This window comes from Mercenaria mercenaria, chromosome 9, assembly GCF_021730395.1.
Source record: "Mercenaria mercenaria strain notata chromosome 9, MADL_Memer_1, whole genome shotgun sequence".
Taxonomy (NCBI): Eukaryota; Metazoa; Mollusca; class Bivalvia; order Venerida; family Veneridae; genus Mercenaria; species Mercenaria mercenaria.
The window spans coordinates 27,124,135-27,196,223 of NC_069369.1; the positions used below are offsets into that span (position 1 = coordinate 27,124,135).

General features: G+C 34.1%; 3 protein-coding genes across 3 annotated transcripts in view; all 3 read left to right on the forward strand.

Moving 5' to 3' along the window:
• Positions 1–42,526: 42,526 nt before the first annotated feature.
• Positions 42,527–46,019, forward strand: LOC123546773 (ficolin-2-like). The gene has a single exon (XM_045333320.2). It carries the CDS (start codon positions 42,604–42,606, stop codon positions 43,819–43,821), a length of 1,218 nt encoding a protein of 405 aa, XP_045189255.2. The 5' UTR covers positions 42,527–42,603; the 3' UTR covers positions 43,822–46,019.
• A 3,798-nt stretch (positions 46,020–49,817) lies between these two features.
• LOC123546774 (ficolin-1-A-like) lies at positions 49,818–52,027 on the forward strand. The gene has a single exon (XM_045333321.2). It carries the CDS (start codon positions 50,426–50,428, stop codon positions 51,215–51,217), a length of 792 nt encoding a protein of 263 aa, XP_045189256.2. The 5' UTR covers positions 49,818–50,425; the 3' UTR covers positions 51,218–52,027.
• Positions 52,028–63,846: 11,819 nt separating this feature from the next.
• Positions 63,847–72,089, forward strand: part of LOC128559240 (techylectin-5B-like) — an 11,391-nt gene continuing 3,148 nt past the window's right edge. The window contains exon 1 of the mRNA XM_053550477.1: positions 63,847–64,357. Coding sequence (XP_053406452.1) covers positions 63,847–64,357 — 511 coding nt within the window. The remainder of the gene's footprint in view (positions 64,358–72,089) is intronic.

Here is a 72,089-nt window from a genome sequence, read left to right on the forward strand (position 1 = left end):
AAACAAATGTGAAATTGTTGATGTAAACAATACCTTAATTACACGAGCTTTTATTTAGATATAATGGCTAAAACAGACAACATTGTTGACCTAAACCTTGTTTTGACACTTGCTGTCCCCTTGTATTGTACTAAGTCAGGTGTGTTGTTAACACTACAGAAGCAGGGATGAGTACCACTATACATGATGAGTGTGTCGTTACATAAAGTTGAACATTTAAAAGCTCACCTGAACAGCTATTTCTCAAAAACGTGCTTTAAATATTAAGGCCTTTGAAGAAAGATACAATCTGCTATTCTTATAAAATATTCCAAAATGACAGAATTTGATTCTATTATCAACATATGTTTCTATGAAATATTATTCATTTAGTGTGTCATAAGGATTATTCTAACATGAAAAATTCATGCACACTTCCGTTAAAACATGGAAATCTGACGTCACGTTGACGTATTATCTAGTACCAAACTGACGCCAAGAAAGAGTGCTACTATATTTCATCTACTACCTCTTTTATAATTTTTATAAAAGACGTGTCAGAATCGAAATGATGTAACGGAATGGTGTTGGCGCGAAAAATAACTCATTACATGTCCACGCACTCCGCGGGACGTGTTCTTCTCGTATTGTAACACTTAAAACACGGTTACTCGTTGACGTCAGGTCGATCTATTATGTTTAGCTCCATACATGCGCCATGGAATAGTGCTTCCTTATTTCATCTACTTGCTAAAATAGAAGACAATAGCATTAGTAGAACCATGTTTTAACATATCTCAACAATGCATATAGGTTATGCGCAGCGTGTATAATTCACGAAGACGTATTATTTCGTAAGCGTATAGTTTCAATATATTAAAGCATGGTTATGCAATATATAATTTCTTAAATAAATGCATATTTTTAAAGACTGAATTTTGTTATATCGTATTGTATGTTAGTTGATTTGTATTTCATTACTATTGCTAGCCCTGTTAGATTCAAATCTTTTAGTGGCATGATGACGTAAGTTATTAGAAAGTCAATGTTTTATCATGATACGCTTAAAATTTGTCCTCTATCTAACTTTCTTCTAATGAATATTTTGAATTATTAATGAGTATAGATATTCACTTACAGTGAACTCGCTACTTTATGCATATGATTATATATATAGCCTCTCTGTTTGCATACAGCTATTATTTATACAACATGTTGTTGTGGAAACTTTGCCAACCAGTTTGTGTGTGCTTATTGTCTATGCTTCATAGCTCATGAATTTTCATCTAAAATAATAAAACATAAAATGCCAAAGAAAGATTAAATAGATGAAATTCTCGTTTTATCATTATCTGTTTTATCGGTTTGAAGTGATAATGCAGTAACAACATACGTAACACTGACGTCACAAACATCTGGAAATTAGGTTAGACTAGCAGTTTCAGTTGAATTAGTTTCTAGTGCAGTACACAGTGTACTTGAAAAGTACATGTTCGCTGCAAATTAAAAAAAAACATATAGAAAGACTCTTGGAAGGACAGAACGCAACCAAGCTGAATAAAAAGCAGAGTTGAGTATGTTCATGGAAGGTAATGAAGTGTACAAGATCCCTTAAGCGAACTAGCACGGGCTTAAGCAGAAATATATGAAACATTAAATGGACAACATGATTGCAAAGGAACATAAAATATATCAATACTAAGGCTTTTCTACGGCCGTCACAATATTTTGAAGCCATTTTCAGACCAGATTACTTACGTATTATGTTAGTTTTCCATTCTGGTCTGTATTTGATAAGCAGAAAATTAGAATGACACATGAAGCTCGTTGCAAAAATGGTTTCCTTGTGCGCACCATACTTAAACTCGTCATTGGTGTTTTTACCACAGACTGTCAAAGGCTGTGCCACACTTCGTTTCGTCCTCGTTCTTCATGCGTTTTGCCTGTGTGCGTTTGTTGGTCATGTGAACATCCATGTGTGCACTGCGGTGGGTGCGTGTTGGGAAATCTGTGTTCTTGGAACGGGGCTTTTCCTGTTTCTTATTCATCCTTATTTTCTAAGGCATTGAAACTTTCATGCAACTATAAAAGAGCAATTAACAAGACAAAGTATGTCCGAAATAGCACTAGTGGTCTTCTTGTAATGATGGTAAATAACTTTAAGTTGTTGCAGGCTGTTCCACAACACGTTATACCATTTCGTATGTCCATATTGTCTATTAAAACTTTCGTATGTAACAAGGACTATTTACGTCCTTGTATATAATAAGTAGTTAGGAATAATTATTTTGCACATTTCAAGTATCATTTGACATATAGCATGCATATAAAATTCCAGATTTAAAGATGTCAGTAGCTGCTAGATACATTCCGATATGGTCACTTTTAAAAACTTAGGACGTTCGATCACCTATGGCGATCATTGGTAGATGTCTGCGAACATACATTTGTGACTGCATTTGACTAAAAAACGGGTATAAAATGGAAAATGAAGAAATGCTAAGGAAGACTTGCAATAGAGATACAGTCATAATTTGTGAAAATGGACATCATTATGAACATACAGTCAAGCCTGTATAAAGCAGCTAGCCAAGGGAGAGCAACGTGGTTGCTAAAGGCAGATGGCTGTTTAGAACAAGTTGAAATTAGAACAAAAAGTCAGTTTTAATGAAAAATTAGCTGACTTGCTACATAAGACAAGTGGCTGCCTAATACAGGTGGACGCTATGACAGGTTTGACTGTATTTTGTAAAACCATACCTTCCGAAAATATTGAATATCTTCACTGCTACCTCTTTAATTTTAGAGTGGGCGTCTTTAACTGGGAATTACGGAATGAAAGTAATGGTTTAGACAATGAAAAAGGCGTCTGATCTTTTTTTTTTGCATTTAAGTTAGATCCTGATGAAACAATGTACCAAACGAACATTGCGATTGGCTGGTCTTATAACGTAGGTCTATGTTACCTGGATTGGAAACTTTGTTAGATTCCAAGTTACATTTAAAATGATAATAGGTAAAACATGCCCGCAAAATTGTATCACATAATAGAACATCTTGAATCTTGGGGTGACTTTTATTTAAAAACAAAACAAAACATTGTTTATGTGATGTGTTTTACATGTATCTGAGTTGTAGACTAGCTACTAGACTAAAATATAATATTTAATTTTCAGTTTCAAAGTTGTGAATATAGCAAGTCTATATCAACGTCATATAAGAATCAGTTCACTGAAAAATCGGTCAAATAAACTGGCATTTGTTACTATTATATAAAAAATGAAGAAAAATCACAAAAATCTGAAGCTTTGTGACAAATTCTTTACCATCAGTCTAGTGGTTAGTCTACTGAGTTTGCTACGTTCTATTTCTTTTACAGAAAACACTTTCAAAATGAAATGTTATAAACAACAACCATTGCATGCAATGTAAATATCGCTATTGATTTGATGCCAATATAGAAATCATACATGAATAAATTATCAACTTTATAAGAATGTAATTTCACATGTTGTTAAATATTTCATTGCAACCCATATAACTGATTTTTATGTACACCATTTTGCACTTTTAATTTTTGTTTGATTGATATTTACATGTGTTATTTGTTAGACTGTAATTTCACTTTCTGTTTATCAAACGTTGACAGAAACCCTAGTTACATTTCCACAGACACTCTGAAACAATAATTAACTTGGACTTGAATGAGTGCAATAGCTCTCATGTTTGTTATAATTTATAAACAAGTACCAATTGGGTGTTCTTTTACTTTTTTCATTGAAGAGGATACTTTAGACCGAAATCTGTTCCGAATACTAAATATATATCTACTTTTTGCGAACCCTTAAATACTTTCCTTAGCGATCGTTCTTCTATGTTAGACACTGACCAGCAGCCAATTATTCATATATAATGTGGGTAGGAAATTGACTAGAATAAGATTATATTTTTACTGATTGTGACGACAGTTGAAAGCTATTACGTCATACTTTGATCACCGACAGCTTTTTTGTAATAGCTACATCCTGTACTGGATATTATGAAAAACATTTTGTACTAAATATGAGTATTTTTTTTTCGACATTTTTAACACGTTTGTACGAAAACAGACGTTTTAGATAAAAATAGCTATGAAAAATGCATATTAGGAAATCTGTATATAAGTACCTTGCACCGAATTGGTAACAAGTCCAGAAAGCTTAATTATGTATCTTACGCTGTATTCAAGTTCTTACGAAGTTTAGACGAATGGCGAAACACAAGAGTAGATAATAAATTAACCAGAACAGTAATGTCGTGATAGTTAGTTTCCATAAGTTCTCCGGAGACTCACATGTTCTCAGTATTATAAATACCTAAAGTCAAGATAGAAAAGATGCTCACTAATTATCTATATGAGCCGCGCGATGGGAAAACCAACATAGTGGTTTTGCGACCAGCATGGATCCAGAATCCATGCTGTTCGCTAACAGTTTATCTAATTGCAATAGGCTTTGAAAGCGATTAGCATGGATCCTGACCAGACTGCGCAGATGCGCAGGCTGGTCTGGATTCATGCTGGTCGCAAAGCCACTATGTTGGTTTTCTCATGGCACGGCTCATATAGAACACACTTTCCCTCGCCTTATCAAATTTCATAATTCGTAGGAAACTCCCTGATGTCTGTTTCTAAGGATACGGGAAATTGATTTCACGTCTTCGGCAAATCACAATATCTTATTTCAAACCTGAATGTGCCGAAGAAGTATTTTGTAGACGTTTTATCAACGTACTAGAAATCAGAGATATTTTTTCATTTGTTTAACTTCGTACCACACCTATTCAACTGTATCAGTTTTATAAAAGAAGAAATAACAGTTATATAATGCGAAAATTGTTTCCGTTCTTACTTTTACACTCCAGCGATTACAGGAGTAAAGTACGAAAGTCTAAGACACCAAGTTCTTTCTTCTTGGCTAAGTTCTTTTTTTTTTATTTCTTACTTCTAACTTTTCGCTTTGATTTTTGCATGTGCCAATATTTCGTCTGCTCAGACAGCAAGAATTAAGACTTCTCTCCCGGCTTTCGTAGAAACAATATCTGTCATGTTTGTTGTTATCAACGCTTACTCTGCTTAATTTCTAAAATGGACTGGTCCATCATTCAATTTGGACAGTACCACTTATTATCCATGGGGTGTTCACTGAAAATTATTGACTGAATAGCGAACAGCGCAGACCATGATCAGCCTGCAAAGGCAGAATCACTTGCCGCCAGCAGGCTAAAGGTTAAAACGCGCGTTTAGAGCATAAACATTAAAACTGAGAAACTTCCATTGGCTGCAGGAATGTTTTTAAATGTCCGTAACTTACAGCTTTTGGTGAACATTTTCAGTGCTGAATAAATATCAAATCTCTTGTTTAATGAGGAAATATATTAATTCTAACAATTAGTTTAAAACTTCGACCCCACATTGTAGTGGTAGTGTATGACTTAAGTTAATAGGGTAATTGTTTTATACTGAAGTTTAGTAAAGCTGTACTCATCAAAACAAAAGCTGACAACTATTTGAATCCGTTATTATGCCACTATTTTTATTCTGTTTTTTTTTTATCTGTGAACCTATAATGTACCATATTCTCGCATTGGAAGAAATACTTTCGCGTCATTTATCGAATAAGAAGTAAGAAGTGAGAAATTTTAAGTAAGAAATGAGAGGTTCATTTTTGGCTCTCATACTATATATTGCATTTCCATATTGATAAGAGGTTGCTATACTGCAGGCAATTCTGAAACTATTGTAGCATGTCACTACGGCCAAAAGGTACATCCAATCATTTATTGACCTTTTATTACATACACGTGCTACATTGTTATATTTCATATTCATATTTTATATTTTTACTACTGATTCGTATCAAATACATTTCTTTCTTCATCTTTCATGGCACGCACGTCTAAATCCTATCTCAAACCGCTCACAAAAAACCTTAACGTTGACAAACTGACGTCGACGTCAAAAGGCCGGGACGTTTCCCTTTCACGAGGTCATTACGATTGTGCCGCGTGAGGTTTACTTAATTGTTATCGGTCTCTTATTCTCGGTTGCTATCTAAAGTAAGGTATATACCAAAAGCTGATTAAAAGAGTAGCGAAAGAATAATTATTTGATTTTTTTAGATATATGTAATACAACCTTATTACTATGTTTATGTAGGGATGTGAATTAGTTGACAAGTCGAAGCGTTTATGATTTGAGTTATATAATTATGTACATGTATACAATATTCATGTTCTTAGGATTTGCATCACAACTAAAACTGGAATAATGCCCAGCAAAATTGAACCGTACACTTCTAATAAGAAATATTCTAGGCCCGACTGACAAGACATATTGAATCAAAAGGAAATGAAACTTCGCTATGATCTCTCTTATGGGGGCAAGGGACAGTAAATTTGAAAATTCCACAAATAGGCGCTGATACCAGTGCGAAAAAATCATAAAAAATCCATTTTTGTAATTCCAGGGAATTTTTGAGCGGATGTATTGCATATACTTAGCATTTCATCGTGTGACATTTTCAGCCTGCCGATTCCGTTGTTTCTATTAAAAAACGAGTAAAACGCCGGTTGCAGGACACTAAATTTTCAGGCAAAATGGGCAAAAATGCACGCCTTGCGCAACCTGTACCGTATCATCTGCAAATGACTGAGCTAAAACATATGTATAGTTTTAAAGCATGTGACCAGACGAAAATAATGGTGGGAAGAAAAGTGTCTCATAACCGTTTACTTTTCCCGAAAATTTGAGCTGCATCTGGATGGATGGATGACCGTTTCCATTTCGTCTGACTTCCGTTACCTCAGGTAAGATTTTAGACCCGGTCGTTTACACGGAGCTAGGAAAATCGATACAAGCATAATTATATTTATTTTACACAATAACTACTCGTACGTAGGAATCCTCAGTTCTATAAACATCATAAATAAGCAGTTGAATATAAATGCCTTTAAAGTACATCTGTCGATTTTATTTAGAAAACGTACCCGGGCCAAGTACCTAACTGGCCCCTGCCACTTTACTGTCTAGTCAAGAGGTAAGGTCAATGTTTTATATCTTTATGGCTTTAAAAGCTGGAAGTCTTTCTCAGGCTCTTGTACAAAAGAGGCGCGTCCGTTTTAATGAAATAAAAACAAATTGATCGGTCAAATACTCTTTCTGGAATCACTCAAAATGCAGTATAGATAAAGCCAAAGTGGAACAATTCGAAAACAACAAAATTGTACTTTATTTGTCACTTGAAAACGCACTACTATGAGATCTGTTTTCTTATTGCTTGTAGTCTTTGATGATTCTTGATTACTTCTACAGATTAATCATAATGCGTTTTCAACAGTAATTAAAAATGCAATTTTCTAATAGCATGAAGAAGCAATTCATCAGTAGTCCCAAGACAATCTAAACATTAGCCAGTCTCTCAATGATCATGATGTACCTGTGAATATTATAATAATGTCGGCATTAACTGGTTAACATATAAGAACTAACTTGAATAGCCAGGCGACACTTTTATTTCTGAGATGATTTAACAGCGAAGCTTTCCATGGGAACAAAATAACATTGCTGACGTGCATAGTACAATATCTGAATTGAGTTTCGAACCAGGTGATATCAGAGCCTGGAGATAGTTTTTTTTTCAAAAATCGATTAATTACTTTGTAAAGGCCTTTGAAATAGAGTGGACGTTATATTTATCGTTTTGTCTGTGATATAAGAGAAATGGTAAGAGAAATGGCAACTCTCAAACAGTTGCCTTTTTACCATTCATTTACAACTTGTTTTACACAAATATTTTCAGACAGTTTATAGGATTAGAATAGCTTGAACCGGATGGGAAGTGTCAAATCGTATAAAAATGAAAACAAGTAAGTTCTTCTACCCCGAACGATAAAACAAATAATGCCGAAATAGCAACTCTCAAACAGTTGCCTTTTTACCATTCATTTACAACTTGTTTTACACAAATATTTTCAGACAGTTTATAGGATTAGAATAGCTTAAACCGGATGGGAAGTGTCAAATCGTATAAAAATGAAAACAAGTAAGTTCTGCTACCCCGAACGATAAAACAAATAATGCCAAAATGATAATTATGGGAATATGCAGATAACGCAGTGCCTAGGTGTCTACCACAGGTACATTCAGACAGTTGCTTGTATAAACATTTTGTTAACCTGCTTTTGGAACAAGATAATCAAAACATATTCCAGACCTTGCAACGTCCACAGTAAATACTTCTCAACAATATTACATTGTTTGTTTGTTTGTTTTACCGCGTTCGACAGTGTGTATGTTTTTGCATGTTTGCAGAGTCCCCCTTTAATACATTGTTATCATTTATTCTTTATTATGGTGACAAAATAAACAGATACAGTATAAATGTATGTAACAATGAGATCAGGCTCAACTTCAGTATAAATTTTGGTATAAAATCTTTCATTAAACGATTAGCAAGTACAGTAGAATCTCTAATTACGACCACTATAAAATTAAGACCTTCACGCTCATAAGACCGACTTTCTAAAGAACGGAATACTAGTACATGTAATTTGTTTTAAAATTCAATGGTCGTTTGTCCATGATTGCGTAACTAATACTACCATCATTACCAGTCTATATTGATCTGCTCGACTGAAATATTTTCTTTGAAATGTTGACGGATTTTCTGCGTTGGCTTTCTTAAGTTAAACACTAACCATTTATTTGTAAATGCATTAAAACTGTGACAGCTTTTGTTTTGGATTTGTTGACAACAAATACATTTTAATGAATTTTGAATAGTATCTATTGCTTCCGACTTTGCTACTTCAGTTCAAAGTAGTATTCTCTTTTTTCTGCAGGCTTCTATTTTGACGTTCATACTTTGTGTTGCAAGCCCATTCTTCCACTTATGATTCGCACTTTTCTTAAATTATATGGTATTAAAATATGAAATAAGCAAATATCTATGCAAAAGTCAAAAATAAATGTGTGCCGATGATCTGAAATTTCCAATGAATTACTTGCAATTTCTGTTGAATGCATTAGATTCTTATAATGGTAAACGCTGTTTTGGTCCGATGTCAGAATATATTGCGAAATCTGCTTGGTTTATCAGTTGAATGTTTAATGAACCACCTATTCTGCGAGCGGAAGTTATTTCTGTTCGAAATAACACTATTCAGTACCAGAAAACATTATCTGAATAAATATGTATAGAAGCAAATGGTCACGGTCGTTTTAATTCCTTGAAATGTTTGTTTCTTCCCTCCCGGTTATCTGAAGAAAACATTTTTATTTGGCGCGATCGTTCTATAGTTATCATGCCATAATATTTCATACAGCAAATATATATAATTATACCTGGAAAAAATTATCTTTAAAATAGCTCTAACAATCCACCAGTTTTCTGTTAATTTGCCAGTGGATATATATGAAGTTAAAGATGAATAATTCAATGCATAAAACTTCTAAGGTGACCTTATCTGGATTTTTATGTTCAAGTCATATTATGAGGTTTTGCGATGGTATCTCCAAAATGGACAACGAGTAGACCGAGCAAGATTTAAACAAATAATACAAAACAAGACCACTCTGTCATTTGTACTAAAACAAGATCACTCTGTCATTTGTACCAAAGGCGAGTTCCTGAGCCTTTAAACACGTGGTAGAAACATTATTTTCGTTAATGTTTGCCAAAGTGTAAACAAGTTTAACACATCCGGGTTTAATGTTTCTGATGTCACTAACTTTCTGTGTTATTCATAACTGAAAGGTTCGTCAGCCAGTAAAATAACAAACAGTATTTATACAATAAATATAATGAAAAAAAAATAGAATTATAAAATGTCAATAATAAACAACAATTTTAAATATAGAATGTTGTTTATTATTTTCATGGCAAACATAAGTAAATGAACATTGAAGGCGCATACCAGTAAAGTCAGAAAGCAATGAATTTTGTAGCATTATTATTTCCCTAAAACTAACTTTAATATACATTTTACTACACAATATATATATTTCATTAATGAATAACATAAAATTAAGAAGATGTCATGGACTTGATTTATTACAATCTTTACGTCTGTCACAATCATCGTTTTGTCAAACCTTTTAAGATTTATTCATTCTGTATAAATTTAGGGTAGGCTGATAGAATAATTGATTATACAGTTTATTTTTGCTAAAATGTTTAAGACTATTATAGAAATACGTTTTGTCGGTAAGATGATTTGATATTAAAGCTGCTATGCTCTGCTTGTGTCTTCCTTTACCATCTAAAGGCATTATTTTCAGATGAACTATTTATCACGTTATGCAGTTATAGCTGTAAGTTAAAAAAAAGTGGTAATTATGATATTTTAGGACTGGTGCATGATAATAAACTTGTGAAAGATAATACATGTACATTCTTCTGTACGTTTATATTTATTTATTTATTGTATGTTATCTTTAACAGTAGCTCTTGAACATTAAATAGCCACCGGTGAAACATTTTTTCTATATTTCTGTGCTTTAATGCCGTGTAAACAATACATTATTCATATAAAGTCTAACTGCTACAAATTTCAGGGTGCCTAAACGTGACTGAATAAAACATTTTATTATTAAATCTATATCTATAGTCCTTTCCATTGGTCTAGATGTTATCACATGGTCATTGATAAAAAGTCGTATTGACTCAAAGGCGGAGCTAAAAACACGTATTGACCTCCAACTGTGACGTCATCATTGTTTAACGTCGTACACAATTTACTACGAAAGATGACAAAGGCTGGAGATATTTTTTATACTTATAAGTAGGCTGGGTTTAATAACAAAACAATTGTTGCCTTTTATCTTCGGTCAATATGTGGGTGTATCGTTCTGATAAAAGAGATACCGACCGGGGGCGCACCTCACCAAAAGGCAATAATTGTATATTATGATTGAATAAATTTCTTAAATCTTACAGAGACAGTCATGACAAATGTTGTTACACAATATTAATTATGAATAAACACAAAGTTCTAATAAACAAAAAACGTGCATTCTTTTACATTGTAAACAAACGCAGTTATTTTTCTCTCAGAGGAGGGATAATGTAAAATCCATGTCTACAATGTTGCCTTGTCTACCTGATGAAATACAGAAGCGGATCAAATAACTAAAGAGATTAGTAAACCTGCAGTGTATTTATATATCAACTAAAATGTCAGAACTTTATTTGTTTTCTCATAATAAATTTAGATTTTCAAAGGAAGAAAAAAAGAAACAAAAATCAGGTTCAAATACCAACTTTGAAAATTATAAATGTTTCTGGTACTTAACATACACTTAATCAGATATCTAAAGATGGCGAATTTTAATATGCTTATTCCGTAAATATATAGATCTAGTCCAAATGTACAAAATAATTGATTTAATGGTAAATATTTCAAAGGGGGCCTCCGTGGCCGAGTGGTTAAGATCGCTGACTTCAAATCACTTGCCCCTCATCGATGTGGGTCCGAGCCTCACTCGGGGCGTTGAATTCTTCATGTGAGGATGCCATCCAGCTGGCTTACGGAAGGTCGGTGGTTCTACCCAGGTGCCCGCTCGTGATGAAATAATGCACGGAAGGGCACCTGGGGTCTTCCTCCACCATTAAAGCTGGAAAGTCGCCATATGACCTCTCATGTGTCGGTGCGACGTTAAACCCAACCGAAAAAAATATTTCAAAAGCTGGCATAAATTCACAGATGATATTTTCACATTATTATTGTAAGTGAAAAGACGTATATAAGGTCCTACTTACTTCGTTGCAAATAAACAACTAATTACTACTTGTTCTTTTTAGTGCTTGTTTACAAATTACATCAAGAACGAAGCTGAGTGGATGCATTCATTCAAAACCTAGTTTATTAAACTGATGTTTTATATACCGAAATCGCGGTATGAATTCTGTGATCATAATGAGGACATGACGTAAAGTGACTGATGACTTAAATCAAAACTGAAAGTACACGAGATAAATTGCACTCCATTCGTTAACAGAAGCCAATAGATTGGCAATGTGTACAGCTTTGAATAAAATATGTTCAATGTGCAATTGTTTAAAAAAAAAATGCTTAAGGTTTATTTGAAAAGAATGTTTTGTAAGCACAAGAAAAAAATCAGACTTTAACAGATATGCAATAGAGATAGAATGCTTAAAATGTCGCTTTTAAATCCAGTTCAAACCATCTTCCGTTTTGTTTTAGATTATATGATGGCAAGATTAAATTCAATAGCGGCATGTTGCAGTTAAATTTTCAAATTTTTAGCACACAATTTTAATCAGATTGCCTGTGTGATGTATGTATCCAATTTTAGGAACACGTATATTGAACTTAATTCGTTTTAGTAACGCAATGATTTTATGTAAATCAATTAAAATGAAATACAATAACCACTGCTGAACTTCAGAAACAAATGAACAGAAAACACACACTTCTGAATGAAAATAAATATATGAAATCATTTAAACCGATAGTAAAATGATTAAAAGTTACAGTAAAAATAAATTTAACATGTTGGACTTCTGTGCCCGATATGTAAGGGCCCCTTAACTTGAATGTTTTGCCATACGACCCTGTGGGTTCGAAACCATGCTTGCTTTCATGTAAAGAAGCCATCCAGTTAGCTTACTAAATGTCTGTGTTCTACCGAGATGCCCAACCATGCCTGAAATAATGCTTCGAGAGGCACCTGGGGTCTTCCTCTACCATCAAGATCTGAAAGTCGCTATATGACCTACAATAGTGTCGGTGTAATGTTAAACCGAACAAAATATATATTAAACTAACAATGTAATGAAAACGGTAATCTCGTGGTTCTAGTTAAAGTAGACTTTTTCCATTACATATTTTAAAAATTTGTACGTTAATTATTGCCCGCCTGCTATTACAACATGGTTAATCCTGGATTTGTGATTATTTTTTCTTCTGTATATCTGGAGACTTACAGATTCTCACTACTGTAAACAATTCTAACGTCGAAATAGACAAGATGATCGCCAATAATCTATAAAGCACACATTTTTCCTCGCCTCATCAACTTTCATATTTCACAGAAAACTCCCCGAAAGATCTCTGTTTATATGGATACGGAAAATTGATTTCACGTCTTCGAAAAATCATAATATCTTATTTCAAGTTTGAATTTCGGCCGAAGTTCTTCACAATAAATATTTCACAAATGTGCCAGTACACAGATATATTTGTTGATATTCTTAACTTCATGTGCTATCTGACCAATTATATTATTTCACTTTTCCCGAAATAAAAGAAAAGGTCAAACCTATTATCAAATCAGAAACAAAACGCCTTAGTACTCGTACTTTTATGCTCCAGTGATTATAGGAGATAAGTGTTGTTTATTAAACTGGAAACTGATGGCATAAACACTCAATAATTCAAAATGCAATTATATTAATAAAGCCAAAGTAGAATCAATAATAAACCATAATATTGTACTTTATCTGCACTGGAGAGTGTACTTTTGTTAGTTCTATAATTTGCGCTTTTGTATCGTATTTTTTCTAGCATCGTAAGACTCATTTATTGCGATTTCGACAGTACTGTAAAAAGCCAAAGTAGAATCAATAATAAACCACAATGCACTGGAGAGTGCACTTTTGTTAATTCCATTATTTGCGCTTTTGTATCGTTATTTTTCTAGCATAGTAAGACTCGTTAATTGCAATTTCGACACTACTTTAAAATTGCACTTTTCATATTTCATGAGGAAGTCCTCCATTAACATTCCTATATTAGCCAGTCTCTGCAAGATCATTACATACTTGCTAGCATTAAGTGTTATTTCAACGTGCACGAATTACTCTAATATAGCGAGACGACACTTCTATTTCTATGATAATTTTTTATCAAATAAAACAAAACTGCAGAGAATATAATGACAGAAAAGTATACTGAGTTTGAAACCAGGCTCAAAGTATTTGACTGGTTGATTCTTAACTCAAACTTGAAATTGATCAAGGGCGAGACTGAATTTCGAGACTGGTCTCCAACATCAGTTTTATAATATCGAAGCCAGTCTTCTCTCTGAGTTACACAATAATATAGTTTCTCAGAAAAGATGAGGTAATATTAGAGCCTGGCATAATCTTCATTGACAACGAAGATTTAATCAATCTTGTTAAAGCCTTTATATCATAAGTCGTCATAAAACATCAGTAAATATTGAATTTCTCGTCTTCCCTTAAGATTATATGACAATAGAAAATAGAAGCTGGTATACAGTTTCTTTTTTACCATGCAACAGTCACACTTCTTCACAAATATTTTGTAGTAAGACACTTTACAGGTTTATTAAAGTCTCTAACAGATGAGAAGTGTCAGAGATGAGATCAAATCAGTTCCGCAACCCAGAACGATAAAACAAATAATGCCAAATGGTAATTAAGTGAATATGCAGATAATGCGGTGCCTAAGTGTCTAGCACAGGTACATTAAGACAGTGTCTTGTATAAACATTTTGTTAAACTGCTTTTGGAACAAGATAATCAGAACATTTTCCAGATCATGCATATCGTACATACAATTGGATCCTAAGTAAACACTTCTCTACTAGATTACAAGTGTTTGCTTGTACTGTATGTATGTGTGTATATTCTTCAGTCTTTTTGGAGTTCCTTTTAATGATCATAATGCATATGAGAATTCACTAATGATTTGGAATAAGTTGTTTATTAAGATCATTAGAAACGAATGTGTATTTAAACGATACGGTGCCATGATAATGTCTATATTTCATTTGAAAGAATATAACTCCAAGTTGTCCATTATTGTATTTGTTAGAAAGGCATATAAACAATAATGTGAACACGATAAGTAACATATGCAAATGGACTGGGTCACGAGTTATATCAATATCAGGAAACGGCCCGTTCCATGGGTTCGCCCTTATCGAGAAAACGTGAACAACTGACAGAGGACCTTAACCGATTAGTATTTCCTTTTATGTCCATACGATTGCCAAATAATATAACTTAACTTAATCATTTTTATGTTACATTTGTATTTTCAAAAGTTTCAGCTTTTAATCAATTATTGTTGTTATAATATACTACATGTACTAATAACGGCTCAATTTTAAACATGTTACATTCATTTGGTACATAATTATACATTAAAGGAAACACAAATACACTAGGGATCTATATAATTTCTTAACCAGAAATAGAGCCGGAAACTCAATCATGCTACCAACGAAGAGTCAAGATTGCATTTCATAACCATCGCACAATTGTTTGAGACGTGCACGGAAATGGAATCCCGTTTTATTTTAAAACAGGACTTTCCTTACAACATTGAAAAAATATCTTTGTTTTCATGGACATTCTACTACAAACTTCATGTATTAACATCTAGCCGAGATGAAGACACAGTTTCTATGAATTTATTATACAAATGGTAAAGTGAATGTAAATGTGCGATTGAATAACTAGTTAACGAACCAATGACAAGGAAAGAGCATGTAATTTCTGCTGAAAACATCAGATTCTTATAGTGGTAAACGCTGTTTTGGTCCGTACCTTCTTTCGAATGTCAGACCCGATTTAACAGGTTGATTATTAGTTGAATGTTAATAAACGAACCGAGACTTTGCCGAGTGCAAGCAATTTCCGCTCAAAACTACATCGACCTGAGGCTAGTACATCTGTTGTCTTATCAACAAGCAATCTGCATCTGCTTTTAGAGAGACTGCTTGTCAGGGCCGTTCCATTGCAATCACATGTGTGGTTCTTTCTCTGTTTTACCTTGCACAATCGTTTAATGATAATATCACGACATAATGATTGACAAAGTGAAAAAACATCAATAGAAATACTAAACTATGAAAATTTCTCTTTAATAATTGCCCAAACCCTCATACTGTTTTCTGGCAACTCGTGGGTCGATATCTTAAAAAAAATAATCACATAAATAATCCAGCTGTGTTAAAACGTTTAAGGTGATTAAATCTGGGTTTTCGTTTTTAAATCATATTAGCATGTTATTTTTATGATGTGTCTTTAAATTGTTTCGAGATGGGTTTTGAAAAGGACAATTAACAAACTGTGCTAGATTTAAACAAATCATCCAAACCAAGACCACTCTGACATATACCAAAGGAGGGTTTCTGAGCACATGTAAGCGTTCAAAGTTAACTTGATGACTCTCCCGAATATAAATTTCACAATCATCAGTCATTACTGGTGCGTTTTAAATAGCCCTGAACTTGTATTGTCACATTTACCAATATGACATATCAACATTCCCCTTTAACAGAACAAAGATGAGAGTTGAGAAACTTTACGAAATAAAGTTATCAATCTAACTCGGTATTTATATCGAAAGAATGATCGATCTTCTTTATCTCAGATAAAGATAAAACGGTACTCAGTTCTTAATGAATAATGCGAGGTATTTAGGTGTCATAGATTTAATTTAATACATTGCATACGTTTTCCATATTCACTATTTCACTTTAGGAATAGGAGACATTGAGTTAGACCTTTTAAGATTTATTCATTCTGTATTGATATGTGGTAAGCTGATAGAATAATCAATAAAAACTTAATTGCTAAAGTGTATAAGAAATACGTATGTCAGTACGACTGATTATTCAAGCTCGTACTGTTTCATACTGATGTAGATTGAAGAATTGTCCGCGTTCAATATTTCCATGAGTTGCATTGACACCTTTTATCTTTGTGCGAGTTAAACATTCAGCATTAGCTCATAACTGGATTGTACACCTTCTTATGTTTTGCATGCCTTTTTCCTCCATACTCTTTTCGACCTGCTTTTTACTTTTAAATGATTTTGGTAAATTAAAATGGAAAAAGAGATTCGATAAAATTATGCAAATTTCGTACTATATATTTGAATCATATTACTTCCCATTTGTTGAGCGGTAAAACTGTTTAAGTTCGTGACACCTTTACAACTTACTGCGTCCCATTCAAAACGTTCAACCTGGTTAATTATTTCATCTAATGTTTAATATATCAATGACTCGGTGATGAAATTTATTATCAAAACAATTCGATTCTTATAGTGGTTAACGTTGTTGGTGCCCATTTAACAATATTTGCATCCTATCCTAATGCACGCGAGATGAAAAACTAAACATTTAATGAAATGTCGGATTTTAGAACCTTTTTTGACAAAGTAAAATTCAACCTGGTTGAACGTTTAATGAACTAATCATTCGGATAGTGTTTCAAGTTCAAAAACATGTGCAACGAACATCGATTTATCTTTATGTTTACTCTGAATCAATGTACAGAGACACTAATGATCAGGGTCATTATATTTCAATCAAATTTAAGGTTCTTTCTCGGTTATCATAACTAAACATTTGTCTTTGGCGCGAACGCTTAATTATTATCATGCATTTCATAATGTTTGATGAAACAGATACATCGTTAATATTTGTTGCAATTAATTTCACGTTTTCTTGGTAAAAGCTTGGTTTAATTTGGTTTCTTTTTTTATTAATATTATGTACATTAATCGCATACATACGAGCAAGTTTACAATAGAAAAGGATCTGAAAACAAGCTTTCATTGAAAACTTATACTTATTAATTTCCTAATATTTATATTATACGACTTTAATCAGACTGATAATCCAATAGCGCGTAAACCTATCTGCAGGTCCGTTTAAAGATAATGTTGTAAGTTAGTATTTTTATGTAACTCGCAGTGGGATTTTAAATAAAATCTTCCATGTTATTTTCAAATAAGGAACACGAGATGACCAGGCCGGGATTTGAACAAATAGTCCACTACAGGATCATGTTCCTGTTTCATGCGGAAAAGTAGGTTTTCTTCCCTTTCATCTAAATGTAAAAATATAAAAAAAAAAGCATCGATCATTGTAAAACAACACTAACTTATAGACTTTCCATACAACAGTCATGTGTTTTTGGTGTTTCTAAATTTACCCCTTTACCAGAATTTGATTCGTTCGCTAATATGGCCTAATCAAAAAAAAAATTGTTGCAAGATGACATTTGAGAAACTTCACTTTTGTCGTGTTGTGCGACCTGTGGAGTTTCCACTTTTTCTATTTACAAAATCAATTTAACTTGCGTTTTACAACGGCAAATGATTTTTCCACTCTCCATTAAATAAACAATTCTAAATGAATAATTTAAAGTAAATTTCACAAGCAATTAGGTGTCATAGACTTGATTTATTACTTTTCTTACGCCTGTCATATCCATCAAAACTATTTTATGAACAGCAGCCGCTTTGTCAAATCTTTTTAGATTTAATCATCCTGTATTGATCTGAGGAAAGACTGATAGAATAATACGTTCTTCAGTTCAAATTAATGTTTCTATTTCACTTTACCGATTTAAAGGGAATATTTTCAAAGGGCAATTTATCCAATGTTATGCAGATAATAACTATACTACTGACATGGAAAATTATAAATATGTTATGTCTAGTACTTCATGAAGATTGTATATGATACGATGATACGAGGGACGGTCGGAAAATATCAGGACTTTTCATGCTTTTGTTTTTCCACGTGCAGTTACCTACTCATATTATGCATAAGCGAATACTACATTTTATGGCCTATAAATCGGTCATTATATTTTTTAATGAGAAATGTTTATACAAGAAGTTTTGAGCATTTAAACAAGGTAGGTGTTAGGGCTATTATGGACTCTAAGATGGAGGAAAAGAGATCTGTAGTAAAATTCCTGCTTTAGAGGGTGAAAAACCTTGCCTCATTTTTCAAAGGTTGCAGAAAAGTTTTTCTAATGCCTGCATATCCCGTTCAACCTTTCATAGTTAGGTTTCACAATTTAGGGGAGCGGGACAAGCGTTGCTAGGGAGACCAGCTGAGACAGTGAGCTCTACACTGATGGCGAGGTTTTTGTCAACAAAGATCGCAGAGTGACTTGCAGGAGGTAGTTAAACAGTCTAGGATTTGTAAAGCGTCGGTACATCAGGTTTTAAACGTAAAATAGGTATGAGCAAGGTAAGTGCTAGGTGGGTGCCAAAACAGCTGAGAGAAGACCAAAGGGCATCAAGGGTGACCTTAGCAATAAGGTTTTGAACTGTCCTGTCATGGGGATGAAATGCAGGTTCATAATGTTGAACCTGAAACAAAAGCCCTGTTAAAGCAGTGGGAATGAGCTGCATCCCAACCTCCCAAGAAGTTTAAGCTGTCTCTATTTTTGTAGTAGTAACTTTGAAAAAAAAAATCAAAGAAAAATTGAAAACGTTGCGTTCCAGGCTAGCGAAGGAAAACGTCCTTCTTTTGCATGACAACCGCCTTTCAAACTGCCTCATTTACAGTAGAACTTATCAACTCCTTTAAGTGACAAATGTCTCACCCGCCGTACGGCCCAGACCTTGTCCCCTACGGCTTTTATTTGTTTCCAAAACGGAAAAAAAGTATGCTGGAACAAATACGAGACCAGGGCGGCTTTGATTTCTGCTGTAAATCGGTACCAAGCAGTAAGTCTACTTCATAGTTTGCAGAGGGAATACAAAAACTCCTACGAATATGGCAAATGTGTATAAACGTAGGTGGGGAATACTTTGAAAAAGAATAAGAAGAATTTTAGAAGAATATTGAATGATTGCTTAGAAAGAGCAAAAAGTGCGGATATTTTCCGACCGCCCGTTGTATTATGAATACAGCAAATCGTTGATGCAAAATATTCAACTGAATGTTTAATATTTCAAAAGCTGACACATTTTCACAAAAATGATGTTGCTAATTTTTACCCTTTATTGCAAACAAACACAAAGGAAGTGTTCACATTATGATTGTAAATGAAAAGACGTGTAAGTGCAATTAACAGCTAATTAATAGTTGTTGTTAGTACTTGTTTACAAATTACATCAAGAACGAAGCAAAGCGGTTACATTTATCAAGTCCAGGTTAATTATCTAAAGGTTTTTAAATGCCTAAATTGCGGATGACTTATAATATAGAAAGGAAGTAATTAATGACTAAAATTATATTTGGATATAGATGGGTATACAGAAGTTCAAAATATGCAGTCAAACTAGATGCATGGGTCTTCAGAACGGCACTATAACGCATTATAATACATAAATACAAACCCGTGACATGACCATTAGGAATCTCTGTAAAATGCAGAAGAATGTACGAAGTAAGTAATTGTCAGATTTGCGGGATAGATTCCCCTGACATATTTAATGCAATTCTTCATTCAATCCTTATAAAGTTTAGAACTGATCTGTGTTTTAAGTGAATGAATCTACATGCAGCTGTACGTAATTTCATACAACGATTGCATGCAACTGATATTGATATATGTCGTGCTTTGACTAGTTATTATATAATGGTATTGAACTGAGCTATATAAACTCAGATACATGTAAAATACGTATATTTAACCTGGGGCTTTACATGTAAAAGCTACAAGGGATTTTCAGCTTTACTGGTAAAAGAGGAATACTCGTGCCAGATCGGAAAAGGTTTTGACTCGGTAGCTGAGTAAAAACAATGATTTCCCACTGGTTGCAGCACTTTGTTAACACGAATTGAGTTTAAATCACTAAGAGGCAATTATCTGTTATTCAGCTGAGCCAAGCTGTCGCCTTCAAACTAAAAACATTTACTGTTGCAATTTTAAAATAGAAGTTTAGTTAAAACTGACTGGCAAAATTTGAACAATAACATAATGTCAATGATAGATCTATGCAATCTGAGAGGAAGTTTTAACCTCTATACGTACTATGATATGCTTCTTACAGAAGTATTTTCAGCTATTCTGCCACAAGAAAATCATAGATGAGCTGTGCCGTGAGAAAACCAACATAGTGGTTTGCGACCAGCATGGATCCAGACCAGCCTGCACATCCGCGCAGTCTGGTCAGGCTCCATGCTGTTCGCTTTGAAAGCCTACTGGAATTGGAGAAACTGTTAGCGAACAGCATGGATCCTGACCAGACTGCGCGGATGCGCAGGCTGGTCTGGATCTATGCTGGTCGCACACCCACTATGTTGGTTTTCTCATGGCACGGTTCAGATGTTCCTCTTTGCTCCAATATATATCATATTATTTAAACACAAATACTGCATAAACGGAATCCTAATATTAACCCTTAGCCTGCTAAATTTCTAAAATGGACTGGTCCATCATTCCATATGGGCACTACCATTTATTATTCGAAGGGGTTTTCACTAAAAATTTACTGACTGAACAGCGAACAGTGCAGACCATGATCAGACTGCACGGATGTGCAGGCTGATCTTGGTCTGCACTGGTCGCAAAGGCAGAATCACTTGCCGCCAGCAGGCTAAGGGTTAAAAGACGTGAATCCTAGCAGATCTTATAAAAATCAGCTGTATTCACTGTTATTCAGGTCCCTACATAATATGTTTTTGAAATAATGTATTTTGATATAATTTTCTATCTTTCTTTCTTTGTTTATTTATTTCTTAAGCTGTTTTCGACCAGCGAGTAGTCTGGACAATATATCATCAGAAATATATGGCAATAATGGAATAAAATTCAAATGCGTATGAAATTTTTTAAGCAATAGCATAAAATACATTGTACAATTCATCTTCTTTTCTCAAGGTATAAAAAATACAATGTTTTGACGACACTTTTATTCAAAACAAAACGGCGTTGTTGCATCTCAAAATGTTAGCAACGCACTTTGGTAGTCACTACCAAAATGCGTTACACTCAACGCAATTTGGTAGTTTACAAATACGTAGTATCAAAATGCGTTGGAGATGTACACATCCAACGCAAAACGGTATTAATAATAATCTCATGATTTACAAAAAGAATAATTTGTGACGAATGGACATTATTATTTCAAAGAGAGTCATGATGGAACTTAGTCGCTCACCCGACCTTGACCTTTTGACCTTGAAAATATAACGGCCCTAGATTCAGTCAAACAAGGGCCATTGGAAGACACGTGAGAGATGTCAATGCAACTCTAACTTTGACATACTTCGAGAGATATTGAAGGAACTTGGCACAACTGTTCACCACAATTATTTGATGAGTCGTTCGCATGACCCTGGGACAGGTTTCACAAACGCCCATAAGTAAGTATAGACTGTTTGAGATTAAAATTCAGGAGACTCACGAGAAAAGGTCACATAAGACGGGTTGTATAATACCTTTACAAAAAATCTTTCCTACCGGAAATATTTATCTAAGACCCTTTAAACACGCACAAAATTCACCATTTATGTTTATTTGGGGCGTTTAAAAAATATCTAGGTGAAGGACCCACGTCCCATCCTCACAGTAATAATTCCAAAATGTTCGTGCTTTAAAAAATCTCGGCGGACTATTCCCCACCCCCCACCCAACCTCCCCCACCATTTTTATAGGAGACATTCCCTCCGTTTATCTCTCTCTTTTGTTCGTGATGTAGAAATTAGCACACCCCTGATGCAGAAAAAACTACCAAAATACGTTCCATTCCGTGATCCTTAACACATCATATGTACCCTTGCAACGCATTTTGTCGCTACCAAAAATCGGCCGAATTTTGGTAGTGACTGCCAATATGCGTTGCTACCATTTTGAGGTGTAACACGGTGTATTTCATACCTGTGGTGTCAGTAACACCTGCACTGAATGTTTATGTAACGAAGCATCCAAAATCATTTCACACAGACATCGGTACATTGGACACAAGATAACAACAAATGTCAAAACAAAATTCAACTAAAACCTACTTATAACAATAGCGTATACCTAAATCAAAACACATGCAGATCAGTTTTTGTTTACATCAACAATTTGGCATTTGGCAGCCACTTGGTAAAATAACAAGTACTTAAGCAATGTTGTTAACTTTTGTACTGGCCACTTGCTACAAGTGAACGTTTGTGGTTCAACAGTTCAAGCATGCCTTCTAGCAAACACTTTTATCTTAAATTCTTTATGACAATATAAATAACTTGTATGTTGTAGTCATGTGAAAACAAAAAATATACTATTATCACAAAGAATCTGACTGAAATATTTACAAACAAATAGCTAATAAATATTTGCAGTTTTGTGTAAACACCAAGTATTCAAATAAAATACTTCCTTTATTGATAGAATTATAAAAAAAAATGAAACATTACAAATATTTGAAAACTTTGTAATGTATGTTTTTTAAACAAACGGCATTTAAGCCAAACGTTACATTAATTAAGTGAAAGTGTGTGTTAAACCTTTGGTGTGTAGTAGAAAAGTAGCATTTTTTTCTGCTTCGATTTCTTTAAAAAAATAACATATCGTTAGATCAGTAGATAATTTCTTTTACAATATACACTAATCAACTGGATAATAGCTTCACTGTTTACTGCCACCCGCGTTGGCCTCCAATACCTTGTAGCAATGTTTGATGGCGTAAATACATCAATATTTCGGTAAAATTGTTGTTTTTTTAAATTATTGTATTACCAAAACTTGTAACAAACGTAGGCATATGTGATGGCATGAATCAAATTGATAGCAATGTAATTTCTATCGAATGACAGAACTGATTCGACAGAGTAAATTTGTAATCTGTTTGATTAATTAATCCATTAACTATTAATTCACCAATTATTTGGCAAGTTCAGGCAAATTCACTTACAGTGTATGCGTGTGCTCGGTGTAAGCGGGTTTTCACCGATTTTTCAGTCATATAAACGGCGATGTGTACTTGTAGCAGTGAGCACAATGCCCAACTTTATAATGCTGCCTCACTGGAATATCACGCCGTGGACACGTGACATGATACCCCACCAAGTCACATTATACTGACACCTAGAACTGTCTTGTGCCAAGCGAGGAAGCTACAAGGTTTTTAACGTCTTTTATAGTAAGACATGGCCAGGGAGCGAACCCACGATCTCTACTGCTGTGCAACCAAGAATACAGTCCGGTATTTGCCAAATGTTCCTGAAACATGGGTTATATAAACAACAGGCATTATTAATGTCTTCTTTGAGTCTGTATGTAGATAGACTAATGGCAAAGGTCGTTATATTTCCATCAGAACAGTGTTTTCTTTTTCGGTTATCTAAACAAAAATCTTGTCTAAGACGATAACGGCTAATCGTTGCCGTACTGTAATGTTTTATATCCTTTCCACAGCTGTAACGTAATCAAACGTATTAGCGTCTGATGGCCCTTTCACGCTTCCGTAGAATCAACATGTATCACAAGAAATTCATTTTGAAAATATTTCTGAATTGTCTAGGTCAGCAGCTCTCAAATATGGAAATATCTTACATCCGAGGCATATACTGACACTTTCAGACAACATCAAAAAGAACCTTTTGAGCGATTTGACGAAGTTCCAAAAATCTCTATGTGCCCTTTGTGCCTCCGTTACGGACCCCTGTGGGGTTTGTGTTTATTCCGAGTTCAAAATGATTTCGTAGATGAAAAGCTGACATGTCGTGCTAAAGCCCAGGCATTTTCAAATCATTAGAATATGCTAAAAATAGGCTCCCCATTAGCAAAAAATGAAAAGAAGTCCACGCGCATACATTTTGATGGAGTGACCCCTGCGCGTAACCCCTGACTATCGACCAATCCAAAAGTGACTTTCGTTTTCAAGTTTAGCATGTCTACTTTCATTTTTTTTACTTCCGGAAATAGCTGAAGGTCGAGTGACGTCATTTTCTGAGTTGTCGAAAACATGCATATGCCTGGCGAGATTGCATAAAAATGTGCCAGCTGTCCTGAGGATATACCCTTAAAAATTTGCCTAAGACTACATTTTAAATGTTGCTTACAGATTCGTGTTTCTTGTTCCATTAATACGCATATAATTCAGATAAATTGAAAATGTAGGATTGAGAAATATGGATTTTACATGTCAAATTGTGGTAGAAGCATAACATAAAATTATGCAGCCTCTGTATGAAGATGTAGTTGTTATCTATCGTTTTAATGATGTTCAAAATTGACGTCTTAAATATTCCATCTAATTGCGTCCCTTCAATAAAAATTGTCTTAGTTGCAAGGCTTAAATTTTGAAAAACTTTTCAAAATCAAGCCATCAATCAAACTTGCTATTTAAATAGAAAGCCCGTTTTCTTTAAAATAGTGGTTCTGAATGAGTTATTTGGGGTCAATATCACCAGCAATTTAGCTGGCATTAGCTTGATTTTATCTGTGACATTCATCATTTTAATTTCATACGAGCGGCAGCTATTTTCATAATGGATAAGGACGTTATTGATAAAGGGTTGGAAATTCACATTTCTTATGGAATGGTTATTTCAGTCATTTAATAGAATACATTAGAAACACTTCTTTACGTAATTATGACAATTTTAAATAAGATTAACTGCTATATTAACAAATGTGTTATTTCTACCACACAACTGTTAGATAGCTATAAATTACCAAAACAGTCTCCGTCTTTGCACTTAAAAATGAAAAAAAAAAATCATTAATGGCTTTCCGCGAATCTGACATTTCCACAACACTGATAGATGGGAATTACACCGGAAATTAGATGACAAGTAACGGACACGCGAACATAATTGTGTATGGTTTGCTCTATTTTTTCCGCCAGTAAGATGAATGTGAGTTTGGTGCATACTATGATAACATTATTAGTTTACAAAAAAACACGAAATAAACTGATAGAGTTAGCGAGAGTGTTGGTATCTAGAAATTGTGGGGCCCATTCCACAAAGCCAACTGACGGCAATGTAAGAACTGAGGAGTAAGGAAGTGTTTCACCATATTAAGTAAATTCTCGATATTTCGAATCGGAGCCGAACAAAAATAACATATTTTTGTCCTAAAATTGAATTAACGACACTCTTAAGTAGGATACAAGTTATATCCTATTTGAAAGAATTGTGTTTTCAAAGACCATACTTAGGAGAGAACCTAGGATGAAATAGACAAACTTTTGTGAAACGAAACTCAGTTGTCAATTTTCTCCTCTGTATTAGTAATATACTATTACAACAACCTGAATATGAAGGCGTTTGAATCATGTATGGAAATATTCAAAAAGCAGAGGACTTGAGACATTGGTTAGTTTGACTTTTTGCTGTCATCATATAATGACACATGTACACTATAAAAGCTCTTATACTTGCGCAATTCATGTACATAAAATACAAAGTTACAGTTTTGTGTAAGGCGTATGCCATTGCCTCAAGATAAGCGATAAAAGACTCATTTTACAGCTAGAGTGTCAGTTGAAATATAAAACTGCTTCCATGATTAGAAAATGCGATTTTAAATGTATTTGATAATTGAGTTTTCAAATTATAGTAACTCAAAGAATAATTACACATCAACGGAGAGATAATTGTTCGAAAATTGACAAATTTGTTGTCCATTATATAATATGCATGTCAAAATTTTACGTCTCCTGCAGGGTGTGTGCATAATAGCAATTTACGTATAAGGAGGGATAGAATTTCATTTAACTGCTCTTACATCTATTAACCGCTTGATGATAGACAAACACACGTAGATATAACAAGCTACATTGTAAGATTTATCAAACTGAACAAAAATCATTAAGTATACTATACCAGCCGCACTTATTCTTAACCTGTCAAAGAGGATAAAAGATCTTTGAGCAGGCAGCTGAAAGTAGCTATTTATCTTCTTTGAACGTCCTGCAGGGCCCGCTTTTAGTCTAAATCTTAGACTTGAAAGGCAAATATTCAGTCTGCCGCTAATTTGGTTTTAGGAAATTTAGATAGTTGCTGCAACATGCGCGTTCATGCAAACATTCATAATAGTCTGTTCAATGAGAGTAAACGAAAGTTTTGCATTTTAAAATCTAAGGCAAAGTTTCATACTTAAAACGTTGCTGATTACGGGTCCTGTAGTTTTCTACTGATGAACAAAAGCATGAACATTTTCGGTCAGGAAACACGCAGCTTAAATTGGTACCTTTGCAGATACAGAGCGATTTGTCGAAAGGGCAAGAGCGAGACAAAACCCCAAGAAACAAAGTACAACTTAGTTAAGCTTCTTTTGAATGACAGCCTTGTTTTTAACGTACCTTTTGTGGAGCACCGATACACACGGAGGAATCAGTATTGATCTATCATATTCGTGGAAGACACTCGTGAGTCTCTTAGAAATTTCCAGTTTCTGGACCTTGAGTTTATGCACAGTCCTCTGGATTAACAGTCAAGCGAGCGCGTTACCGCTAGATCACTGTTTTGCAAAATATTCTGCATTGCTGATCTTCAGTGTCCGACTATGTTTCTTCGCCGATATTACACAATGAACATAATATTTATATACCATTAATTTCAGTAAGTTGGTAACTACTCGGGATAAATTTGAAATGTTTCTACAAAGTGTATGAATTGGTTGCACAAATGAAGTTGTAAACTATAACATGGTGATTTATAAAACTAAAATAACTGAATAGATAAACTACTGTGAAACACTTCTTGAAAATCATCAAATCATAAGCTAGCTCGAGAAACGTCACATCACAACAAGTCCATGCTTCTAAGTGTCTCTTGCGAGCCTGACATTAACTTTTCCAGATTTTGATCAGGGCTGCCTAGTAAGGTTCAAGCCAAAAGTTTCCATTGTTTTACGACAATCTAAGTTAACTCCTAAAATTGCTCAAGTGTTTTACTTATGTCTGTTTTTACTACAAACATAGATAATCTCAGTTAAGCCGGAATTTTGCTGATATATTTTAAAATTAAGAAAACTATTTAAAAAACATTAGATACAAACGGCTAGTCTTTCGGTAGGCAGACTAAAGTCACCTCTGCTCATGCTTTTTATATTCAAAGGTGTCTTGCACAAACTTACTCATTCCCATGACTGTTATTTTCAAATGATAGTTTTCATTTCTCTGTACTTGGACTATCGCAGTCTCATCTCCAAGTTCTGATGTGTCTATCTAAGAGATAATGGTACACCAGGTATGTTAGTTATTTCCCAGAGCTCTAGATCAGGTCTGTACATTCTCACCTAATGACTGTATCTGAATATCTCTTCTTCAATGTCATGTCCAGCTTTGAAGTACCGATGTCTATACATGCAATCTATCCATGTTGTATGAATGTTAATGGCTATTTTTTGCATTACACCAATAAACGTCATTTCTTGTCTTAGATCACATTGTTATTCAAAGGGAGCAATATATTCTCATAAAAATACTATTCTGTTTTCTCTTTTTGCGCTAGACATGAATGCAAAAAGTAATGAAATTATTTTAGACTGTTAGAAGCATGTTCAAGTCATCCGGAAAATAACAGAGATTTTATAGATAAATACGAGGAAAACACAATGAAAATCAAGAGGTGGTAATAAATGTCAGTTTGTGGAAATAACTTCTTGGAAGTACTTAATTATTGTAACAATAAAATTGTAGAATATGACGGGAATATAATTTTGTTGCAAAATCCTGGGATTCAGATGTCATGCATACAGAAAAAAACATTCACAATGTCTATCAAGAAATTTAATGTATGATTTTTTTAAATTGAAATTGATGCGTTTTTATAAAAACATAATTTACTTTAATGATTCAATTTTGAAAGAATTGTGTTCAGAGCATGCTTTCCACGCCGTAAACGTAATAAAACGTATTAGCGTCTGATGGCCCTTTCACGCTTCCGTAGAATCAACATTTATTACACGAAATTCATTTTGAAAATATTTCTGAAATGTCTAGGTCTGCATCTCTCGAATACGGGAATATCTGACATCCGAGGCATATAACTACACTTTTAGACAACATCAAAAAGGACCTTTTGAACGATTTAACGAAGTTCCAATAATCTCTATATACCCTTGCTCCACTATGAACCTCTACAGGATTTGTGTTTATTCCGAGTGCAAATAATTTTTCGTAGATTTAAAGCTGATATGTCATGCTAAAGTCCCATTAAAAATTTCTGAAAATTGACTTTCCATTAGCAAAAACGAACACAAAAAGCAGTCCACGCGCATACATTTACACGGAGTGACCCCTGCGCGTGACACTTGACTATAGACCAATGCAAATGCGACTTTCGTTTCCAAGTTTGGACTATGTACTTTCATTTTCTTTACTTTCAAAAAGAATTGAAGGTCATCTGACGTCATTTTCTGTGTTGTCAACCTGGCGAGATTATATAAAAATGTGCCGGCCGACCCTGGGATATAAATCTGGTGTAATATAAATCTGGTATAATGATACTGGGGGACCTTAGTTGTCTTTATTCCCAGCTAGGTAAATAAGATCATTATACCATTTTAAGCTTATCTAGTATAAAAGTTTTAATTAATCTTCTATCAGATATTTTAACTGCCGTCAATGTTATAATACAATGTATAGGATAACACCAGCTAAAACATTTGACAAAGTGGCTGTTCTGCATAGAATACGAATGATGAATGGGACTTTAAATTCTAAATGACGTCGGATATATTATAAATCAAGGCAATGACACTTAAATCGCTGGTGAAATTGACTTCAATTAACTCATTACAATATATTGAATTACATTTAAGCACATTTATATTATGGAAAACTTATTGTTATTATCCATTCTTCTGTTATGAATAGAGGATTAGATTGATAAGTTGATTTCTGTGCTTGAACACAAATGTTTGGCTTTAAGAGAGTAGATTAGTTCGAAATGATTGTTGGAAAAGTCATTATAAACTTTAAAGAAAGCATCTCTCATTATATTTACATATTCTATTTTGACAAAATGAAAACAACAATTACCTTCACTGGGTATAATGTGATGGTATTTTCACAAACACGTCTACCCTTACACATTCCGAATACACTGATAAACATAAGTAATTAAAGAAAACAATGGTTGATCTTATTAAAAGTAACAACCTAATACAATAGACCTGGTAATGAAGTATTTATCTGATTAAATGTATTTTCATTTTCGCAGGTATGTCACAAGAAAGCAGAGTGGTGTTTTTGTTGTTGTTGTTTTTCAATATCAAATGACACATTTCAGCGACCTTAACCATGCGGCTATGGAAGTCCCCTAATGTAATTTGTAATTGTTTCATTAAAATGAACCAAATTCAGATTAATTGTTTGCGAATGGTTTTAAAATGCTTTAATAATTATTAATATATAATCTGTCTTAATCCAATACATTTGCAGTAATATTTATGCTGAAAACGATCGTCTTTGAGATTGGCAACGGGTGAATTATGCTCCACATATATTGTACCTAAGTGTAACGAATTAAGAAAGAAATCTCTACAGGTTCCTTCTCTTGCCATTTTTCGAGGCGACTGGGGCAATATTTTCTTCTCAACTTTTTCGAATTTACGCTCAAATGTTCGGCAAAACATGTTTGAGAGAAACCTGTAACTGAGCAGATTTGTCGCTCCGTACTTAGACGGATTCTATTCAATCAGTTCCGCTTAAGTCGATGCTAGAAGTGTGGATGGAAATTTGGGGAGCGAGGAGTTTTACGCATTCAATTACCTCTCATGAACAGACTCAATTAAACCGAGACCGCCTACTTATCTCAATATAGACAGCGCAAGTATACGGATCGCGTGGTCTGACTTCGATTCCAAGGCGAGGCGTATGTTATCCTTGACGATTTGATCAGACATTGTGTCTGAAGTCACTCCGTCCTCCGCACCTGATTCATGTGAAGTTGGCAGCTACGTGCAGATAACAAGTTAGTACTTGTACAGTAACACTGGTAAGCTTAACTGCCTGTTACATAACTGATTAAAATACTGTTGAAAAACGGCGCTAAGCCCAAATAGAAAACAATCAGTCCGAGTCTATCATAAATTTGCTTGGTTGCCTTCAATTGATTTTCTGGAAATCTTTTATAATACTCAGTGATTTATGAAATTGATTTCAATATCTGCGTATAATTTTCGTTATAATAATTGATATACCACAGTTATATAACAACATGAAGGAAACAATCACAGAAGCAGAATATTACTTTTCTCCCTCCATTTCCGTATCATCTAATCTATAGTCAGCATATAAAATATTTACGGGTCTTTTATGTCGATTTATGGTACAAGAGCTTTTACAACCATTATCTTGTCTTAGACAACGACGATATTGCAAGAATGTAAAATCAGCTTAATTTCGTCTCAGATATGTATAAGGCTGAACCATTATCCATGATTTGAGCAGCTGTACTATTGTCGCCTAGCTATTTCAGAGTTTACTGCTTCTGCATATATGTACATGTATGTAAAATATCACCAGGTATATAATAATAGAAGGAAGTTAGCTGACGTGCGATTTCCTAGATACTATTCTTGAAGCGCTTCTTCAATGACTTACCAATGAAATTGTATACAATAAAATGCAAACTTATGATATTTGCAACAGTTTTACTTGCAAAAAATACAAATATGTTCATGATTAATGACTATGTTATTCATTCGCCTGAATTCTAGCTTTCCCATTTAGTCAATGGTATAAGTTTCTCCAAGTTTTCGTACCAAAATCTTTTATGTTTAGTTGCTAGTTCGGACCTCTGACAAATGATAATGATTTCATTCTAATCGTCAAGGTATGGGGTAGAGGGATTTTTTGTCATTTTCTGCAGACACCAGACCAATCACATTTATTTAAGGTGGCTTACAGGTGAACTTAAAAACAAATATCAAAATATTTTATTTGTTTGAAGATGTAAAACCAATGTTCCGTATTCTTACAAACAGACGTCTATCAAGGTTTTTTCCTATTAAGTATGGAAGTTGATGAGACTAGAAAAAGTTCTTGCTATATAGATTATTGCCGCCGTTCGTCTTGTCTGTTTTGACATTCCGGAAACGGACTCTACAGTGTTCATGAAACAATCAAGCCACAGGTCATCAGAAGTGGTCTATCCAGGAAACGGACTCTACAGTGTTCATGAAACAATCCAGCCACATGTCATCAGTAATGGTCTATCCAGGAAACGGACTCTACAGTGTTCATGTAAGAATCCAGTCACATGGCACCAGTAATGGACTATCCAGGAAACGGACTCGATAGTGTTCTGAAAGAATCCAGTCACAGGGCACAATTAATGGTTTATCAAGCAAAGTGCTTATAAAACTGCTACGTAAAGGTAAGCAGGAAGTAAGCCACAGGGCCTCTGGTTGAAAATGTATAGGGATTTCAGTGGTGTATATATCCTTGTAAAGTGGTCTTTCATTGGTCTAATATGTGTTAAATGTGTTTGAAAACTATCTAATTTTATAAATCAAAATTCTAATCCATGATTTCTTATGCATATTTTACCATTGGAGCATTTTCATGAAAAATAAAAAAAAATCACTTTCGGACTATGGGTTACTGAGTTCAAAGAGAAATAAGTACCTAAAAGCAATGGTCAACAGGTATATTTCTTGCAGTTTTATGATAGGCCTTGGGTAGTTATTTCATCCTGAGTAGGTGGTATCAAAAAGTTTAAATGTTTATATATATTAAATATTAGGAAAGGCCTATGAAAAAGTAGTTTGTTCCCCATTACCTAAACACGCCTTAGTAATGCTTTATTTTTACAATTTGCATTTGTACTATGAATCTGCTCACTGTTTGCAGTGCATTCAGGTGTTATAAAAGCATCTGTAGCATTAATATCTGAATAAGGTCACCACAAATGAGAATAGTTGCGTTGGATATTATTTAAATGTGTACGTCGATTGATCAGCATGAAAAATGCTGATCGTTCATGGATCATGATTTGAAGTCCACGCAGCCAGCTTCCAGAGTAATAGAAAAGACAAATTTCTGGTAATTCGCAGATATTGAGCATAATACCGTGACTGGCCCATTCTACATGATTCTGTACAATTAAAAGTAATTTGACATGCACATCGATGAATAGGGATGGCATTTCTGTCAACAGTATGGGTGTACTGTAGTAGCTCATTTTATGAGCAATGATGTCGGAATTAGTCGCCTATCACGTCATGGATCTTTTATTCATGATTACTAGTATTCGTCGATTTCATTATTATTCAGTAATTCTCTAGTAAATAAGCTTACACAAATGAGTATAAATAACAATTTTGTTTATCATTTTAAAAGTAATTTAATACCTAATCACCTACATAATACTGACAAAATATTGATTAATAAAAAATAAGTTGTAGCAGCAGCTAGTGCAACTATCTTTGTTGCGCAACTTTTCTAAACAACGCTTTATTTCCACAATGCCGTAAGTCCATATTTGGCAAAATTAAGATTTTAGTGCATTAGGTATATCTCTATGACCTCTGTATGACGGTGATTTTGTAGCCTTGTAGAACTAAAATAAACAGGTTAAATTTTAATTCAACAAGACTGTATGTAGTGTAAAGTAATTGACACTCAAATCTTTAAACGTCATTTCCCAATACTACTAAAAAGCTAGTTACGGCATTGTGGAAATAAAGGGACGTATAATAACTGTAATCTGAAGAATTATAACACATCAAAGGAAAGTTAATCGTTCTAAACATTTCAATTTTTTTATCCATTATATTGCGTCTCCCACATAGCCTTTTTTTACATGTTAGCTTTTACACCCCTTTTCTTTACCTTCAAGTAATATGATTTATTTATTACATTTTATCATGTCCAAACAACACAGTATTACTTTATTATTAAATACTAAATAAAATAATCAAGGCAAGTAACAGACGCGGAAAGGACTTGCCATGATAAATTGTATGAAATCGATGAATAAGGTGCCATCAAACTAATTTTCAGTCAAAATAATTGGATGGAGTCGAATATCTGGAAACATTTAGCAAATGAGGCAACCCGCATAATGACACTATAGTAGAAAGATATATCAAACAGATTGCTTCAATACCTGAGATTAGTTTGTTTTGAGTGTGTATCTTATACGAGTTTTATCTAGAAGAGTCTAAACTTACATTCTGTTTTGCTGGTGAAGTATCGCTGGAATATTTGATGGAAGAGCATGAAGTCTTTTGCAACTAAAGGCAGATACAGAAGGTCGGATGAGATTCTGCACAATACAGACTTCACGATTTTAACACTTGCCGTTTTTCAAAGTAGTAATTTTCAGTTAGCCTTAATAGGAGAAGCGCCAACTGCGGCATTTTGAAAACTGAAATATATACTTACCAGGCCGAAATTCGTTTAGATCCATTGATGGTAAATCAGAAATTTTGACTACGACTTATAAATGATTGTCATCTATTTGCTCTAGTTTTGCTGTCACAAACATATTCTTCTTTATTGACGTAAAATACAACAGAACGTATTTAAGGTTTAGGAGTATACCACCAAAACACAGAAAATTTTGATAAACGAACAACATCGTTAACAATATTTTAACTGACCATTACATGTTCTGCCGTACTGTCCCGTGCTTAAAATATTCTGAAAAAGTTGTCCCCCTTTGAAAATGAATGCCATTTGTAAAGAAATAAAAATAAACAATTGCTGTAAACTGTGTTCCACCTTGTTATGTGAAATTTCAACACTCGCACGCTATTGCAAATGCATCAAAACAAACTTGTGTAACAGTTCTTTGAAAATGGTGAGTTTTTAAAGGCGTTTGACTGTCCGGAAGACGGACCCCTTTAGGCAGTCCTTTTCCGGAATTCAATGTTTATATCAGTATACTGACACATGTTTTGTAGTTTTTGTAATGATAGCGTATATATTACTCTACAAAACAAAACAATGAATACACTATGTCCATTATATAAAGGTACTTTTGTGTCTGGAAGGCTATCTGATAGGAAAAATGAGACGTCGTTGGTGAACAAGTGTTTCAAATTGAACCTGACAGACACATTTCTTACAGTGTAAGTCTTTTGGAAACTAATAGCAGTGTCTGACAAGAACGGATATTACGCAAGAACGCAGTTGTAGAGACGTCGATCCGCCCATCCGGTATTCTGTCAGGCATTCACAGTTGTTCATGTAAACATTTGACCGATTGTTCATTGTGATGATGTGTCTGTTTATTTGTCATTCAGTTTCCGGTATAATTATTACTATGTAACATGCTAGAAACGGCATGTTTAATAAAGACCATGTTTGTGAGAGCCAGAAAAGGTTTTTATTTGCAGTTTGCCATTATTAAAAGTTTGAAATAGATTGCACGTGAAACTAGTGGCTTCAAAACCTGTTCGTATGTGGTGTAAGTATATGGTAGCACAAAATACTATTGATTGTCTTTTTATTAGCAGCATGACAGAAGCTATGTAATGAATTATAAATATATTAAACTTATACCATGGCAGAAATTGTACATTAATAATATACTTCCCATTGGACTCGTACCACTTACGAGTTAGTTAAATCACTATAGTTAGTTATGTAAGCTGCCAAATACAATGAAGGATGAATAGATTATAAAAATAGCTTACAAAATAGTTGCTTTTCATAAACTTAAGTGATGAATGTTACACAAAATTTTAACTGCCGTAATATATCAATTCTATGACACATAAATTGCTGATGAAATCACCTTCTTGTAATAGGGTACCACTTTATCCCAAGGTTGTATGAAGGACATTGACTTTTATTGTATTCATCCTTTCTTACGTAATGAATAATGGCTTGAAATGAAAACTTCATTTTCTATTGAACAATTGCTTTTGCTATGTCTATTAAAATGTGACGATTTGGCGGTTGATCTCAAAAAAGGATAAAAAACAACTATAAATCATATATGTTCTAACAATTTTGAACATTTTGACAAAATGAAAATAATTATGTACCTTGAGTTAACAATGAAATCGAAAAAAAAAACAAATATCATTTTAGCCGAACTTGATACATTGCAGGAAACGTACTTCATTCTACATTTCATACGGCTAGTTTGATAACTCAGTTTTGTATAGTTCCTAAAAATTCCTTTTGCTTTAAGAAGTGTAGATAAAACACAATAATGGACATGTTATCATTAATCATATCAATTAAGAATATCACAGAAAAGTAGTGACTTTATATCCTCCCTCAACCAGTTACAAATATACTGAACAGTAGTATGTGTATAGGAATTCCCAAGTTTTCCTAAAAGCTTTTAGTACTACCACGGCAAGTTCTAGTATGTGACAGATTGATCATTTGTTTGAATTCTTGTATGGTCTGAATGTGAAACTCTGACAACAGAGGGTAACGCTTGTCATTCTATGATTGTAGTGTTCGAGATATATCAAGCCTTTGAAGTGATAGGTACTTACTGGCGAATAGTAGAACTATATTAATTTTGCCAATTCGATTTCATTTTCTTCATTTATAGTTTGCTTATTTCTGGACAGAAAAAAGCGGGAGAAAATATATTTATAAAAGCGAGGATAAAGAGCGAAATTTGTTATAAGAGCCCCTCCAAGGACTTTTTCTTGTCATATGGTCCATATATAGGGATAATGGTACTGTCACCAGCAGAATATCTCTGACGACTCGCATATATAAGACATAAAATGATAACTTCCAATTAATGAACTTCTTAATCACTGTTCCATTAAGGAAAGTTTTACATAAGGGCTGTTGCCTTACTTTGAGCAAATTATTTTAACATATGAGGAAGAAACATTGCGTTAATAATTTTGTCTTTTCATTGTAATCTATTTAACTCTTTTGTCAAATTATGATACACTTTGACAAGAAGGCTTGTAATTTCTTCTTAGACAATGATATTATTTTCAGGTCCTTGATATTATTATATATATATATTGTATGCATGTAAGTATGACGTCCAGGTATTTCAGACCTGTTTTGGTCTGTATGTAAGTGTTTATTAATGCACACAATAATCGAAAGAAGACTACCGGACTTTAAATTTCCTTGGGTACTTTTGTGTATATGTTTCTGTAAAATACCTAAGATATTTAAAATGTTAGAAAAACATACGTAAATTAAAAACTCAAACCCGATTTATCTTGGATAAGATATTCAATTATCTACATTTACTTTTGACCATAAATCGGAAGAAGATGAAACGCTGTAAACGAAATTCTCTTAACTTTTGTTTTATTTCCTTGTAAACTAATGTACAGACAGGATATAAAATATTTGCTGGGGTTTTATGTCCACTGATGATGCGAAAGCTTGTACAAAGGTTGATAATTCTACTTAGACAGCTCGAGCCGTGCCATGGGAAAACCAACATAGTGGGTGTGCGACCAGCATGGATCCAGACCAGCCTGCGCATCCGCGCAGTCTGGTCAGGATCCATGCTGTTCGCTAACAGTTTCTCCAATTCCAATAGGCTTTAAAAGCGAACAGCATGGAGCCTGACCAGACTGCGCGGATGCGCAGGCTGGTCTGGATCCATGCTGGTCGCATACCCACTATGTTGGTTTTCTCATGGCACGGCTCATTTACTATCCTGTTATTGTCGTCTCAGACAAAATATGGATGATACAAACGCTGGCTTTTGCATGAAAGCATATGTGCACTATCAGCAGGTATATAATAACAATTGGAAGGCTAGCAGACATACGATTTCTTTGGAATGGTCGTTAAAACGCTTCTATAATAGATAAGCAATACGAAATTGTAAACGGAAATTGCAAATGTGTTATAAGCACAAGATTTATTTCAGGAAATAGCACATAAGTCACATTTAATGATTCTTAATTTGATAGAAGTGCATATTCAATGTCCTGGTAAGAAGACATTTTTTTTGTAAATGATTCGATTCCCTTGGTGAATTACCTATTCTTTTCTCCTCTTTAAGGTTATTTGATGGCAGTGGTTATTTATATGTAATTTGATAAAATTAAAAAGATGTGGCATATCACTGGCACCAGACCAGGATGGTGGTATTTGTTCACGTCATACCCCCACGCCCCCCTACCCTGCCCCCACCCCGTATGTAGTGTAGAGACATGGTAGTGAAAGAGGGGAACATACCTACCCATTTCAATGACCCGCTTCTGGCTTAATACGCGGGATGTGATGAATAATGAAACACTGTTGCTGTTGTTTTTTGTTTTTGTTTTTTTAATCTTGCGCAGGTCATTTTTCCAAAATCTACTTCTCTCAGAGAAATACTGTATATTTACGTCAACGTTATATTCTTTCTATTACAAACTACCCCTAAAACAAACGGTTTAGATGACGACGGATATTCTGGTTAGCTGATGTGAAAAGGTGTACACTAAAGTATGTATATGCAACTTAGTATTTTCCCGTTCATAACCATGTCTCTGAACTACATACAGGGCTAGGATATGACAAATACACAATGCCATACTTAGATGATATTTTCTTTCTGTCCTGGTGCCAGTGTGGCGTACAACTTCATTTATCAACAGATATCTTCATTGCAAGACAAATCGACAATGAATTCTGTTATCAAACTCCAACTATTGAAATAAGATATTATATTTTTCGAAGACATCAAATCAATTTCCGTATCTGTAGAGACAGACGTCTATCAGAGATTTCTTTGAAATATGGAATTTGATGAGGCGAGAAAAAATGTGTGTGGAATATCGATTATTTGCGATCGTACAGTTTATGAAAACTTAAGATGTTTACATAATTGAGAGCCGGTGAGTCTGGAGGCTGTAATATATAACAAAAATGATTATTTTTCAAATCCAGGGTTGATCCTGGCCGATGCAAGGGAACTATATATATATTAGATACAAGTTCTGTGATAGTTCAGATTCAATTAAGACGGTGTTAATGTAAATATTACCCTCCGACATTGCGATCTCGACACCGATAAAAATAACTGATAAATTCCTTTTGAAAATGATTATATATACAAGTAAACTTATTAGAAATGGTAAAAAGGTGTCAGTAGGGACTTAGCAAGTCCGATAGTCGCTTCCCAGAACGCCTAGATTATTCCTTTTCCAAAACCTAAGTAAAGTTTTGAGAAGAATTTTCGCTGGATTAAGACTTGTGGACGTCCTCACAGACAATTGAAAGTGGATAAAATCGACGGAAACTACCACATATTTGTTTATACAATGGTATCAATATATCTAGCTTTCACTTAATTCACATTTGACCCGGGCGCCGTGCGATAAATTAGTCTAAATTTGGCATCGTAGGTGGCTACGAGCTACGGTGTATGTGTTCACATTAAATACGGGCATCGTGCCATATCTTCTTTTTTTTTACGTGCTGAAGATGACCAATATATATAACCATCTGAAAAATGTTATGCCATATAAAGGCCGCCGCACGGAAATGATGTGGCCGCGCGATGATTGCTCAATATCCATGCAATTTCATTCAGTACTGCAGCAAAAGGAACCTTGTGGCAGCTCTGCGAGTGCCGTGCGAAGGTCTCAGGTGTCTACAATCTCCGTACGATTTCTTTTAGGCACTTTGTCCACGGAATATCGTGCGTTGGCTGCACGATCAGCGCATGGCCTCCTAACGATGCCTGTGCGGAGATTGTGCAATGCCACCTACGACATGTCTACGGTCTACGGGCTTTCAATTAATTCAAATATGTATAAATTTTCGCTAAACAAAGTCGTAGAGGCTGCGGAGCCCGTACGAAAATCGCACATCCATACTGCCGTCCCCCTCCGCCCTCCCCCACCCCCACCCCACTGCCTCCGCAGTCACACAGAAAGAAGGATACGGGCAGTCTACGGGTTCTGCAGACACATCGTAGGCCATAGATAAACTAGGCATTGTTGGTTTATTTCTCAGCCATAGCACTTCTTATTGGGCATTTACATAACGAGAAACTGTGAAGAGAAAGTGCCAAAATGTTCAAGTAGCAAAAATATGAACTAAAAGTGCTACATTATTCGTGCCCAAACTTTTCAGTTGCCTCGATCAACATGTACGTGGAAAGACATCGGTGATGTGAATTCTTTTTAGGTTGAGGAGAAGGGCTATTTATACCTAAAATGTAAATGTATCATTATCCTTCAATGCACTTTTTCCAGTTTTGCACACGGGGCATAAGTACTGATAGAGTACAAGTCGAGAAAATACTAAGGAAATATCAAACTGAATGATAAACAAATATTTTTAATAATAAAAACACGCATAAACTTGTCAGTGATTTATTAAAGAAGCAACACAAAATTTTCAACAATAAATATCATCAGTAATTGTCGTCGTGTAGCCTTCTTCCGTCTTCTTTTGTCTTCTGAATATACATGCTTTCTCAACTAATTCCGTCCCCGAATGTCGGAAAATCCCAAAACTATCAATGTAAGACTCCTAACAGTACTTTCTCGAAATTCATCTAAATGTTTTAAAGACACATAATAAGACAGAAATTTCTTGCCAATCTCTTCAGAAATATCGCGTAAAGTAGCAGCAGCAGCCATTATCGATCTAAATGTCGGAGGTTTAGTATTTTGTGGTACCACGTGACCTGTAGGCGGAGCCTGGCGTCTGGTCAATTGTAACAAAATACGTAGTATGTAATCATCAAAATTATTGTGTAATTTATATTAAAACAATCTGTACGGACCATATACACTTTGCCGAAGACAAACCATCAAGTAACACCATTAAAACACCAATACACAAGAAATTTCGTTTACTGATGTATTGCAAAGGAACGTTATTTTTTAAATTGTTCTACCATAATATAGGCATAATTAGTTTTAGGTTAACACAGATAAAATGGTAGTGCAATGTTAATTACCAGGAAGGTAAAGGAGTCGTTGGAGTTCTCATATGTTACCTGTACTGGTTAATCCATGAAATGGATTCAAATGAGCCGCACCATGAGAAAACCAACATAGTGCATTTGCGACCAGCATGGATCCAGACTAGAATCCATGCTGTTCGCTAACAGTTTCTCTAATTGCAATAGGCTTTGAAAGCGAACAGCATGGATCCTGACCAGACTGCGCGGATGCGCAGGCTGATCTGGATCCATGCTGGTCGCAATTGCACTGTGTTGGTTTTCTCATGGCGCGGCTCAAATGTGTTCCAAACAGTTTTAGGCATTCTTCATATTTCGAGGGCTTGGTGCAAAACTATTGTAAGTGCATATAAATAAAGAACAAGATACAATAGTTTTGCGCCAAGCCGTCGATTTGAGTAGGGTAAAGATTTAATGAAAATTGAGTAGTAATTTTATAAGGTACAAAAATGTACCGTTTTTACTTTCTCCATGTTTTCAGATACACAAACAGCTATGTGGCAAGCATTGTTGCCGAAATATCTAATATTTTACATAATAATGACGAAATGGTTTCCAAACTTATATAATACTGATAAATAAAATATTAAAACTTTATTGGTAGGTTGTTATAAAATACTAACATCATTATGGTGTCCTTCTTTGTTGACTACATTTTCACACATACAGATGCACTTATGACCTGTTTTGTTGTAACCTGAAAAACAATTACACATCAAAGGAAAGATAATAGTTCTGAAATTGACAAATCTGTTATCCATTACTAATAAATAACATGCATGTCATCATTTTACACCTCCCGCAAGGTCTGCACATAATGGCCCTTTTCTTTACATAATTGAGATAGAATTTCATTTATCTACCTTCTAATCTTGCTTTCTCTCTTGTCCAAACAACGCGGCATTAATTCAGTTTTAAATACTTGTCAAAAGCGCAAATATGATTAAGAACATGCAACAGACACTCCTGTATTAAACGCCATTTTCTATTTGAACAAAACATTCAATCAATTAAATTAATAACTTGAAGCATGATATAACATACTTAAAGACATTAATGTTTTGTAAAACGTTAAGGATTTTAACTTGATAGTCATCAAGTCGTCTACTTTAATGGAAAAGTTTTAATATAATAATTTACATCCGGTTAGTAGTTTTTTAATATGATCGAGGTTGGTAAGTTTGCACAACATGCCAGCATCTGTTGTTGCTTTTTACATATGGATCCTTCTTTTCTGACTCTGCCTTTGCGGCCAGTGTTGATCGAGATCAGACTGCACAGTCTGGTCAAGATCTGCATTGTTCGCCGTTCAGTCAGTATCTTTTTGGTATGCACCCTTTTAAACAGGTAATGGCACTGTCCAAATTGAAAGATGGACAAGTTCATTATTAAAATTTAGCAGGGTAAGGGTTTACAACTGTTCTTTAGTTTTTAACATGGTTATATTCTTGTAAAGACTATAATTTTTTTGTATCTTGATAAATCTCGTATAACTGTGTCATACGAATGATTATGTGTATATTTGCGATCTCATATGTTTTAATATCATATTGTACGTAGAGGAGACTGAAATAAAGAAATAAATTATATGAAAGGTATACGGTAAAGTAACTCAGTTTAGGCTGGGAAAACATTTAATCATTCAACAACTCAAACCTGAACATCATTTCACTTTCCTCATCTCAAGCTGACTGCGTAAAGTTGTATACAACAAAGATTCGAAAAAAAGCGAGTATCAACAAAAACAGAAATCAACCACTATCTATGGCAATTTACAGACAAAAAGGACGGACGAACAAAGTCCGAGAGGATTAAGATTAAAATTATTCTGCTCTCTTTTACAATATACTTTTGAAATTGTTATAAGTCGTTCAGTTTATTAAGTATAGAAAAATTCTGAGTGACTATAAGTTTAACTAAACGAATGTTTTTGTCTGCAGCTGCGTATTCAGTTTATGTTATCTCAGGAATTGTTTATTGTAAACATTAACATCCAACTTCCTGGCATGTTTCCCGGAACACTATTTCTTAATTCATAAAACAAGAAACATAATTTTCTGAAACAGCTTATATGCAACATGGATCAATCTAAGGCGAAAATGTTTTCTCATTTTGTGACAATTGTGGCTGTTTTAAACTGTATATTGGTTACGCAATATGTAAAAGCCAAAGACTCTAGAAAGCTGGATGTACTAAGACAGCGAATTCAACGAATAGAGACTAGACTTACAGAAGATATTGCTCTGATTCGTGAAGAATTTCATCACGAGCTCAGTGAAATTTCAAATGACGTAAATGACAATGAAGATGGAGATATCAGTGAATATAAAAACGATCTTAAGGGTCTTGATATTGAAACGGAATTTAAGAAACTTGAAAATGATATATCTGATAAGTTAAAGGCATTGCAATTGGGACTTTCTGAAGAAAAGCGAGTCCGAAGAGATATTGAAAATGAAGTACAAGTCATTAAAGCTGAAGAATTAGGCCTTGTCCAAGCAATTGAGAAAATGACTGAAAATTCAACAGGAAATTTTGAAAATGTCATCAAGAAGTTGAATACCAAGAAAGAACTCTTTGAAATTATTTCTTTACTGAAAGATTTGAAAGCGAAACTATTCCGTTTGCGAGATTCTGTAGAGAAAAATGAAACTTCTGAACCGGCGGCTGATTGTGCGGAATTATTAATGAGGGGGCACCTGACTAGTGGTATATATCAGGTGTTCCCGAAAACAATGTGGCGACCGTTAAAGGTGTTCTGTGATATGGGGACGGACGGTGGGGGATGGACTGTATTTCAAAGACGAAAGGATGGCTCTGAAAATTTCGACAGAAAATGGCTTGATTATTCATTTGGTTTTGGAAACCTTTCAGGAGAGTTTTGGCTGGGAAATGAGTTTGTTCATCGCTTTACACACCAAGTACCACATGAGCTTAGGATTGAATTGGAAGATTTTGATAATGATCGCCGAGTTGCAAAGTATGGACTGTTTTCTATTGGTAGCGCAGTCGAAGGTTATAAATTATCGGTGAATTATTTTGAAGGTAATGTAAGCGATTCGTTAACTGGTGAACACAACGGGAAAGCATTCTCTACAACAGATCAAGGACCATCTACAGGTTGTTCTAATTCTTATAAGGGCGGCTGGTGGTATGGAAGCTGCCATAACGTCAATATCAATGGACTCTATCTGCGAGGTCAGCACGAATCCTACGCTAATGGAATCAATTGGAATGGCTGGCTAGGATATCACTACTCCCTGAAAATGACAGAAATGAAATTCAAACCAAAATAGTAAAAATATAATACATGTTAAATATCATGTATGCATGAAACAATTTCTAGTGCTCTACCGACACCTTTTCAAACGTTTCAAGGTTTTATAGTGCCATGACCGTATGTGTTTGGAAGCGGAGAGTGTTACAAAACGCGATTAGTGATATAAATGCAGGAACTAGATGTACATATGTTTCAGCTTTTTGAAATTGCGCCCTTATTCCTCGCTTCGCAACAGCCATGTTGTTCTGTTGGGGCTATGTTTGAGAGTTTGTTTCTTTTTAACGACAGGAAACATGGCAGAAACACAAGGTCTGTTCTATTTGTGTTAAATTCAACGTGATTTTCTGCGGCATTCCTAACACCAGTTTATGTGCAATATTTTGTGTCATAAAAATGCATGGTTTTGATAAAATTTATAATTAGGAAACTCGCAAATCTTAAAAAAGTCATTTTAGTGATCTACCTTAACCCAGTAACTGCGATAGGTTACAAGCTGAAATGTTTACCTCCTTGCAGAAACATTACGAACCCAAACTCGGACTTTAATCATTTGTTTGCTCAAATTTCAGAATTTTCTACTACATGTACTTTAGGCCTTAAAAACTGAAAGTTACAAAATTAATTGAGTATAGGTAAAAATAGTCTTTAATAAAAATGTGTTTGTTTACGCATGGTTGGATTTAACTGCGACTTTGTGAGCAAGTACTGTATTGTACGTTTGTTAGGTCAGCAGGTCTTTTTATGTCCTTCATTCATTTTTACTTCCTTTGTGTTTGTCATTTTCAAGACCAGGAGTTCTTATCTTAGATGTAATACACAATCAACATCCAATGTTACAAATTTGTTGAATGTAAACAAACAAATGCCTGATTGTTTGATATTTCCAAAATTTATTGAATATGATACACAACAACATCCTAAGTTATGTTTGATATTTCCAAAATTAATTGAATATGAAACACAATACAATCCTAAGTTATGTTTGATATTTCCTATATTTGTCGATCAGATCTATTCATCCATACCTTATTATCTCTTCTTAACATATTATTATGTCCACCTAACATGTACAAATGTCGCTAATCGTAATAAGTCCAAGTTCAAAGAATGTTACGTACAACTTTCTGTTGTACATCAATTAACATTATTTTCATTTGGTATTTTCATATATAGTTATAATTCTCCACTCGACAGGTGTTACTAGAAGAATTATTGCTGTACTCTCAGAAAACGTATTTACAATGGAAAGGTAGGAACAATCAAGCAAAATAGTAGCGGAACTCTATAATACAAATAATTGACTGGAAACCGTGACCCCAGATATACAAAAAAAAACACAGTTCAAGTGCGGAGAGATATGGGGTACTTTAGGACTGCTACTATGATATCTAACAAAATCTATGCGAAGATATGATGATACATTCGTATTTGACATCGTTGACAAGTTATCTGATCGGTGGATCTACACAATATTTTTTTTGTTATGAACGCGTGTTTACTATGATTTTTACGAAAAGTGCACTTGTATAAAATTAGCTAAATGTAATTACAGTATACAGTACTAAAGCCTCGCTCATCTTTACATATTTACATTCGCCCTATTCTTTTCCATTGAAAATTATGACGTTCATTTCGTTTAAACATCAAAAGGAAAGGCGCGAAAATTACGTCATCGCTGCTTAGTGATAACCGACCGCTGTTTTGACGACGTCCGCGTATAGTCAGGGAGAACGTTCCTTAGATGACGTCGAAGTTGTTCCGTCTAGTGAACAGAATGGCCGGGAAGCTGAATTTAATGTTAAATGCCACAAACTATGTGCAATTTATGATATTATCTTGTTTACAAATGGAAAGGAAATATAATGTTAATATAAGAAATGAAATTATTTTTTTCAGTGTTCATGCGAAATGAACGACAGAATAGGATCTGCAAATTAAACATGAATCGTTAACGACAGAATAGAATCTACAAATTAAACATGAATCGCATTTCGCATGAACACCGAAAAAAATCATTTCATTTCTTAAATATGGGCAAAATGTCCATTTATATGACATTTAATTTCCGGTGTAATTATTTATACATATTATACGTCCATTTGTTTAACGTGCTAGAAATGACACGTACAGTAACTCACACCTGTGTGAAAACGTGTAAGCAGACTTTGTCGCTATTTGCAGTTGGCCTTTATTCACAGTAAATTGCAAGTGAAACTAGTTGTTCGTTATACTAGATTTCTCTGTTTGTAGCATATATAGCCTGTGCAAACACAGATACTTGGGGTTCAGACTAGCTACGATCCTGCCCTAGTCTACAATTTGGCCAAAAGCAACAAAGACCAATGAACAACACAATAACAGCTCCAAAAATAATTTAATCAAAATCAGTCCACTTTTTGAAAATCATAGAAATACCCGCTGATCTCTTATCTGTACTGTGATAAAGGCAGTAAGGCCGAAATGGAGTGATGAAAGAGTCTATATCTATAAATGTGAACATAATTGTGATGAATCTATACAGTAGTAATGAATCTGCAATATTAACCTTTCTGGTACCTCCATTTACTTTTCCTGACCTTACCGTGACCTTCTTTGGTAACTAATTGTTCAAAATTACAGATAGATCTAGTGTTACCTGAAGAATAATTACATATCAAAGGAAAGATAATAGTTCTGAAAATGACTAATTTGTTAACCTTTATATCACATGCATTTCATCATTTTCATGTCCCCTAAAGTCTGTACGTAATGGCCCTTTTCTGTGCATATTAGGGATAGAATTTCATTTATATCTGATTCTAAATCTTACTTTCTCTCATATCCAAACAATGCTGTATTAATGTATTATTAAACACTTTTGAAAATGACATATAATTTAAGACATGCAACAGACAAGTAGACGTAAATATGACTTGACATAATACCCTATATTACACTGCAGTTTCCATTTAAACGAAATATCAATAAAAATGATAAAACCTTTCTTTTACAACAATGGTTACTGAAATGTTAAGGGGTTTCCATTGGGGCTGTTTTCAATTCGGATAGGTATATTCTGAAAATTCTGTGTTTAATCAGAAAGTCTACTTTGAAAATTGAAAATTTGATCCGAACATGCAGAACTACCTTAAAATCTAGACAGTGTCACCTTCTTTCCTCAGCTAAAGGTTGGCTATACAGTGTTCCTTTTAGTGCTGTCGGCATCAAACAAAAATCGACAAACATGAGAATCAACTACTTTCTATGGTGTAATCAGACAAACGAACGGACAAAAAATTGAATCGTGGCTACTCCAATTTGATCTCTGTCCTTTGTTTTTAAGCTTAAGATGTCCTGTTTATTTAGTACAATAATTATATCTTTAAGTTACAATGGTTGTTCTGTGCCTATGTGTGTTCATGTAAGTGTTTTAAGACAAGGTCAGTAAGGTATCCACTAAATCTACTTAAAGTGATGAATAAGAAATTCATGATCATGTAAATAATTTTGGGATCTTGATTTCGAAATGGAATTTAAGCACGAGCGCCGCCGTCGTCTGTAAAACCTTGACAAGATGTAATACGCAAGAAAGTAGTTATGGTGCTTGGCCTTCTCACTCACATAATGATGCTACAGAAACGTATGAAGTTTCAAGACAAAGGCCCATATTATATTCTAGAAAAGAAGGCCTGAATAAAACATTTAACGAAAAAATATCAATTTTCTAAGTTAAAAATCGCATAATTCTGAAAAATTGCAAAAGAGAGTGATGGCTCTTAATCAGCTCTCTTATCTAATAATAATAAAGAAGTGCATAAAGTTTCAAGGCATTAGATCTAACAGTATTCAAGTAAGAGTAACGGTTCGTGACTTAATTACTCGCCTAACGATTATAAACAGGTGTACAAAGTTTCAAAGCACCACGCTGAAGGCACTGCAACTTCGACTTCCAAAAGAAATATGTCGGAAGAAGTATTCAGTGTGAAATCCACGAGTCGTAAAGGTGAACAAATCCGGATATTGACGTAGGGAATTTGAACATCAAGAAGAAATGCTTATTAACTATTTCTCTATTAGCTTAAAAGCACAATTCTTCTACTTATTTGAAAACGAAACATTTCCCATGTTTTCTTGAATCTTCGGAGTTCCTTCGAATAAAACAAAACTATGTGTAGTGATTATGACAATAACATATATTTGTGTAAATCACTAAAGATATTAAACTGTCTTACCCATTATCAAAGTTTGAACAAGGCTTACAGCTAGGTTTTCGTTATACCACAAAGATTTATTGCATTCAGTACACTACCCTGAAATCCCGAAAATAAGCCGCGGCTTATTTTAAATATTCGTAAGGATTTGGTGGCTTATTATCAAGACCGGCTTATTTTTGAGTCCGGCGAACTTTTGAGTACATATATTCAGTAACGGTTTAAAAGCCGGCGTATTTTCGAGTACCGAAGTACTGAAGATAATTATGGATGTCATATATTTTGCTTTATAGTAAAAACATCAACGTCGGTAAATACTTATACTTCTGGCATATCAGTTTTGTTACAGTTTGTTTCAATTTCTTAATGAAAATAATTCGATGCTAACAGATAATTACCCATTAAAAAGTTTTGTCTGGCCTCACAAAGAAATACACCTATGATATAATCGGCCAACTGGTATGAATAACTGATAAACACTGCATTGTGTTATAAAGACCGGTCATGTAAATTAGTAGAACTGAAGTGACAATAAGTGTTTAAGGCAGGAATTTTATTGCTTTTAAAATTTTTAGTTTGTCCAGGCTTTTAAAATTCAGCACAGCATGCATTGTTTTAAGTGTTTTATTCCAAAGTATGATTTATTGCTGTTACATGTTGAAATAAACCTGCGGTAACTTATATGGTATCCTATACTATTACTGATAAAAAAAAAACTGGACGGCTTATTTTTGAGTGCGGCTTATTTATAAGCCCTTTTTACCTGTAGTAAAATGGTGGCTTATTTTCGAGACTGACTTATTTTCAAAACCGGCTTATTTTCGGGGTTTCAGGGTATGCCCTGCTTGAGGTTACTGGTTTTTTTTTTTTTTTTTGTTTTTTTTTTTAATATTTGTCTCTTAATTTATTTTATGCCTTTATTCATATTTATGTGCAGTGACAGAGGACTTTATCCCCTCAATATTTTTGGTCATAGAAATGTTTCTTGTTTTTTTCTTCTTCTAAATTCAGCAAGGAATAGTGTACAAAGTGCCGTATCGAGGGATAGTCCTGACTGCAGCCGTTGATGACGACCTATATCCTTTCCATAGCCGTATCGTATTTAAACGTATTTGCGTCTGATGGCCCTTTCAAACTTCAGTAGAATCAACATTTATCACACGAAATATTTCTGAAATGTCTAGGCCTGCAGCTCTCAAACACTGAAACATCTGTACTGACATTTTTAAGTCCACGCGCATACATTTACACGGGATGACCCCTGCGCGCGAACCCTGGAAATAGACCTATGCAAAAGCGACTTTCGTTTTCAAGTTTACGCTTGTATACTTTCATTTTCTTTACTTCCGGGGAAAGCTGAAGGTCGTCACTGACGTCATTTTCTGCGTTGTCAAAAAACCACACGTATGCCTGGCGAGATTGTATAAAAATATGCCGGCCCTCCTAAGGATATCTTCATTATTACTTTGATTAGTTTTGATTTATTCTTTAGAGATTATAAAGACCTTTCAAAAAGGTTTACATTCTTTCTGTTTTTTAAAGGAATTGGTTTTAAGGAACATTTCAGCGAAAGTCTGCCGTTAATTTAATTCAATTTCTGTATTAAAATACAGAAGTATTCGTTTTTGTTTTCGGAAAATGCTCGTATTTTTTTCATATCTATAATGTAATATTCCTTCCTAGTTAAGTGAAACGTCACATAAGGAAAAATCCAATCAGATGAAAACAAGGATACAGTTTAAGATGTTTATTAGTAATAAGAAAAACATCTTATGCTAATTAAGTGAGGGCAAAAGAGACATGAGAATGAGTTGTATTGTTATTCTCTCATATTCCCCTCTTACAAAACGGATATGATCTCGATGATTTTATGCCTGTTGATGACGGTATATAGCAGCATGTAGTACTATATCGCCATCATTGGATAAAGTAAACCTACAAGTAACTGTTTAAAGGAAAAAATAATGCTGTACTTTAAATTGAAATTTACTGTGCTTGAAAAGCGCTACAATCATCCCTTACTTTTAAGACTAGCCGTCATTAGTGCTATCATACTTTCAAATGTTATTGCCGATAATTCTAGGAAATTTGAAATACTACGAGAAAGAATCCGAAGGATTGAAGGTAGGCTTGCTGAGGATATTTCTTTGATAAGAGAGGAATTTTATAACGAAATAAGTGCACTGGCTGAAGACGAAGACACAACGGGAAACGGATCAACGACGAATTTTGATAATGCAGTTAAAACTGAAGTAGATAGTGAGCTTGAAGCTTTAACAATGAAACTTCGAAATTTAAAATGCATTATTCGCAAAGGTGAAAATAATTACAGATGGAAATAAGCAAGAAAAACGAATCCGGAGGGAGATTCAAAAGGAAATCAATGGATTGAAAACAGAAAAAGAAGACCTAGTTGAAGCACTTTCTGGTATGTCAAACAACATTGCACTGGCAATTAGTGACACAGCAGAAGAAGTCAGTGTGAGAGATAAGCTTAATGACATTGTAGAACTACTTGAGAATTTAAACGTACAAGTCACAAAATATGTTCAGACTGACAATACAGAAAGAAAAAAAGGAACGGAAAGAGTCCCGGACTGTACCGACTGGCTCAGAAGAGGTCATGTTACAAGTGGCATATACACCGTGTTTCCAGAAACACTATGGCGGCCAATAAAGGTTTACTGCGATATGGAAACATCGGGTGGCGGATGGACAGTGTTTCAGAGAAGACAAGACGGTTCGGAAAACTTCAATAGAAAGTGGATCGATTACGCGTTTGGATTTGGTAATCTGTCGGGTGAGTTTTGGCTCGGGAACGAATTCATTCACCGACTTACGTCTGTCGCGCCACAAGAATTACTTATAGAGCTAGAAGATTTCGAAAACGATCACAGACATGCCGCTTATGGACTGTTCTCTGTCGGATCTGCTGAAGAAGCTTTTAAACTCTCTGTTAATTTCTTTACGGGCAATGTAACAGATACTCTCGTGTCTCACCATAACGGGCTTGGATTTTCAACAAGCGACCACGGGTCTTCGACAGATTGTTCCAACAGCTATAAAGGAGGTTGGTGGTATGGAAAGTGTCATAGCGTCAATATAAATGGGTTGTATCTTAAAGGAAACCATACGTCTTACGCCAACGGTGTCAACTGGAAAGCTTGGCATGGCTATCATTATTCTTTAAAGAAAACTGAAATGAAATTCCGTCCTCATTAGTGATAGTCTTTGATTGATTGATTGACTAATTGAATTGTGACTCAGATGGAATATTGATTATCGGATTGGTTGGTATAGTTGTTTTGTAAATAAAAAGACAATTCAGTCAAATTATGCCAGCCTTTTAACACATTTCCCTGGATATATAAAACCAGTATAACTTTGCAACTTCTCAGTTTGACTAAAAAGTGTCTGAGTTTCAGGGGTTAAACGCAACATATATAATATATATGTATAATGTTTCGAAGATATTTTCTTCTTGAGTATAGAACATACAAAAAGAGTCTCCATTTTAACTTTCATTTATATGACAAATGTTATATTTTATCTACTTATTTAGCGTTTTACAAGCGTTCGTTATTACACGTACTTCGCTTACTTGATTTTCCATTTTAATGTCAGGTCAGATAGTTTATGCCAAATCATATAGACATTGTTTATACATTGTATAACAGACTTTCCTATAAACAATACCGCACACGAAATATTGCGGCAAAAAATTGAAATGCGCTTCTGTATTTATATTATTAGTTTCGACATCTGGCATGATTTGCTTTGCTTTCATATGTTAGTACTATTATGATTATAGTTACGATTTGCTTGTGCAGATTTCTGCATTGTATTGCACTGAATGTGTTGAAAAGATATTCGGGTACCAGCGTGCGTGTGTATGTAAGGGTATAAGGGAGAATGGATGAGTTAAAGCAATCGGTCACTTTTCTCGAGATTCAATTTGCATTCAAGAAAACCTGATTTTTTATGACTTGATTTTGTTAAAAACCTTTAATTAATAACAACGAAATAAATGTTGTTGTTATTTTTGTTTGTGTTTTTATGGAACAGGGGTGCAGACTGTATTTTATAAGCCATGTCACATGCAAACATCCCTCATCAAGTATGTTCCTTGTGTTTATATTGTCTAGGTATGTACGTCTTTTCCTTGTTAGTGACCATGTCTAGGTCAAAGAAGTAGCATACCATCCAACATTTGTAAGAAATTGATATAATATAATTAGCTACTTTTTAAATTACATGACAAAACGATGAATATTGTTGTAATGTATTTAGGAATAATGTATTCCTGAAAATTGAATAAGTATGAATCATCCGCAAAATATAGGATGAACATAGGATAGTGCGTCGGCTGCCCAACCAACAGGTCGCCGGTACGAACTCTGCTAGCATATTAACTGTGTCTCTTGAATGGTGATAATTTTCAGGAAGCAAACTCCAGAGTGTACAGCAATAACCAATCAAATTAATGTTTCTGAGGAGGTATAAAAATTAATTAGTCGTACGATATCGTCGACAGTGATAATATAAGTGAGATAAACCATAACGTATGTCTAGTTTATCAGGATGTTAATGTTTACAAATATTGGCACGTTAAATGTCTGCAGAACATATGTTTCAATTTCTCAAAATACACATAATTCAGTCTGTTGGCTTTATTTCGTTTATTAATTTGGAAACAGAAAACAAAGCAATACAATATGATATGGTAAAATATGATGTTTTATGGAATTTGATACTATTCCATACGTTGTGAGCTTATCATGCTTACTGCCTAGTTCTTCGGTACTTTCCGAATTAAAAACTAGACATAAATACAAAAATCCGTATTGGACAGTTACTAATACTAACCCAATATAGACAGTATCTGGTCAGCACGTGACGTCTCTTGACAAATAGAAATTCTAAATTTGTAGAAGGTGAATTAGAAATATAATATGGTGATATATCCTTTGTGTATGTGTGTGGGGGGGGGGGGGGGGGGGGGGGGGGGGGTACATAATGATACAATTAGTAATATAGATGCAGGAACTGGATGTACATATGTTTCAGCTTTTTGAAATTGCCCCCTTATTCTTTAACTCGCTTCGCAATAGCCATGTTGTTTTGATGGGCTGTGTTAAGAGTTTGTTTATTTTTAACTACTTTAACTACAGGAGACATAGCAGAAACAGAACGTCTGAAGAGATTTGTCGGATATAATACACAAACAATATCCAAAGTTATGTTTGATATTTACAAACTTAATTGAATATGATACACAAAAACATCCTAAGTTATATTTGATATTTCCTGTTCATCCATACCTTATTATCTCTTCTTAACATATTATGTTCATCTAGCATGTACAAATAATTGTAATATATTATGTCCAAGTTCAAACATGTTACGTACAACTTTCTGTTGTACATCAATTAATGTTATATTCATTTGGTATTTTCAAGGAATAGTGTCAGAATTAATATGTTTAAAATTAACTACAGGTCAAAACAATGTTGAATCATGGCACACAGCACTACCGTCTCGCTCATCTTTACATATGAACAATATATCTATTTATATGACATTTTAATTTCTGGTATAATTATTTATACCTGTTATACGTCCATTTGTCTAACGTGCTGGCATTAGCACGTACAGTCACTCATACCTGTGTATGAAAACATGTTAGCAGACTCGGTCGCTATTTGCAGTTGGTCTTTATTCACAATAAATTGCAAGTGAAACTAGTTGTTCGTAATATTTGATTTCAGGATGGTTTGCAGCATATATAACCTGTACAAACAGTGTATGCATACAAATTCAACAAAATATTAATTGTTACTATTTTGTGTGTAAAATGGCAAAATATGTTTTGTCAATTTGTAAATAGTTCCAAGTATTATTGATAGATATGGAACAAAAAATACCATGAGAGATATTACCAACTGATAACTATATTTTCAGCATCATGTAAAGCATTATACTATACACGTATAAATTTTATATCTATCATATTAGTAACCACATATCGATACAAGATTAATGAAATATATACAGGTTTAACACAATGACAGTTATCTATAAGTACAAATGATGGATGTATCACTAAATTTTAACAGACTTGAAAACCTTGTTTTGTAGGAACAGGTTAATATTGCTTTATATTATTTGTATTTGTGATAAACAGCGGGTTGGTTGGCTTCTGTAAAGACTTGTTTTACTATGTTGAGATAATAGAGAAATGGAAATTTGACAATTATCGACGTTTACAGGAATTAGGAACTATGTTTATGAATAATGTGTTTATATGGGACTGTCCACTTTGTTTACCTGTGATATTGCAATAAGACCCAAGCGTCATTCTCACCTCATGACAGGAATGTCTAAGGATTATTATATTCGCAAAACAATAATAAAACAGATTTAGGGTTTTATGATGCGTGACAGAGTGATTTTCATTTTGACAACTCGTTTGTTTTACTTCTTACATTGCCTGAATGTGTAATAAGAATATTAATCTGCACTAATTAACCTTTCTGTTACCTCCATTTACTTTTCCTGTCTGTTAAAGTACTGATTTCCTTATCGTGACCTTCTTTGGAAACTAATTGTTCAAAATTACAGGTAGATCTAGTATTACCTGAAGAATAATTACACATCAAAGGAAAGATAATAGTTCTGAAAATGACTAATGACATATAATTTAAGACATGCAACAGACAAATAGACGTAAGTATGACTTGACATAATAGAGAGTTTGAGATTTCAACCTTCGCCTTCCCCTTCATCGTCTCTTGCGAAGTTAACGTATGAAGTTGAAGTTCGATTAAAATTCCTTGAGATTTCAAACATTAGAATGAACCTTACTTCTTTTAATCCGCCCATTCAATTTATCTGTAATTATGATCGTGTTTTTCGTGCATTTTGATACCAATTGTCCGAAATGGCAGGAATTTTACAAGTGGTTTTAAAAATGAAAAAATTAAAAACATTTCAGTTAATATAATCATCGCATGGATATTATATTAGAGTGATTACCAAAAAAAAAAACAATAAAAAAAAAACAGACAAACAAACAAAAACAAATAAATAAATAAAACGATAAAACAATGCGAACAATGCGAACAATGTAAAAATTCGTTAGTGTTGCTCCAAACATTTAGGTTTTATATAAAATTATGTCAGTATAGTCAGTATACAATGCACGACTGTAAATCATACATGAGAGGAAATAAAAATGATTATTACATACCTAAAATTATTTTCCATTGGGTTTCAATGGACCGCGATCGTGCAATATTTTTCCATATCATGACGTTGGACGCTTTAATATCGGACTAGTCCCAATCCGTGACTCTATTTACCTCCCCTTACGGTCCGTCCATTGCGGATCTCGTTTATTTAGATTTTTGTTGCTATTGTGTGTTTGTTTAATTTGTAATTTATGCTACATTTTGTTTACTTTTACACTTTGATTAATCTGACCTATTAGATACTGGCACGTAGTAATTTATCAGACTGAAATGAGTTGGACTAATATAGGACGTGGAGTGTTTTCTTAACGTTGTAATGGAAAGAATCGCATGACGTCCGTGGCGTCCGAGCGCACGTTGCGACAACAGGTTGACGTCATTTTCGCGGAAAATATTAATGCGCGTCAGTTTGATTTGTTTATTGCGTTTTCGGAGATTTTTTTCAGTATTTTTTTCCTGTCTTTCGTGACAGAACGATAATTTAGATATAAGTTAATCATTTTATAGTGGATATGTAATAAAAAGGTTATTATCGTTCTTTCGCGGACAATATTGCGCTCCTAAAGTCGCGCAATATTACCGCTGCATATATCCACATACATTTAATAACCTATAATGATCAATGGACGTGATAATGACACTATGTATGACTCTGTACAATGCCAAACTCTCAGGCAGCACAATATGATTTTAATATACTATTTTATAAGTAAAGCATCTGAGGATCCAGGAATTTTGGTTAGAGGGACACCAACATTAAAGAGGGGGGCACCCATTTCATGGGGAGGGGGGGAGGGGAGGGTGTTAGGGGTGAGGGTAGGGTCACACCGAGTTTCAAGACCGACTTTCTTTGTAAAATGTAAGAATCAAAGGGGGAATTAACCCACAATTTTCTTCTGCCAGACTCTGGTTCCGTGCATTTCAAGAATGGAGTTATCCCATACGGCTAACAGGAAACGTCTCTCATCATGATATCATAGATCTGAAATTGTCTGATACGTCTTACTAGTACCATTTTATGTTTATAATTAAAACGCAATTGTCGTATTAAGTGTCCGACAGAAACAGATTGATTTTATTTGGATGTGAAAATAAAATGTTCCACCAAATGATAATCGCGCGTAATTATTTATTTTTCAAGTAAAATGACTGTCATACTATGTGCCTCCATCAAGATTTCAGTCTTTGATGCCGAGTATGTGGACAGAGTAGATGTAAAACGAATGAAGTTTCGACTTTCGTGATATCACATATTCGGACGTTCAAAACTTCACTTCATACGTCAAAAAGGCCTATCTGGTATAATCGATACCGCCTGGGGACACAAATATGCCGTAGAAGTTAAAGTTTGAATAAAATCTCAAAGTTTCTCAAAATCAATTGATAACTTCATACTTCCAGGTTCAGTTCAATGTATTTAGTTAAAATCATTAGCCGTACAAAACTTCATTATTCTAATACCTATTGATAGTGTTTCGCATCAAATTTAGTTTAATTACATATATGGATAATCAAATAACTTAATAAGCAGAAATCCTGAAACTAAGCTTTTTATTTCGCATAGTTATAAAGAGAAGTCTTAGGCTTACGTGATATTACATGTAAAACTTTAGTACCAACGTGTGATATAAATAAACTACACGCATATCGGTGACGTTTTACCCAAAATATATATGAGAGACGTTGAAGGGGAAGGCGAAGTTTGAAATCTCAAACTCTCTATTAGAGAGTTTGAGATTTCAAACTTCGCCTTCCCCTTCAACGTCTCTCATATACATTTTGGGTAAAACGTCAGCGATATGCGTGTATTTTATTTATATCACACGTTGCTACTAAAGTTTTCCATGCAATATCACGTAAGCCTAAGACTTCTCTTTATTACTATGCGAAATAAAAAGCTTAATTTCAGGATTTCTGCTTATTACGTTATTTGATTATCCATATATGTAATTAGACTAAATTTGATGCGAAACACTATCAATAGGTATAAGAATAATGAAGTTTTGTATGGCTATGATTTTAACTAAATACATTGAGCTGCACCTGGAAGTATGAAGTTATCGACTGATTTTGAGAAACATTGAGATTTTGTTCAAACTTTAACTTCTACGGCATATTTGTGTCCCCAGGCGGTATCGATTTTACCAGATGGGCCTTTTTGTCGTATGAAGTGAAGTTCTGAACGTCCGAAGATGTGATATCACGAAAGTCGAAACTTCATTCTTTTTACATCTACTCTGTCCACATACTCGGCATCAAGAACTGAAATCTGGATGGAGGCACATGGCATGACAGTCATTTTACTTGAAAAATAAATAATTACGCGCGATTATCATTTGGTGGAACATTTTATTTTCACATCCAAATATAAAATCAATCTGTTTCTGTCGGACACTTAATACGACAATTGCGTTTTAATTATAAACATAAAATGGTACTAGGAAGACGGAAAATTCTGAAGTATCAGACAATTTCAGATCTATGATATCATGATGAGAGACGTTTCCTGTTAGCCGTATGGGATAACTCCATTCTTTAAATGCACGGAACCAGGGCCTGGCAGAGGGACATTGTGGGTTAATTCCCGCTTTGATTCTTACATTTTACAAAGAAAGTCGGTCTTGAAACTCGGTCTGACCCTACCCTACCCCCCCCCCCCCCCCCCGAAATGGGTGAACCCCTCTTTAATGTTGGCGTCCCTCTAACCAAAATTCCTGGATCCGCAGATGCTTTACTTATAAAATAGTATATTAAAATCATATTGTGCTGTCTGAGAGTTTGGCATTATACAGAGTCATGCAGAGTGTCATTTTCACGTTGATATGATCATTATAGGTTATTAACTTTGTATGTGGATATATGCACGAGTTCTGCAGCGGTAATATTGCGCGACTTTAGGAGCGCAATATTGTCCGCGAAAGAACGAGTGCACATATCCACATACAAAGTTGATAACCTTTTTATTACATATCCACTATCAAATGATTAATTTATATCTAAATTATCGTTCTGTCACGAAAGACAGGAAAAAAATACGGAACAAAATACTCCGAAAACGCAATAAACAAATCAAATTGATGCGCATTAATATTTTCCGCGAAAATGACGTCAACCTGTTGTCGCAACGTGCGCGTGGACGCCATGGACGTCACGCGATTCTTTCCATTACAACGTTAAGAAAACATTCCACGTCCTATATAAGTCCAACTCATGACGTAATTATAACTTTCATTTCATTTCAGTCTGATAAATTACTACGTGCCAGTATCTAATAGGTCAGATTAATCAAAGTGTAAAAGTAAACAAAAATGTTGCATAAATTACAAATTAAACAAACACGCAATAGCAACAAAAATCTAAAGAAACGAGATCCGCAATGGACGGACCGTCAGGGGAGGTAACTAGAGTCACGGATTGGAACTAGTCCGATATGAAAGCGTTCAACGTCATGATATGGAAAAATATTGCACGATCGCGGTCCATTGAAACCCAATGGAAAATAATTTTAGGTATGAAATAATCATTTTTATTTCCTCTCATGTATGATTTACAATCGTGCATTGTATTCTGACTATACTGACATAATTTTATATAAAATCTAAATGTTTGGAGCTCAGCTGCAAGACTAACGAGTTTTTACATTGTTCACATTATTTTATCGTTTTATTTTTATTTGTTTATTTTTTATTTTTTTGGTAATCGCTCTAAAATCCATGCTCTGATTATATTAATTAAAATGTTTTTTTTGTTTTTTTATTAAATTTTCATTTTTAAAACCTCTTGTAAAATGCCTGCCCTTTCGGACAACTGGTATCAAAATGCACGAAATAAACGATCATAATTACGGATAAATTGAATGGGCGGATTAAAAGAAGTAAGGTTCATTCTAATGTTTGAAATCTCAAGGAATTTTAATCGAACTTCAACTTCATACGTTAACTTCGCAAGAGACGTTGAAGGGGAAGGCGAAGTTTGAAATCTCAAACTCTCTAATAACCTGTATTACACGGCATTTTCCATATAAACGAAATAGCAATAAAATGATGTAACCTTTTCTTTTCAACAATGGTTACTGAAATGTTAAGGGTTTCCATGGGGCTGTTTTCAATTCGGCTGGGGTTACCATAAAAATGGAGGAAGACTGAAATTTAAATTTCATAACGTAGAGTTGCATAATATGTATGATAAGCCAGAAGTCATTGCGTAACGTCATTTATCCGGAAAACTTCGAATAAAGCCTGAATTTGGGAGACGAAAACGAACATCATTTCATGAATTCATGTCAACACAAGATATTAAAACGACAATTACTGTCTCCTGAAATTCACGGAACTCTTTCATCATGGGGAAAAATATATAAAATTAAACGGATCTATACATTTTATTTCACCACAATATAGACTACATGTTTATTTATAATTGTGAGGTGTTTCGGTAAAATTTACATTGTAAAAAAATTCATGTTCGCGAAAGGGTCATTAAAATTTTGATTTTTTTATTTCCCCGTAGACTCCTATTATGAAAACATGTGTTAGGTATCAACTGTTCAAATCATTCTAGCAAAAAATCAAGCAGATGACCCTATTTTATTACATATCCCGAATTGTCTATGTATTTTCTGAAAATTTAGGGTTTAATCAAAGTTGATCCAAACGTTTAGAACTACCTAGAACAGTAAATCTAGACAGTGTCACCTTTTCCTCAGCTAAGGCTGGCTATACAGTGTTCCCTTATAGTGCTGTCGGCATCGAACGAAAATCGACAAACATGAGAATCAACTACTTTCTATGATGTAAGCAGACAAACGAACGGACAAACAACTGAAACGTGGCTACTCCAATTTGATCTTTGTCCTATGTTCTTAAGCTTAACAGTCACCTATGTCAAGTGAATTTTTCTTTGTCCTGGTTATTTAGTACAACATTTATTTCTTTTAGTTACAATGATTGTTCTGTGCACATGTGTGTTCATGTAAGTGTTTTAAGACAAGCTCAGTAAGGTATCCACTAAATCTACTTAAAGGGATGAACAAGAAATTCATGATCATGTAAATAATTTTTGGATCTGGATTTCGAAACGGAATTTAAGCAGGAGCAGCGCCAGCGGGTGCCAACGGTCGTCTGTAAAAGCTGGGCAAGAGGCAATAAGGAAGAAAGGAGTTATGGTGCTTGACCTTCTCATTCACATAATGATGCTACAGAAACGTATGAAGTTTCAAGACAAAGGTCCATATAATATTCTAGAAAAGAAGACCTGAACAAAACATTTAACAAAAAAAATATAAATTTTCTAAGTTAAAAATGGTCATAATTCTGACAAATTGCAAAAGAGAGTTATGGTTTTTAATCAACTCGCTTATCTATTGACCTATATCCTTTCCGTAGCCGTATCGTATTAAAACGTATTAGCGTCTGATGGTCCTTTCACAGTATTTATAAACAAAATTCATTTTGAAAATATTTATGAAATGTTTAGGTCTGCAGCTTTCAAATACGGAAATAGCTGACATCCAAGATATATACTGACACTTTTAATAAGACCATGCGCATACAGGCGTGAACCCTGATTATAGACCAATGCAAATGCGACTTTCAGTTTTAAGTTTAGCCTGTGTACTTTCATTTTCTTTACTTCTGGGAAAACCTGAAGGTCGTCTGACGTCATTTTCTATGTTGTCAAAAACATACGTATGTCTGGCGAGATTGTATAAAAATATGCCGGCCCTCATATGGATTTCTTCATTAGCACTTTGATTAGTTTTGATTTATTTGTTTAGAGATCTATTTTCTTTCTATTTTCTGAGAGTAATAGGTTTTAAGCGAATAGAAACATTTCATCGAAAGTCCGTCGTTACTTTAATTCAATTTCTGTATCAAAGCAGCATGCCTCCAGATTTGGCTAAAAATATTTCTTTCAAATTGAAGTTTGGTCATATAATGAACATTAGAATATGAATTTTTGTTTCTAAAGTATTTTAAAAGTTCCAAATCAAGAAAAAAATATGACCGCACCGGGAATCGAACCCGGACCGCCGCGGCAATAAAGACATTTTCCCGTCGTCGTAACCAATAGCGCTATAACTGAAGTAGTGTATAATGACTTCAAAAAAATAGATATTTTTAATCGAGACAGTTTACCTGGAGTAAAAGCGTGATAAAAGCTTTTCGGTTTTCATCGTAAAAAGTAGTAAAAACAGCAAATTCTCATGTGTTTCCAACATAAAGTTTGTCAGTAATTAAGTTTTAAAGCCTTCTTAAGAAATATAGCATTTATTTCAAGAAATCTGAAAAACAAGTTTTTGTTGTTGTTGTCGAACGATCTGGAGGCATGCCGCTTTAAAATAAAGGAAGGATTCGTTTTTGTTTTCGGGAAATGGTAATATTTGTTTATATCTATAATGTAATATTTCTTCCTAGTTAAGTGAAACGTCACATAAGGAAAAATCCAATCAGATGAAAGCAAGGATACAGTCTAAAGATGCTTATTAGTAATAATGAAAAACATCTTTTGCTAATTAAGTGAGGGCAAACAAAAACATGAGCATGAGTTGTATTGTTATTCTCTCCATTTCCCCACTTATAAAACGGATATGATCTCGATGACTTTATGTCTGGTGATGACGGTATATAGCTGCATGTAGTATATCGCCATCGTTGGATTAAGTAAACATACAAGTAACTGTTTGAAGGAAAAGATAATGCTGTACTTTAAGGGGACGCATACTTTCAAATTAGAAAAAGGTGGGTGGGGTATTATAAAATTTACCTGCAAAAAAGTACAAGGTTTTGGTAAATGAAATGAATACTGTTTCAACTGTTATAAGTACACAAAGGATTGCTCACTAAAATAAAAATGAGAAAAACTGAAACAAGAAAGTTATTGTTGAATTACATAAGACTTCTTGTGTACATTCAAAGTCAACAATTAAGACTTTTTGGTGCGAAAATAATAGTGCTTCACTTTGTCCAAACATTTATCAATGTCCTACAGATTCTAATTTAAAGAAAGAATGTGAAATAAGTTCACTGTCTTTTCATTTCGCATATGTGAGCTAAAACACATTATTTAGTTTGTTTACAAAGTAGTGCATAAGAAAAGATACGGTGGTCAAGGAATGCCACATTTCAAAACTAAAAAGAGTATATTCCCCTTAATACATTAAACATTTATCGTTAGAGAAGTGTAGTGGCTTACAATAAAGGCCTAGAAATGTTGCCATTATTAATTTTTAACTTGGTATTCATGAACTACAATGCACTTAAATATCAAAACACATTCAACAAACTTTTGAATTGTATTGTCTTAAAAATCCCAAAAATAAGGTATGAAATTTGGTTGAGAGGTCCAATCAATGTGTATATGTGCAAAAGCAACATTCTAATCTTGTTTACAAAAATTATTAATAAACAGCAGGAATGTCAATGATCAAAACTGGACGAATATACAGTTATCCTCACTTTAATGTCATTTATAATTTGTCCTTGAATTCTCCACCATACTTTTCATAATTCTGTTTGCACGAGTTGCACGAGAATGCTGTCATTCACGTAAAAAAACGGGGTCAAATAAGTTGTAAATGCAATATCATCTAAACGTAATTAATGGATTATGCAGTTCAAGATAAACTTTATCTCATAACGTAACGAACATGTATAATGTTGTAACAACAACTTTACTTACACTGATTTAAGTAGCAGTCGGTTTATAAGTGACTTTATTGATTCATTTTGTGTTTTGTTATTGTTGTCAAAAAGTATAACGGAAGTGCCTCACAACTGAAGCGGAAACCATTTTGATGCGCAAAGTAGTCCACTGTAAGCAATATTATTTGACAAATGTCCACAGAAATTAATAATTTTCTAATATTAAAGACGAATATCTGAATAGGATTCATTATTTGATAAGAAATTATAATCATCGACATGTTTTTTTAAAAATCGTACACGTGCTGACACCTAAGTTGTCTCCCGTTGTTTATTAGAGTTACCTTTCGTCCGGCGCAGTAATACATTTGCAGTGAATCGCCGAGAAGTCGTGGGAAAATTAAAAACCATGTAAACAAACTAAAAATAACCACCTTTTCAAGATGAATTTCAAGTGATCGACATTATGCATTTAACCCACCTGACCTGTGTAGCATCTTAGATATCTGTTCTAAGGTATTCATTGTGTAGGATGTCATGTTATGCCCTTGCAATGCTAATCCCACTCTGATTTTTTTGTTTACATTTTTTATCAATGACAAATATGGCGTCCATCCCGAGATGAACAGACGTGGCATTAAATTTTTACATGTTTAAGCAAAGCTGGTGTGTAAGAAAGAAAATCTCATCCCTTCAACATTATTTGGAACACTGTTATTGTAAAAAAACTGTTTTTTCCTTATACAAAAGCTTAATATTTTGTGTTGAATGTACTTTCACAAAGACCTCTGTTTTCCTATTACATTCATAGTACCACATCCTTATCCACAAAATACTGAATATTACAGGTGTCCATCAGTATTATATCAGTTTAGGAATATGTTTTTTATTTTCCCACCATCGATTTCTTGAATATGCACCCCTTCCGCATTGCTATATGAACTGTGAATGTAGCAATATGCGTCCCCTTAAAGTGAAATTTACTGTGTTTGAAAAGCGCTACAATCATCCCTTACTTTTAAGACTAGCCGTCGTAAGTGCTATCATACTTTCAAATGTCTTTGCCGATAATTCTAGGAAATTTGAAATACTACGAGAAAGAATCCGAAGGATCGAAGATAGGCTTGCTGAAGATATTTCTTTGATAAGAGAGGAGTTTTATAACGAAATAAGTGCACTGGCTAAACACGAAGACACAAAGAAAAATGAATCAACGACGGCTTTTGATAAGGCAATTAAAACTGGAGTAAATAGTGACCTTGAAGCTTTGACAGTGAAAGTTGGAAATTTAAAAAGTGCATTATTCGCAAAGGTGAAAATAATAACAGGTGGAAATAAGCAAGAAAAACGAATCCGGAGGGACATTCAAAAGGAAATCAATGGATTGAAAACAGAAAAAGAAGACATAGTTGAAGCACTTTCTGGTATGTCAAACAACATTGCACTGGCAATTGGTGACACAGCAGAACAGATCAGTGTGAGAGATAAGCTTAATGACATTGTAGAATTACTTGAGAATTTAAACGCACAAGTCACAAAATATGTTCAGACTGACAATACAGAAAGATATAAGGGAACGGAAAGAGTGTCGGACTGTACCGACTGGCTCAGAAGAGGTCATGTCATTGTGTTTCCAGAAACACTATGGCGGCCAATAAAGGTTTACTGCGATATGGAAACATCGGGTGGTGGATGGACAGTGTTTCAGAGAAGACAAGACGGTTCGGAAAACTTCAATAGAAAGTGGATCGATTACGCGTTTGGATTTGGTAATTTGTCGGGTGAGTTTTGGCTCGGGAACGAATTCATTCACCGACTTACGTCTGTCGCGCCACAAGAATTACTCATAGAGCTCGAAGATTTCGAAAACGATCACAGACATGCCGCTTATGGACTGTTTTCTGTCGGATCTGCTGAAGAAGCTTTTAAACTATCTGTTAATTTCTTTGCGGGCAACATAACCGATTCTCTCGTGTCTCACCATAATGGGCTTGGATTTTCAACAAGCGACCACGGGTCTTCGACAGGTTGCTCCAGCAGCTTTAAAGGAGGTTGGTGGTACGGAAAGTGTCATAGGGTCAATATAAATGGGTTGTATCTTAAAGGAAAGCATACGTCTTACGCCGACGGTGTCAACTGGGAAGCTTGGCGTGGCCATCATTACTCATTAAAGAAAACTGAAATGAAATTCCGTCCTCATTAGTGATATTCGTTGATTCATTGATTGACCAATTGAATTGTGACTCAAATGGAATACTGATTGTCGGATTGGTTGGTATAATTGTTTTGTAAAAAAAGACAATTCAGTCAAATTATGCCAGCCTTTTAACACATTTTCCTGGATATATAAAACCAGTATAACTTTACAACTTCTCAGTTTGACTAAAGAGTGGCTGAGTGTATATATGTATAATGTTTCGATGATATTTGCCTCTTGAGTACAGAATATACAAAAAGAGTTTTCATTTAATCTTTCATTTATATGACAAATGTTATATTTTATTTACTTGTTTAGCTTTTTACAGGCGTTCGTTATTACGCTCGAATTTCCATTTAAATGTCAGGTCAAATAGTTTATGCCAAATCATAAAGACATTTTTTATACATTGTATAACAGACGTTCCTATAAACAATACCGCACACGAAACACTGTGGCAAAAAATGAAATGCGCTGCTGTATTTATATTATTAGTTTTGACATATGGCATGATTTGGTTTGCTTTTATGTTAGTACTATTTTGATTGTAGTTACGATTTGCTTGTACAGATTTCTGCATTGTATTCTATTGAATGTGTTAAAAGGATATTCGCGTGCTTGTGTATGTAAGGGTATAAGGGAGAATGGATGAGTTAAAGCAGCCGGTCACTTTTCTCGAGATTCAATTTGCATTCAAGAAAACCTGATTTTTGTCACTAGATTTTGTTTAAAACCTTTCATTAATAACAACGAAATAAGTGTGTTTGTGTTTTTATGGAACAGGGATGCAGACTGTATTTTGTAAGCCGTGTCACATACAAACATCCCTCATACAGTATTTTCCTTGCGTTTACATTGTCTTGGTATGTGCGTTTCTTCCTTGTTAGTGACCATGTTTGGGCCAACGAAGTAGCATACCATCCAACATTTGTAAGAAAATGATATAACATAATTAGCTACTTATTAAATTACATGACAAAACGATGAATATTGTTGTAATGTATTTAGGAATAATGTATTCCTGAAATTTGAATAAATATGAATCATCCGCAAAATATAGGATGAACATAGGATAGTGCGCCGGCTGCCCAACCAACAGGTCGCCGGTACGAACTCTGCTAGCATTTTAACTGTGTCTCTTGAATGGTGATATTTTTCAGAAAGCATACTCCAGAGTGTACAGCAATAACTAAGCAAATTAATGTTTCTGAGGAAGTATAAAAATTAATTAGTCGTACGATATCGTCGACAGCGATAATATAAGTGAGATAAACCATGACGTATGTCTAGTTTATCAGGATGTTAATGTTTACAAATATTGGCACGTTAAATGTCTACAAAACATGTGTTTCACTTTCTCAAAATACACACAATTCAGTCTGTTAGCTTTATTTCGTTTATTAATTTGGAAACAGAAAACAAAGCAATACAATATGATATGGTAAAATATGTTTTATGGAATTTGATACTATTAGATACATTGTACATAATGATACAATTAGTAATATAGATGCAGGAACTGGATGTACATATGTTTCAGCTTTTTGAAATTGTCCTCTTATTCTATTACTCGCTTCGCAATAGCCATGTTGTTTTGATGGGCTGTGTTAAGAGTTTGTTTCTTTTTAACTACTTTAACTACAGGAGACATAGCAGAAACAGAACCTCTGAAGAGATTTGTCGGATATAATACACGCACAATATCCAAAGTTATGTTTGATATTTCCAAACTTGATTGAATATGATACACAGCAACATCCTAACTTTCTAAGTTATATTTGATATTTCCCAGATTTCCCGATCAGATCTGTTCACCCATACCTTATTATCTCTTCTTAACATATTATGTTCATCTAGCATGTACATATGATAATTGTAATATGTCCAAGTTCAAAGAATGTTTCGTAAAACTTTCTGTTGTACATCAATTAATGTTATTTTCATTTGGTATTTTCAAGGAATAGTGTAAGAATTAATATGTTTAAAATTAGCTCCATGTCAAAACAATGTTGAATCATGGCACGCAGCACTACCGTCTCGCACATCTTTACATATGAAGCAATATATCTATTTATATGACATTTAATTTCCGGTATAATTATTTATACCTGTTATACGTCCATTTGTGTAACGTGCTGGAATTAGCACGTACAGTAACTCATACCTGTGTATGAAAACATGTTAGCAGACTCGGTCGCTATTTGCAGTTGGTCTTTATTCAAAATAAATTGCAAGTGAAACTACCGGTAGTTGTTCGTAATACTTGATTTCAAGATGGTTTGTAGCATATATCGCCTGTGCAAACAGTGTATTCATACAAATTCAACAAAATATTAATTGTTACTGTTTTGTGTGTAAAATGGCAAAAACTGTTTTATCAATTTGTAAATAGTTCCAAGTATTATTGATAGATATGGAACACAAAATACCACGAGAGAAATTACCAACTGACAACTATATTTTCCGCATTTGTATTTGTGATAAACAGCGCGTTATTTTGCTTCTGTTAATTTTACTTTGTTGAGATCATAGAGAAATGGAAACTTGACAATTATCGGCGTTAACAGAAATTAGGAACTATATTGATGAATAATGTGTTTATATTGTTCTTTCCACTTTTGTTAACGGTGATATTGCACCATTCTCACCTAATGACAGGAATGTCTAAGAGTTATTATCTTCACAAAACAATAATGAAACAGTTATTTTACGTCGTGTTAGGGTGTTATGATACGTGGCAGAGTGATTTTCACTTTGATAACTGGTTTGTTTTACTTCTTACATTGCCTGAATTTGTAATAGGAATTTTGTAGGTATTAAAAGTAGATCTTTTGCAAGCGACAAAATGTTGACCATTTCTTGCCATGTGTTCACATATTTTGATTTTTTGATTTTCCCGTAGACTCCTATTATGAAAACGTGTGTTAGGTATCAACTGTTCAAATCAGTCTAGCAAATAATCAAGCAGATGACCCTATTTTATCACATATCCCGAATTGTCTATGTATATTCTGAAGATCAAACATTCATCCGCATCTCCCCAAAACGACTTTTCAATTTCAACAAATTGATTCTGAATCTTATTATCTTTAGACAAGACAAATAATTTTAATTTGCTATAGGAATGCGGAAAATATTCTGGTCGTCTGTTAACAAGCTGTGTATAATGAAATGGCTTTTATAGACGCCTTTGCATATCATTACCTACAAATACACTTAATTATCGTTTGCCATTATTTGTGTTATCATTCGTGGGATTTTATTTTTATGTTTTAATGGCAGCGTCTTGAATAAACCAAAAACTGTCTGGGAAGTATAAACTCTCTACTATATATATATATATATATATATATATATATATATATGATGATGACATTTTTCAGTTCAAGTAAGTTACAATGTAGTAACTGCACTGTGGATAAAGGCAATAAAGTACTGAATTCCTTATTGTGACCTTTTTTGGTATCTGTTGTTCAAAGTTACAGATAGATCTAGTGTTACCTGAAGAATAATTACACATCAAAGGAAAGATAATAGTTCTGAAAATTACTAATTTGTTAACCTTTATATCACATGCATGTCATCATTTTCATGTTCCGTAGAGTCTGTACTTAATGGCCCTTTTCTGTACATATTAGGGATAGAATTTCATTTCTATCTGATTCTAAATCTTACTTTCTCTAATGTCCAAACAATGCTATTTTAATTCATTATTAAACACTTTTGAAAATGACATATAATTTAACACATGCAATAGACAAGTAGACGTAAATATGACTAGGCATAATAACATTTTTACACGGTATTTTCCATTTAAACGAAATAGCAGTACAATGATGTAACCTTTTCTTTTAACAATGGTTACTGAAATGTTAAGGGGTTTCCATTGGGGCTGTTTTCAATTCGGTTGGGGTTACCATAAAAAAGGAGGAAGACTCAAATTTAAATTTTATAACGTAGTTTTGCACGTATGATAAGCCAGAAGTCATGGCGTAACGTCATTTTTCCGGATAACTTAGAATAAAGCCTGAATTTGGGAGACGAAAACGAAAATCATTTCATTTCGTGAATTCATGTCAACCCAAGATATTTAAACGACAAATACTATTTCTTTGAAATGCACGGAACTCTTTCATCATGGGGAAAAAATATATACAATTAAACGGATCTATACATTTTATTTCACCACAATATAGACTATATCTTTATTTATAATTGTGAGATGTTTCGGTAAAATTTACATTGTAAAAAAAATTATGTTCGCGAAAGGGTCATTAAAATTTTGATTTTTTGATTTTCCCGTAGACTCCTATTATGAAATCGTGTGTTAGGTATCAACTGTTCAAATCAGTCTAGCAAAAAATCGAGCAGATGACCCTATTTTATCACATATCCCGAATTGTCTATGTATATTCTGAAGATCAAACATTCATCCACATCTCCCCAAAACGACTTTTCAATTTCAACAAATTGATTCTGAAACTTATTATCTTTAGACAAGACAAATATTTTTTTTAATTTGCTATAGGAATGCGGAAAATATTCTGGTCGTCTGTTAACAAGCTGTGTATAATGAAATGGCTTTTATAGACGCCTTTGCATATCATTACCTACAAATACACTTAATTATCGTTTGCCATTATTTGTGTTATCATTCGTGGGATTTTATTTTTATGTTTTAATGGCAGCGTCTTGAATAAACCAAAAACTGTCTGGGAAGTATAAACTCTCTACTATATATATATATGATGATGACATTTTTCAGTTCAAGTAAGTTACAATGTAGTAACTGTACTGTGGATAAAGGCAATAAAGTACTGAATTCCTTATTGTGACCTTTTTTGGTATCTATTGTTCAAAGTTACAGATAGATCTAGTGTTACCTGAAGAATAATTACACATCAAAGGAAAGATAATAGTTCTGAAAATTACTAATTTGTTAACCTTTATATCACATGCATGTCATCATTTTCATGTCCTGTAAAGTCTGTACGTAATGGCCCTTTTCTGTACTTATTAGGGATAGAATTTCATTTATATCTGATTCTAAATCTTACTTTCTCTAATGTCCAAACATAGGTATTTTAATTCATTATTAAACACTTTTGAAAATGACATATAATTTAACACATGCAATAGACAAGTAGACGTAAATATGACTAGGCATAATAACATTTTTACACGGTATTTTCCATTTAAACGAAATAGCAGTACAATGATGTAACCTTTTCTTTTAACAATGGTTACTGAAATGTTAAGGGGTTTCCATTGGGGCTGTTTTCAATTCGGTTGGGGTTACCATAAAAAAGGAGGAAGACTCAAATTTAAATTTTATAACGTAGTTTTGCACGTATGATAAGCCAGAAGTCATGGCGTAACGTCATTTTTCCGGATAACTTAGAATAAAGCCTGAATTTGGGAGACGAAAACGAAAATCATTTCATTTCGTGAATTCATGTCAACCCAAGATATTTAAACGACAAATACTATTTCTTTGAAATACACGGAACTCTTTCATCATGGGGAAAAAATATATACAATTAAACGGATCTATACATTTTATTTCACCACAATATAGACTATATCTTTATTTATAATTGTGAGATGTTTCGGTAAAATTTACATTGTAAAAAAAATTATGTTCGCGAAAGGGTCATTAAAATTTTGATTTTTTGATTTTCCCGTAGACTCCTTTTATGAAATCGTGTGTTAGGTATCAACTGTTCAAATCAGTCTAGCAAAAAATCGAGCAGATGACCCTATTTTATCACATATCCCGAATTGTCTATGTATATTCTGAAAATTTAGGGTTTAATCAAAGTCTACTTTGTAGATTGAAAATTTGATCCGAACGTTTAGAACTACCTTACAATATAGACAGTGTCACCTTTCCCTCAGCTAAAGGCTGGCTATACAGTGTTCGCTTATAGTGCTATCGGCATCAAACGAAAATCGACAAACATGTGAATCAACTAGTTTCTATGATGTAAGCAGACAAACAAACGGACAAGCAACTGAAACGTGGCAACTCCAATTGGATCTTTGTCCTTTGTTTTTAAGCTTAACAGTCACCTGTGTCAAGTGATATTTTCTTTGTCCTGGTTATTTAGAACAATAATTATTTCTTTGAGTTACAATGGTTGTTCTGTGCCTATGTGTATTCATGTAAGTGTTTTAAGACAAGGTCAGTAAGGTATCCACTAAATCTACTTAAAGGGATGAATGAGAAATCCATGATCATGTAAATAATTTTGGGATCTGGATTTCGAAACGGAATTTAAGCAAGAGCAGCACCTGCGGGTGCTAACGGTCGTCTGTAAAGGCTTGACAAGAGGCAATAAGCAAGAAAGGAGTTATGGTGCTTGACCTTCTCACTAACCTAATGATGATAATGAAACGCATGAAGTTTAAAGACAAAGGTCCATATAATATTCTAGAAAAGAAGGCCTGAACAAAACATTTGACAAAGAAATATCAATTTTCTAAGTTAAAAATGGTCATAATTCTGACAAATTGCAAAAGAGAGTTATGGTTCTTAATCAACTCGCTTATCTATTGACCTATATCCTTTCCGTAGCCGTAGCGTATTAAAACGTATTAGCGTCTGATGGTCCTTTCACACTATTTATAAACGAAATTCATTTTGAAAATATTTATGAAATGTTTAGGTCTGCAGCTTTCAAATACGGAAATAGCTGACATCCTAGGCATATGCTGACACTTTTAAGAAGTCCATGCGCATACAGGCGTGAACCCTGATTATAGACCAATGCAAAAGCGACTTTCAGTTTTAAGTTTAGCCTGTGTACTTTCATTTTCTTTACTTCTGGGAAAAGCTGAAGGTCGTCTGACGTCATTTTCTATGTTGTCAAAAACATACGTATGTCTGGCGAGATTGTATAAAAATATGCCGGCCCTCATATGGATTTCTTCATTAGCACTTTAATTAGTTTTGATTTATTTGTTTAGAGATTATTAAGACCTACATTCTTTCTATTTTCTGA

Coding starts and splice junctions, on each gene's coding strand:
- LOC123546773 (XM_045333320.2), top strand. CDS start 42,604: ATGGATCAATCTAAGGCGAAAATGTTTTCTCATTTTGTGACAATTGTG.
- LOC123546774 (XM_045333321.2), top strand. CDS start 50,426: ATGTCAAACAACATTGCACTGGCAATTAGTGACACAGCAGAAGAAGTC.